This window comes from Pinus tabuliformis, chromosome J, assembly GCF_031772625.1.
Source record: "Pinus tabuliformis cultivar Carrire ecotype Pingquan chromosome J, CPIR1, whole genome shotgun sequence".
Taxonomy (NCBI): domain Eukaryota; kingdom Viridiplantae; phylum Streptophyta; class Pinopsida; order Pinales; family Pinaceae; genus Pinus; species Pinus tabuliformis.
Window position 1 is genome coordinate 868,212,030 of NC_142295.1, and position 72,089 is coordinate 868,284,118.

The following is a 72,089-nucleotide window of genomic DNA, read 5'->3' on the forward strand; positions in this document are numbered from 1 at the left end:
TGACAAATCATCATTTGATTTGATTTCAATCTCTATTGTACTTCATATCCGCTACACCATCCATCTTTTGTCACATAACGGTCCATAATTAACTCCCTCATTGTTTTTAATGATCATGACTACGACGTGACATACTTGTCCACGTCTCTCCAAAACCCTTACCATCTACTTATTTCATGCAAACCCGCAGTTCTTTTCACCATACTCGCAGTCAATCCATTTCATAAACTAGGAAGGGTAATTCTGAAGGTTAAGGAATTTTGCGAAGCAGAAGGCATGGGACTCATTGTCAGGTCAGAACCGGTAGGAGAAAAGTATATGGAAGGATACCCATAGCTCAAGGAAATGTTGCAGAAGGCTGGATGGCTCAAATTCATCAAAAAATTTGATGGTTTTCATAAAGAGATCACAAAATATTTTTCTAGATCTTTTGATGGTACAGAGGTAGAAATTGGAGATATTAAGTTTGCAGTAACAGAATCGTTCATAACAAAGGCTACAGAACTTCCAATACATGGTGAAAGATGGTTCAAAAACAAGGAATTCCACAGTGAATCATGGAAAGTAATCCTCAAGAACCCAGTTATGGATGTCTCTGTTTTTAGAAAAGGAATTCCCATTTCAACTCTTAAAAGTAAATGGAGGAGCATTCTTTTGATATTACATAAATTTGTCACCTATGAGGGGAGATTTGGGTGCATGTATGTCTACCATATATGTTTACTGATGAATTTCCTAGAAAATGGAGAAATCAATCTTCCTTTCGTCCTGCTAAATAGTTTAAGAAGGATGGCCTCAAATGTGCAAAAGAAAACAGAGTTCATAGACACAACCCTGTACCATCATGGGTTGATAAAGATACTGGTTGAGTTTCATTTAAAAGGTATAGGAGATACCTAGGAGGATTTCCTCATTAGAAATCATTTTCAAGAAGCACCAGAGTCACCCAAAGAAGATAATGTTAGAAAAAGCGGAAGAAAGAAGATTGGTATAACCATTAAAGACAGACCTGAGTCTTCATCACAGAAAGATGATGAAAAATTAATATCTGAAGAACTGACAGAAATCAGGAAACAAATCAGAGCAAGAGGAAAGATAAGAAAAGAGAAAAAGGTCACAGAGAAAGAGAATGTAAGTCATCCACAACCTAGAAGAAGCTCTAGACTCCGAGGGTTGGCAAAGAAAACACCGTCAAAAGGGACAGAGTTCATAAACTTAGAAGAGGAAACCCTAGAAACTTCTCCTGTTAACATCTCTTCTGCACATAGTCCTCAAAATTCTTCTGACCATCATTTTGAAGGTAACCCAAGCAAAAGATCTCTAGGCATAGACCCAATACAACAACAAATATATGATTATATAGAATCAATGGAGAAGAAAAGTGCCTCAATGAATCCAGAACCCTCTGTCAATCCACAAGAACCTCTAATTGACTCTCTCAAACATGAAATTTATGAATTAGATATATTGAACGTACATATCAAAAAGGAGAATGAAACCTTTTAGGAACAAAGTAAATTGGACAAGGATATTCATGATAATACCATTCTGCATCTAGGACTGTGGTATAAGAAAAATAGGAAGTTGAAAAGAAAGAATAGAAGTCTAAACAGAATAGTCATCAACCTCAAATATAGGCTTCTTATGAGGAATCCCAGAATGATAGTCACTTCAAAGAAGAGAAAAAGAAGAAAATTGGGTGCACTAGCAAAAGTGTACGAGAAAATGCATTAGATAAGAACTCACTTTTTTGGAAAATTGCATAAGGACATGCAATGTTGAACCTCAGAATTACCTTCCCCTTGACATTTTCTCTTTATTTCTCACAAGACTACAGATCCAATCAATGATAAATGCTAGATTTTGTCATAGGAAAGCATTAAAATGATCACCATATTATATTTTCATGTTCTTGCTATTTTAATAGATTTTTGCAAATTAGCTACAGAACGCAGCCTATTCTGCAACTAACTGAGGGTTCTGTAGCTACTTTCATGGTTTGGCAGGTTACAGGTGTCAAATGAAGAACTGAGCCACATGGGCATCTCTGAAATCATCTCTAGATGGATTCTATCTTACTCACTCGGTCCAAATCGACAGAAAATCATGCCTAAAGTCATGGTCAAACATGGAGACAAATATGTTATCTAGTAGTAGTAGGACTCTTGATTTTCTCTTTCGTAGCTAATCAAGAGTCTAATAGTTCTGTTGAAGAGTTAATGTGGATTAAGCCACTTGTAGCTGATCAAAAGTTGAGGAGTTAATGCAGATCAGGCCACCTGTAGTTGATCAGAAGTTTAACAGTCTCATTACAATTTGAATTAAGCCACTTGTAGCATGTCTTCTTATAAACAGTCATGATAGATTCAGATCAAGCCACCTGTAACAAGATTTTCTCTTAGACAGTTATGTTGTTTTTCTATAAATATCGGTTAAATGAGACCGAGAAGTAGTTAGAAGCTAGAAGGAATTACATGCTTTTGTTAAATACTCTATTCAAACTTCGTTTGGTTGATAATACAAACTCTTTTTTGTCAATGGTGGTTTAAAATTGCATCTTTAATTAGCTATCATCTAGCCACATCAATTGCAAAGGGCCCCTACACTGAAGGAGGCTTTTCACTTGTTGTTTTTGTTTTAATTTCTATTACTTTGTTTTCTACAAGTCTGTTTTCTCTAGTTTTGTTTCATTTCAGTTTGTAACCAATAGTATAAGGATAAAAATCACAATTGTGAAAGTCTTATTCTTTTGAGATATTGTATGAGAAATGACTGAACTAAAAATGAAGTAATGAGAATACACAGTTGCTTAGCTTCTTATTGTTTTGATTACTCATTTTCTTGCATAGAACTGTCAATTAGTTGTATTAATAGATGTTCTCAAAACCATTTCGAAATGATGACAATTCTAACTTGATTGGTTGAATATCTAATTCATGCAGTGATTGAGCTTACTCAGCATATTGTTAGTAGTACAAACTGTCATCTTTTCTTTTCTGTTTTCAGGTCATTACTTAGTTGCATCACTTGAAATTCCAAAAAATCATTTCAAGGAGATTGATTCTATCATGTTCCAAAATTGAATGGTTGAATGGCTAAACGAATGCAATTATTGAATTACCTTCTGCATCAATATTACTTTTGGTTTTATGAATTAGATCCATGGATTAGGATTAAATGGTAGATGAGATAGATGCTTTGTTTCTCTTATTAGGTCCTAACTAGTTAAAAATGATTATTGGTCCATTTTTAGGAGATTATACTAACTTAGGAACCTATCCTTCCTTTAAAACTCATTAGATCCATGTAAATCTCTCATAGATTGTATATTCTTAGACATCAAAGAACATAAACCCCCAAAACAAACATAAAAACACAAAACAACGAAGTAAGAGAAAATTTAACTAAGCACATATATTGCATGACACTTCATCAGTCTACAAACCTCGGTTGATAATTCATGCAAGCAATTTAGGACACTAAATTGACAAAACACTCCTTTACATCAAATTCTATCTTCTCAAGTTCCTTTGAAGGGACTTCGTGTTTAATAACATCGTTCACCTCTCTAAACACCATATCTCGTCTGTACACAACCTTCCTTGTTACTGGGTTCCAAAGCTTTATAGCCTTTTAAACCATCCTTATACCCAATAAAGATGCACTTTTCAGATTTACTATCCAACTTTGTTCTTTTCTCCTTTGGAACATGTGCATATGCATCACATCCAAATACCCTCATATGTGAAAGAGAGGGTTTCTTACCAGTCCATACCTCTTGTGGAGTCTTATCCTCCAATTCTGATGAGGGTGATTTGTTGACCAGGTAACATGTAGTTTGCATCGCCTCTGCCCAGATTTCTTGTCCTAACCCAGCACCACTAAGCATGCTTCTTTCCCTTTCCATCAATGTCTTGGTCATCTTTTTTCAACTCCATTTTGCTCAGGTGTGTATGGATTAGTCTTATGTCATGCTATACCACACATCTTACATAATTCTTCAAATTCCTTCTTGCAAAACTCTCCATCGTTATCTATCCTCAGCACCTTTATCTTATTTTCTGTCTGGTTTTCCACCAGAGCCTTAATTCCTTAAACCTGTCAAATACTTCAAATTTATCCTTGAGTAAATATATCCATGTATTCCTGGAGAAGTCATCTGTAACTGATACATAGTACACAGACTTACCCAGTGATGGAACCTTTACAGGTCCAAACACATCACTGTGCACAAGCTCTAATATTTGTTTTTCCCTCGTACCACCAGAGGGGAATCTCACTCGATTCTGCTTCCCATATACACAGTTTTCACAGAAATCAAAATCCAGAGAGATATTAGTCATACCTTCTACCATACCTTTGGCATGAAGTATTCGAAGGCCCTTCTCTCCAATATGTCCAAGCCTTTGATGCCATAGTATGGTCTTTTCTCCAGAGACCACTAGATTTTCTGCTCCACTTTTAGGAACCACAGAACTATTGCACCCATCAACAACAGTGCTACCTTGCAGCTTGTATAAAGTTCCAATCCAAACTCCCAGCATCAATACCAATGCTCCCTGAACCATCTTGCAAGTATCTTTCTCGAACACTATTTTTACACATCCATCATCCAGCTTGCTTACAAAAATCAGATTTCTAGCTAACGCAGGAATATACAGAACACCCGAAAGTGTTCTAATCCTTCCGCCTTGCAACTTCAACTTGAATTTTCCATGGCCAATGATTCTAGCCTTCTTGTCATCCCCCAAGAACACATCACCACCATCATATTTCTCATACTCGGAGAACCACTCTCTATGGGGAGTGACGTGAAAGGATGCACCTGATTCAATCAACCATGCCTCATGATCTACATGTGTACTTGAAGAAGCCAAGTGCACATCCCCACCTTCATCTGAGGTGGTTTTCGCCTCTGCAGAATGAGCATCATCAGATCCCTTTCCTTTGTCAGGAGATTTATATTTACAGTCCCTTTTGTAGTGCCCTTCCTTTTCGCATTTCCAGCACACCTTTACAGGTTTTCCTGGAGATTTAGTTCTCCCTCTAGATTTATATCTCCCACTCAATGACTTATTTTTGTTTATGTTCTAGGACCGTCCTCGTACAGACAAGGCATCACCATTATGGCTCTCTGTATTTTTCTGTCTCATCTCCTTCATCAAAAAAGATGAGACTATTTCATCAAACTACAAGGTAGTTGCATTGCTACCTATTGCAATAACAAGACTATCCCATGAATCTGGTAGAGAACACAACAAACTAATGCACTTATCTTCATCTGAAATTTGAATATCAATAGATAATAACTGACTTACCACAGTATTAAATGTTAAAATGCTCTGTCACTGAGTCTCCATCTTTCATCCTCAAGTTATACAGTTGTTTCCATATTAACAGTTTATTCACCAGATACTTAGATTGGTACAAAGTCCCCTGATACATTCAACAATATTAAATTTGAGACACACAATCATATTGTGATTTTTGCCTTTAGATCCAACTTCTTCCATTCTTCATTAGACACTCCTGTTGGTTTAGTACATGGACCTATCGCGATCCACTGATCTTAATCCACCAACAGATCCTCCATGTTGAGTTTCCACAACTCAAAAATCTGACCAATAAATTTCTCGATCTCTATCTTTCCACTGCTCGCCATATTCTTTCACCACCATAATCGATCCCGTAGATCTCCCACTAAATAGAGTCTACCACAGGCCCTGGTCAGAAATTACCTGCATACGAATTCTAAAATAGAAAATAAACAAAGGCGAGAGAATAACACATAAAACAAATATACACAGATATTTTCCCCTGGATCCAAAAACCAAGACTACCAGATTGATTTTTCATTATGTTCCTTTCAATGTTACAATACATATATATACATGTCGAAGCATCTAATACCATCGACCGAAAACCATCTCGCCCAAAACCATGTGTGAAAACCATGCACAAAAGTATGGATAAAACCATGGGTCCAAGAAATAAGTTTCCCTGGGGCGTTGCCCCGAACCCCATAGAGGGGGGCTAACCACCCCTCTCTAACCCCCTAGTTTAGCTAGGGGGGCTAGTCATGGAAAGAATATAACACAACCCAACATGTCCAGTCTGAAGCCGACAAGCCAAACAACTTCATTGAGCACATTCAGCACATCTTCCAAAAGTTCCACGAAATTCTAGAGAAATCAAATGCTAAGTACAAGCAACAACATGATCAACATCAGATGCCACACAAGTTTCAAGTGGGTGACAAAGTCTGGTTGCATTTGCAGAAATAACGCCTTACCGGAGGCTATCTGAAACTCAGACCACTCTGATATGCTTCTTACACCATTACCAAGGTTGTGGGAGATAATTAATTTGAGCTCAGTATTCCCCCATTCCTTGGCCTGCACCCAGTGTTAAATGTGGACCGCCTTTGACCATACTTCCCACCATTGTTGGACACATCAGACATTGCAGAACGACTCACACCTATAAAGTTAAATTCAAACTACATGAACAAGCCACAATTGATATGATCATGGACACACATATCAAGAACACCCAACAACAAAGTATCCAACTATATCGAGTTGTCAAAGCAGGCCAACCCCTTCACCAGGGCAAGCGGCTCCCCACAGCCCAAGTTCAGCAGAAGTTTCCTCATCTCATGGAGGAACTAAACGGAATGGGGACCATTGCTTCCTAAGGGGGGAGTAATGATCCAGGTGGATATTGGTGGCCACCTGCCTATTCCACTTGGACCCCCACCATTGTTTCTTTCAATTTTTCAGTTTCTTTAATTGTAGCACAGTTTACTATTTTTGGCAGTTTTTCAGGTCCTGAACTTCCAGAGCTGTTTTGAAGCCCTAAACGATGTTTTTTGGTAAAATAATCGCATGTGAATATAATTTTTTTATTTGGTATTCGATTTGAGCAGTTTTATTCCTCGGATATATCTTTGTAACGAGGTATCATACATGTCAAATGGAGATCGTATGCCAAAGTTACGACCTCATGAATATGATGTACCAATTTACCCCAACGGGGCCCATAGTTTGGTGTTTCATCTCCTAGGGTTAGGTTTTTAGATGTTTGGGGTTTTCCATTGCTTCTTAATAATAAATAGGCCCTCAAGCCTCATTGTGACACAGTTCAGAGGCATGTAGCCCCCACATCTCTTCTCAGAAATAAGCTACCATTGCCTGAGCTAGTCTTATTTCCATTATGTTTGTAAGCATATTTCATTATTTGATATTAATGAAATGAAGTGTTATTTCTGCTACATCTTTACATTTATGTTTATATTTGTAATTTTTTGTGTTTATGTTTAAATTCGAATCAATAGTCTATTGATAGTGATGTGTATCATCACAGGTTAGTAAAAAAATTGATTGAAGCTCATTTGATGAGTAAAAGGGGATAACTGGGAGAATTTTCTGGTTCAAAAGCATTTTAAATAAGCTGAGCAAGATGAACCTAGTTCCAAAATAAGAATAAACTGATGGAAATTTCCCTCAAACTCTAACCTTCAAAACAAATATTTCCCTGCACAAGAATTAGCACAAGATGAGCATACACAAAAAGACTCTGATGATGAAACCCCTCTTACAAATGTGAGTTTTAGAAAAGAAATTTGTTAGTACACACGAAGGTCCATCAAAAGAAATAACAAAGAAAGAAAAAAATTGCAAGAGAAAGTGTATTCTCACTGATGAAAAACCATCAAGAAAAAGTGCATGACTTATGAAATCAGCCATAATTTAAACAGTCTCTAGGTTTTGTTGATTTAGAAGAAGAAGAAGTAGAGATGATACCATCACCAATTACAAATCCAACAAGAAAGACCCCACAAATCAACCTTGCTCAACAATAAATCTATGACTACATAGAATCTCTTGAACATAAGGCCCAAGGAAAAGTTGTTGATTTATCCTCAAATCAAGAAGAAATTCTGAACGAAGAAGTTCATTTCATCCCTCCAAAACAATCTGTAATTGAAAATGCCCTTAAACGGAATGTTTATGAACTAGAAGTGTTAAACAAGTTTTTGAAGCAATAACATGAAGCAATGAAGATACAAAATGACATTCAAAGGACTTAAAATCATACTATTCTCCTACATCTTTGCCACTCGTACAAGGAAAACAAGAAATTAAAGGTTAAAAATAAACTTCTCAAAAGTAAAATTAGGAGTTTGCAGTGCATGATTTTAATGAAGAAAACAAGGATGGAAACCAGAAATAGAAAAAAGAGAATACTAATTTAGATGTTGTTGCTCAAGCCTCGGAGGTAGCTTAGTGACAGAATGGGTCACAAAATTTTGAAATTTTGTGCATGAGGACATCCAATATCTTTTGTGTGGGGTAATGTTGAAGACCAAAATTGTTTCTTTTTTACACCTTCCTTAAACTCCATTCGCTCCATTCTCCTCCTTTTTGACCATAATAACTCCAATAAAGTGCCAGCTTGAAAAGTTATTGGAAAAGTAGGTACTTAATGATATTTTATTCATAGTTTCATTGTTTCATTATTATTTGATTTAATATTTGCATAAGCTACCGAATTACATCAATTATGGAGCTAATGATAAATGCTGCAACTTACTTGAAAAATCTTTAGGTTCTGAAACATCAATTAAGGAATGAAATGTATGGACAGGTAGCTCACAACTGGCATAATGATATCCACCTATCCCCGTGATCCAGAAAGATGATAGGGATGTCATATGAGAAGGTCAAAGTGGAAGTCAACCCAGCGAAAAAGGAGCCAAAGATGAATCAGGCAAGTGAGGAGATCGATGATAAGGATAAAGCTGATATTTTGCCTCATGATTTTCTTCTCTGATAGAAAATAATGATGAATCGTTATTTCATGGTATTTTATGTTATTTTTAGAATTTTTGTCGAGTAGGATAGGCTTGAAAATCTCCAAACAGTTTAATGAAGGAGGTTATAAAACCTGCCTCTCGACACGATGATGACACATACTGGTTATTGTTTGAAATACTCTTCACAATTATTAAAGTGAGTTTGTTATTCCACTGTGTTGTGTGTTTAAATGTGTGTTTAATCTTTATTGATCCCTACACCTACACTCACGGGAGGGCCCCTTGCAAGCTGTAAGGTTTCATTTCATTTCTAGTGAATATTTAAGTTTTGTAGCATTAAATTATCATAGCCAATCTTTTTCATACATTAAGTTATCATAGTCAATCTTTCAGTTTTGATTTTCAGAGAATACTTTCGACGGTGAAGATAGAGTTTGTAATAGAGTTTGCTAACAATTTCTTTCATATATATAATCATTTTTTTGTGTGAAGGATGAATAAAATAATCAAAAGGTATCTATTATGCACATGTAAATTTTGAAGAGTAGAATCATTTAATTTTGAATTGCATTAGAAAGGTTTTATCAATGTGATTTATATTTTCCAGTGTGATATTTTGTTTCTACACTTATGATTAGTTTCATTTTTGTTAGTGTGAAGTAGATCTAGATTTTCTAGTGTGATATTTTATTTTTGTACTTAAAGATTAGTTTCATTTATGTTATGTGTGAACAAGATTTAGATTTTATTTTCGTTATTCAAATTAGTTTCATTTTTGTCAGTGTGATACTTTCTTTCCCTGCAAGAGCGATAATATTTTTACTCTGAGTGATCCTTAGATAAAACATGTGCATGAAAACATCCTAATCCAATTCATAAATTTCTCACCTAATAAGGAATCCTATCACAAATGGTGCACATACACTTCATCAGTTTACAAGCCCTAGTTGATAATTTATGAAGTAACTTAAGCTCAATTAAATTACCAAATAAGTATGCTAAACCCTGTCTATTTGGTCGTAGAGAATCAGCCATAGCCATCAGCTTTGTTAATTTTTGGTAGCTCAGGGATAAATTCCCTCCTTTGGGCAACCTTCCTCATCATGAAAGACCCCTCCTAGCCCTTGGAAGAATTTAATTTGGTTAAGGAAAAATATAATTTAATATGGAAACCCACATGTGCACAAAAAAGGACAGGTTGACCCAAAAGGAAATTGGACACCCATGGATGGTTATAAAAACAATTCAAATGACCCTCATTTGGACATCATCATCAACCATTCTTCTTTCTTTGGTTTGGTGTGCACAGGTATAAAGGTTGTTCGCAGAATTTCGTTCGCACAGGTCTGAAATTGCAAGGTCTAAAGCTCACACGTGTGATTAGTGTTTTGGTTCTCAGCCTCAGGGTTTCCATAGGGAATTTTTTGTTGCAACCGCATGCATGTAAGCCTATTCCTATGGTTCAATGGTTTCAACCACACACATGTACACTCTCTATGTGCAACTAGAAACTAGGGTTTTATTTTTACAGTTGATCATAGTTGATTGTAGGCTGGAATGTTATCTCTGATCAGTATTGTTGTTGGACTCATATCTTGGATATTGTTTGGTTGATTTTGCTAGATATTCTTGTGGATAAAGAATTAGATTATTATACTCTCTCTTTGCCGAAACATTCAATGACAATCTAATAAGAAGAAGAATTTGAAAGGTTTTTCCTTGTTCTCCAACCAATCCTAGTGTTTTTATGTGTCAATGTTCTTCTTCTATTGTTCCTTTATGTTTCGCTTAATTGTTGAATAATGCAATTATCTAAAGAAAGAACAATATAGCCCTAAGAAAAACTAACAACATTAAATCCCAATACATGTAAGACCCATGAAAGAAAGAAAATGTAAGAAGGATTCACACCTAGAAAGGTAAATGTAACACGATCAATTAGAAAATTTTGATTAGAAATCTTGAATGCAAACATGTAATACAACAATAAAAGGAAAACTTTGTTAGTATCATCATAACGGTATTTGTAGAAAATCCATGAAATTTTGATTTGCTAATATGAGCAATTTGAAATAAAAATTATTCTAAGACAAACATTAAATTTCCCTATTAGATGCAACAAAATAGGAACAAAAATAAAAGCACAATCACGCAATTCAAAAACACAGAATTGTCTAGGGAACCCAACTAGGAAAACCCTATACTTGATGAGAATTTTATTGATAGCAAAAACTGAGCAAATGATCTCTTACAAAATACAATTGTTTCAACCAAAAAGACACACTTGTTTGTCTTACTTATTTTAAGCTTGAAACCCTTGGAATATTTTTATCTCTATTGCCCTCTATCAACCTATGCACAAGTTTCTCAGCTTGCACACTCTTCCTCTCTCAAGCTCCACACACAAACTCTTGCTTCCTATTTCTTGGTCTCATCAATTCATGTTTCCTATTGCTTGATCTCACCAAATCGTGCTCACCAAAACAATGATTAAATGTGTCCCTTCATTCCTCCTTCTAAAGGAAATTTGAATGGTTAAAATTAGTGATATTTATATTAGGTAAGTCAAACTGGTGGTTCACAAGTTAACAAAGGCTCACTGCTAGTGTCAACTCATCCTTCCTAAATTTTAAGAGGCTAACTCAAACTCTTCATCATATTCCCAATACAACTCACACTAGAAGACAAATAACTCAACCTTATATTTTAACACATCAGTTAACTGCATCCTAACTCATCCTAATTTTTAGGGATTGATTCCTAAATTATAAGAACTTGTCCTAATTTATAGGGAATCTCCTAAATTTTAGGAACTCGAGTCATTCACAAGAAAGAACTTGTTTTGGCTCTTATGATTAAGGCACAAATCAAGGAACCATTTTCTCGCTAAAATTTTCAATAGTATTTAAATTATATAATAAAGACTTATAGGAAATTTTTGACAACAAATCGATAACAAAGATTACCTGAATGGTTCCTAAGTAATAGTGACCTAAAAGACTTGTTGTAAAATAGAGAATATTTAGAAAATCATAGCTTATTGTTGAGATTTCAATCTTAGAGACAGGAAAGATGAAGTCAATGATATATATAGATATATATATATATATATATATATATATATATATATATATATATATATATATATATATATATATATATATATATATATATATATATATATATATATATATATATATATATATATATATATATATATATATATATATATATATATATATATATATATATATATATAGATAACCATGTTTATGTAGTATTTTTATACTTGAACTTGGAGACCTTTGCTCTAAAACAATAGACTGATTTTGGTTCAAAAATAAGAAAGTATCATTTTGATGTCAAATGAATGTAAGGGTTTATAATACACTTAATAATTAATAGTGATACTATTTATAAAAAAATGTCAAAATTTGAGAATGTTCTTAAACTCAGTAAAAGAAAACCTAGCTTTCTTTTAAATTCGAGAGGAATTGTAGATTATGGAGGAATACATGACTATAACCTCCATGGCTACATTAACTAAATTTATATCACAATGGTTTTCAACCAGAAGTGACTAGATGCAAAAACCTTGAAAACAAATTCTTCAAAAACCCTTGTATTAAAAACACTAAGAGAAAAATTGTAAAAAAAATATCTTAACTTTAAGTAAAACTTATGTATTTTTGTTGCACTTGAAAGAAGAAGAGTTTGAGGAATAAATGCAGTATTTTGGATATCAAGGTTTTGGGATTTTAAAAGTGGTAAGCTTCTTTTTTCTCGAACGCTTGGAAAACATAAAATGATTTTTGACCCTACGAATAATTCATTGACATGATGCATTTGAGAACACAAAAATTAGAGGGTAATGCTCCAGAGTTACCCTCTCTGTAAACCAAAGAGCTCAACAAAATCCCAAAAAAGATATTTAATTAAAAGTTTTCTTTTAAAAGGAATTTTTCCATTGACTTGAAACCGTGAGAGAACTATTACTCCGAAGATTGAGAGAACTATTACTCCGAAGATTATATGAAGAGTTCCTTTAAGAACCTATAAGAATGTAGTTAAAGTTTTGAGCCTTTAAACCAATGAAACATCTATGGCTAAATAAGTAAAACCCTCACTAAGGTTATTTGACATACGAAAATAGGAAATAGAAAACATTTGAAGCTTGATAGATTACAAGTCTATGAAACCAGGGTGAACCATAGCAAAGAGATGGAAAACCATGGGCATACTAAATAACCCGAACTTTATCCAAGGAATTCATCAGTTAAATTCCTTCCATAGTTCCCATAACAAATTAAATAAGGAAAACTTAAATTTATAATTTTATCGACAGTAATAACCCTTAGACAAGCTATAAATCTCATTACTTATCACTATGGTCAAGATTTGATCCCAAGACAATAAGAAAATTGCATTCACCATGGATGAAAATGTTATAAAACCCTATCCCAACACTCTAAATCTCTATGCTCACGAGGAGGAACAAAAATGTAAAATATCAAGGCAATTAGCATAGTCATTTAATAAGATTAGGGCTTAAATGATTCGAACTGTTCAAACATCAGAAGTAATCTAGACCATCCATCTATACTCTAGTCACATGAAGAGGTCTACATTTATGGTCATATGTGAGACACGTAACCCAGGTCCACTTGTAAATGAATATAAACATAACTAGAAAGGGTGGTCAAATTGGTTAAGTGCTTGAATTATAATCAAGGGAGTGTTAGATTGAATCACAATGGAGATTGGTTTGAAAGAGTAAAATAATTTAAACCATGGTGGATGTCTATGACATAAAAAGATATAAATTATTATATAGAATTACTTGTTCCTAAGCCCATAGTAAAATCATATATGTTTAATCACTACTTTTAATAAGGGATCATAAACATCGAAACAACTTTGGACCTAGACAACCTTTTTAAAAATTTGATTTATGAAGGTTCATTGTTTAATATAGCACATGAACATCCTAAGCAGTAGGTAGGTTATGAATTAATTCATGATGATAAGATTGTTTAGAAGTTAAAAAAAATTGTATGAAATATGGAGGTACATTATATGTGGTCTCAGAGCTATAGTTTACAACACCGAATCCTATAGGCTAGATCATAGTTAGAATTTAACAAAATAAATGTTTCTTCTTACACAGTAAAGAATAGAAGTAATAACATTGATGGTGAAACTATCTGCAAGATCTCCTAATTGAGAAGAACAAACCTAGGTATAGTTAGGAGGTGAAACATCACCTCATACATTGGAACTGCTAAATATGGTGAAATGGCTAGAAGTGGAATTAGCCAGTATTAGAGAAGACAACAAAAGTCTTTTGAAATCTAGTGCTAATCAAGAAAGGATCATCAAAAGTTTAATTGATAATTCAAATATGAAAATAGTAGGACCAAATGTAGAGGAGAAGGATATGGAGGAGTCCTATAAATAGAAAAATCTAGACAAAATGGATGAGAGAATAGGTTTTTAAAAATAAATATGAAGAGGAAAATGAACATACTCCAGTCAAAATGCTCCCAATAGTACCTATTCAAGGGAAGAAACAAAAGGTAGAAGTGTAAGGAGAGTTTAAAAATATTATACCTCCAACCTCTGATGGTGAGTCAAGGGAAGCAATGGAGGTGTGACTACTCAACATGAACAAATATTTTGAAGTGTATGAATATCATATCAATATAAAAGCTACACTAACCACTTATAAGCTACAAGGAAAGGAATCTTTGTGGTGGGAGGAGATCAAAATTATGCATAATATAGAGGACAATACTGTGAGTTAGGAAGGTTTTCAAATATGTTTCAAATAATAAATAGGCCCTTGAGCCTCATTGTAACACAGTCCGGAGGCATGTAGTTGCCACATCTCTTCTCAGAGATAAGCTACCATTGTCTGAGCTAGTCTTATTTTCATTCTATTTGTAAGCATATTTCATATTTCATATTAATGAAACGAAGTGTTATTTCTGATGTATTTATGGTTATATTTGTAATTTGTTGCATTCCTGTTTAAATTCAAATCATATATACATAAGATTATGTACTTTAAAAATAAATTTTAATGTTTTAAAATTAAATGAGAATGTAATCATCAAAACAAAATTATAAAAAGTTTCAAATTCCATGCAATACATCATGGTGTTAGCCCTCCATTGTGCCCTCGTGGTCTTCGCCATGCATTACATCCTCATGGATAGCCTGTACAATACATGTACATGTATATATTAAAAATTAAAAATTTCACATTAAAATGCATAAAATCGCAATATTAAAAAAATTAAGTCTTAACTTCTTAAAATTGTATAGACAATTCAATCCCTATAACCGACTCAAGTTTCAAATTCCATGTAATACCTCATGATGTTCCCCCTGCATTTCGTCCTCATGGATGTCCTGTACAAATACATGTACATGTATATATTAAAAATTTAAAATTACACATGAAAATGCATAAACTCGCAATATTAAAAATAAATGATAAACAACTTTTTCAAATTATTTAGATGATCTTATCCCCATTGTTGACTCCATCGCTAAAGTACCAGGAGAACAAAAACTGTCTCCACAAACCTAAAATTCGAAAATTTTAAAACTGTAAGATAGAGATCTCATTTTTTAATGAAACTTGCTTCAATTTATAACAAAACAAAAGTGAAATATTCAATACTTGTGACAAGCGAATATTTGACACATCTCCTAATAGGGAGGAAGAGGGTGGCACTATGTCGAAAATGTCGAATCAAATCGGAATCTGTTAATTATATATATATATATATATATATATATATATATATATATATATATATATATATATATATATATATATATATATATATATATATATATATACATATATATATATATATATATATATACATATATATATATGTATATACATATATATATATATGTATATACATATATATATATATATATATATATATATATATATATATATATATATATATATATATATATATATATATACATATATATATATGTATATACATATATATATATATGTAGATATATATATATACATATATATATATATATATATATATATATAGATATATATATATATATATATATGTATATATATATATATATATATATATATATATATATATATATATGTATATATATGTGTATATATATATATATATACATATATATATATACATATATATATATACATATATATATAGATATAGATATGTATATATATATATATATATACATATATATATTTCTTTTAAAAATATGTTTCACGATACCGATATAATAAAAGTAGAATAATAGTGTCAACATGAACTCTTAAAAAGAAACTGACATCTCTCAACATATCTTGATTGGAACCTGAACCTGGGACCATGATATTATCAAAATTTTCATTTAACAAATGAGTTAACTGCAAACGGTGAACATATGATACATTCGTGTTAGATCATATCTGAAAAAGATAACAAAATGTATGTGAATCAACATTAACACATACATTACAATACATTAAAATATCCACCCTAACCATTAACACATATTGATCCCATGCCCTCTTCCTCTTGACCAATTAGGTCTTCCCAACCATCATGACAACCCTTTTCATATGCTTTAACCTCTTCAATATTCATATTATCTATATCCTCATCTATTTTATATACAAAATTAGCATGTGCACCAGCTCGTGCCCTTTGTCGATTTAGACCGACATCTATTCTAGTCAATTTAGTCTGGATGTTGTCTATAATGGCATCCCTTTCTTCTCGACCAATATGAGAAGTGGCATTCATCTCTGACCACAAAGTTACCAGACGAGGAGGTTGAGATACCAAAGGTGGCGGAGGGTGAGGCAATTCAGTATCCCTTAATGCACCCTTACATTCATATGTTTGACCTCTCCCAGTACCATAAAATTCAGATGGAAGGTCAGTATAATCAGGTCTCATACCCAAAAATAATTATGCATAAAATAATTTTTCAAAATAATGTGGAACCTCATCATTCCATGACAGCTTTCCATATGTTACAAGGAACCTATCATACAAATGGTGGGCTATATCAAGGTGCTTGAAATATTGCACCTTGATCATCTTTCTTTTTGTCCCTTCTTTTGTAACCCTTCTACTTACCTCGGTCCATTTATCGAGATCCATCAATGCTTACTTTCTATGCCTCATCATATTTATAAATCAATCAGTTGTTGGCCCAAGTTTCTTGTAAATATCAAGAAATGAGCTTAGAGAGTGCACAACTATTTCTAAGCTTTGTCGACTCTCTACAGGGAGCTCCAAACTCACAAGATCTTTCTTCAATTTTGAATAATGACCTATGCACCTCTGTAACATACATTGTTGGACATTTTTTTCCCAAGGAATCTCATTAGTAATATTATATGGATAGGTGGTAGTTGGTGTGTGGTATTCTTCTTGAATTGCCCTGCTTTGCCTACGTTTACTTCGATCAACATTTTCACCCCCTGCATCAATATAATTACATAAATATAAAAAAAATTGTTCAAATGTATTTATACACATGCAAGATATACATGTACATGTATATGTACATACAATTTATTTACATGTAAAAATTTGTTTTAACATAAAAAAATAAAAAAATTTATATAATTTACCAAAAGGATGACGATCTTGATGATCAGATTGAGATTGATGACCACTTGGAGATGGTTGAGCACCATCATGCCCAATTACATGACTTGATTGAGCTTGTTGACCACCGAGAGAATGTTGACCACCCTCACGCGATGACATAGTGAGAGAAGCTTCTAAGAAAAATAGAATTTATAATAAATTAATTAAGTTAAATTGAAAAAAAATTATTCAATATATGTATGTACATATGATCTACCTATTTATCATTTAAGTAAATGCACATAAACATATACATACCATACCACGATGATTTGAACTATGGCTCTCCATTGATTGATTTTATACTCTCTTCAACCTAGTGGGTGCTCCTAAAAAAGATGAAATTTATTATAAATTAATAAAGCTAAATTGAAAAAAAAATAGTTTCATATGTATGTACATATGATTATATTCAAATATCATTTAAAAATTTTCACATAAACATATATATACCACGATCATGATGTAAAGAATGGTGGACCTCCCACGATTCATTTGATAATCTCCTCGATCCATGACCAATCTCGTCATCATGAATAGAGAGTCACCCTCTAGTCGATAAATGAGACTCAATTGATGCTTTCCTTGAAGAATCAAGTGGAAAATGCTCATGTGATGATCTAGGCCCTCAATCCATGATATATATATATATATATATATATATATATATATATATATATATATATATATATATATATATATATATATATATATATATATATATATATATATATATATATATATAATCTTTAAAAAAAACCCTTGAAGTTACCTTATGCATTTAAAAATCTTTAAAATTGTTATTTTAAAAAATCAAGAATTCAGAAAATTGATGTAACCCTTGAAGTTACCTCGTGCATTTAAAAATCTTTAAAATTTCTATTTAAAAAGATCAAGAATTCAGAAAATTAATGTAAGGGTTTCTTCAAAATTCATTGAGCATATTTTAAATTCTTCATTTAAAATATACTCAAGACTAAAAACACAAATGTTGAAGTGCACATTTTGGGAATTAAATACAAAATTTTCTAAAACACGTCAAGTTCATCAAGTTGTGCTTACATAGTGGGGGCGCAGTTAGTATAGTATTGAAAAAACACATGGCCATTCAAAACACCACATTTATAACTAAAAAATAGACACATATCAAAGATATCTTACAATGTCCATCAATAAATTTTGATGGAGATATTCTTAACACCAATTCATCTTTCACACACAAATATTCAATTGGAATTGCCCCATACAATAGATCACTAGACATCCTATTAACATTTGCACAGTGTCTTATGTTAAATGATTGAAATTGACTAACAATATTTTTTGCTTCTCCATGCAGTTATTTTAACCTTTCCTTTGTGACTTGGTACATTCCTTTCATCTGGTTGCACACAAGTTTAGAATTGGTGAAGACTACAATTCCATTGGATCCATACTCCCTAGTTGTTCCTAAACCTTCTATCAATGCAATATAATATACTTCATTGTTTGTTGTCCTTCCAGTACATTCCTTTTCCTTTGGAGGACTTTATTCATCACAATATTGCATAGCACATAAGTAATCACTCCTTGCCCTGGATTGGGATGACAAGAAGCTTCTATGCATAATGTCCATTTATGATTCCTATAAAAAGAAAATTCAATAAAATGAATAATATATTTATTTATTTCTAATGCTTTAGTTTATGAGAGAATGATGAAAAACAAATATCTATTGTGATTGAGTGATGGAATATTACAAGGATTTAGACTATAATTTTATATCTAACACTTGGATATGATGATTAACTCCAACAAAGGAATATGATGAGGTCAAAACATGATGAGGAAGAAATAATTATATGGACTTATGTGGGTGCATTGAGTTTGGTATGCAAAATGGATCATTAGGACTTCTTTCCCAAGGTTTCCTTAGATGCATATCATATCCTATTGTGTATATGTTGAGTCATATTTTATTTTCTAGTTACGCCGATAAGCGTATCTTCTTTAAAATGGTCAGGCCAACCTTCGTCTACCCTTTTGTCATTGCACTGACATGTGTCCCATGGTTTGACAACGACATTTGTCCTCTATTGACATCATCACCACACAATCCCTCTAAAGTGAGGAACTAATGGCATTTATTCTTTTAACATCCCAGACCAAGACAAAGGGAACAATTATAGGAAATGACAGAGGGGGGTACAATTATAGTCAATTGGAGCTAAATACACCATGGCGTCTGTCCTTTTTAGTTTGGAGCAAGAAAAAAAAATTATAAAATCATAATTTACATATTCGAATCAATATTGTAATGAGTTGTGTCTGTGAAGGCACATAACTGGTTATTAATCCTCCATTTTTATTTAATGAATTAATCATTGTTCTTATAAACTATGAAATGAGTACAATTAAGAAAATATGTTGCCAACAAATTCAATGGAGGATTGTTCTTTGTGTTACAGCAATAATGGCGTTAACAATTTTTTTGTTTACCGATGTATTGAAATGATGAACAGACTGTTACAAAATCATGTATTTCCATGTATCTCTCCCCATTGGAGACTCAATTGATGAACATGGTTTAAGGTTGTTTTCATTAACAATTTCTGTTGAGAATCCATGATAATTTGTGTTGATGAATCCATGAGGTCTAGATCAGTTTATTTGCATGAGGTTTTATCCTACAAATCTCAAAGGAGTGATTGACTATGAAAGTCAAGATTAAACTATTCCAATGTATGCTTTTTTCGGAAGTTTAGGGGAAAAAATTACAAATTGTAATGATAAAATGAGCATCCTTTTGTTAGAAGTTACGAAAAATAATTACAAATTTGTAATGATGAAATGATCCTACTTTTCTCAAAGTAGAAAAAAAAATTACATATTTGTAATGATGAAATGAGGTTTCAAAAGGAGAAATGTGTCTTTTGACAATTACCATGGATTTTATATTGATTAAACTTCAGAATTTTTAATAAGACAGTATTTTTCTTTTTGGGAATAAAGAATAAGTGTTTTTTTCAGGAAATTAAACTCTAATTTGTAAAACCCGTGCACCAAAGGTTCCAAAGAGTCTGTCATACGAACCCCTAAAATTTTCAGAAATCATGACCCCCTTTCTATAATCCAAAGAATTATAATGTTTTTCCCTTATAACAGGATTCATGAAATTTTGTGGATGGTTGTTTAATAAAATATTAACCAACTACCTTGCCTCCACCCAAGGCTTTTTTGGATTGTTTCACCTTCAAGCTCATCCAAGCCACTGTTATGAAATTGAGTATCTACAAAATATCCTAGCAATTTCAAATCGATATCAATTCCCATAACATCAAAAGAAGAATATGGTGACCACGGCCTCCAGACAGGGCCCCTCTACATGACAACAAAAAATGGACAAGGTCGTGGAAGAGTATGAGGACATCTTCAACTCCCCTATAGAGGTGTCTCTGCACTGTCAAGTCAAGCACTCCATCAATTTGACCCTAGGTGCATCGTTTCCTAATGGACCAATCTATCAGTGCTCTATTTGGAGAACAATGAAATCAAGAGGTAGATTCAGAAGCTGTTGTAGAAAGGTCACATCCGACCAAGTTCATCACCTTATGGGAGCCCGATCATGTTGGTATAGAAGAAGGATGGTACTTGGAGACTTTGTATTGACTATCGAGCAATGAACAAGATCATTTTCTAGAATAGGTACCCAATCCCACAGATTGATGACCTTTTGGACCAACTCAAGGGGGCCAAACATTTTAGCAAGATCGACTTGAAATCCGGATATCACCAGGTACCAATTGAACCCTCCGATGTGTGGAAGACTACCTTCAAAACCAAGGAGGGCCTTTTTGAATGGCTGGTTATGCCTTTCGGGTTGAAAAATGCTCCTGCAACCTTCATGAGGTTGATGGATGACATATTGTGGCCATTCACCAACTCATTTGTAGTGTTATACTTGGATGACATCTTGATCTTCAACCAAAGTTCGGAAGAGCACCTCCACCATATCCGACAGGTTCTCCAAACATTGTGGCAACACAAACTGTGCAAATTTGGAGAAATGCACTTTTGGCATGACCCAAGTTCAGTATATGGGATACATTATTGATGAATGGGGGGTGCATTTGGATCTAGCCAAGATCCAAATCATTCGGTATTGGTCAACCCCAACCACTCTGACAGAGATCATCATCTTTCTAGGTCTTGCCAATTTATGCCGCAGGTTCGTGTTAGGGTTCTCTCATATCACTTGGCCCTTGAGTCAAGTCACCAAGGGAGGAGCAAAAGAAAAATTCTTTTGGTCTGAATCTCAACAGAAGGCATTTGTAGAGTTGAAACATCACCTCTACTCTGCACCAGTGCTCACATTACCAAACTTGCAACAACCATTTGAGATCGAGACATATGCCTCTGACTATGCTATTGGGGTAGTCCTTACTCAACAGGGGCATCTAGTGGCACATCACAGTGAGACACTTTCAAACACAGTCTAGAAGTATCCCACTTATGACAAAGAGATGTATTCCATTATGTAGGCTTACCGACAATGGAAGCATTACATTTTTGGGAAGGAAACGGTCATCCACATAGACCATTGATCCCTGCAATTCATACAAATGCAAGGGAAGTTGCAGAATGATCGCCATTAGAAGTGATCCACATACCTGCAAAAGTTCTATTTGAATATCAAGTACAAGAAAGGAAGCGCCAATAATGTTTTAGACTACCTTAGCTGACCACCAATCATGGCGTTAACCACCGTGCTCAACTCTTATGGGCACGAGACTTCTAATTGGCCACTTCTCTACAAAAGCAACCCAAAATTCAGCCACACATACCAGACGCTCTTGGAGGGTCAGCAAGTTCCAGATTTTCACCTCCAAGATGCACTGTTATGCCACCTGGGACACCTTTGTGTTCCTTCAAGCAAGTGTGCCAAGATGATTTGGGAAGCGCACTATAGTTGGTTCATTGGGCATTTCGGGGTCGAGAAAACAATGGCAGTACTGCATAACTATTTCTATTGGCTGAATCTTCGACAGGATGTCGGGAAGTACATCAAATCCTCCATTTTCCTGCGTCATGGCCAAACTAACTATCAAGAAGCAAGGCCTCTATACTCTGTTGCCTACCCCTAGTCGACCTTGGGAATCCATCTCCATGAATTACATGTCAGACCTTCCTTCTACTAAGCATGGCAATGACTGTATTTTTGTGGTCGTCGACAAATTCTCGAAGATGGCCATTATGGCGACCTGCAAGAAGAATATTACAGTAGAAGACACTGCTAAAATATTCTTTGAATGAGTGTGAAGTAAACTTTGGGATCCCACAGTCTATCATCTCAAATCAGGACAGCAAGTTCCTCAGTACATTTTGGTCCATTCTTTGGTCGATGCTAGACACCAAGCTCACTAAGTGCATAACTTTCCATCCCCAAAAGGATGGCCAGACAAAGGTTGTCAATAGGATGATAGTACACATTTTGTGCATGTACAACTCAAAGAATCCACGCACATGGGATGAGGACCTCCCCTATGTCCAACACAGCTATAACCAGGCTCTCCATAGCTTGACTAGACACATCCCTTTTCAGGTGGGCTTGGGATTCCAGCCATTATGTCCCATTGATGTGGCCATACCATTTGCAGCTACTCAGGCAGATTCAGCTCATGTCCTGTAGGTTTTAACCTCGTTCATAAATTACCTGCATATGAATTCTAAAATAGAAAATAAACAAAGGTAATAGCATAACACATAAAACAAATATACACAGAGATTTTCCCCTGGAACCCAAAACTGGGACTACCAGATTGATTTTTCATTATGTTCCTTTCAATGTTACAATACATATATATACATGTCGAAGCATCCAATACCATGGAACGAAAACCATCGTGCCTAAAACCATGTGTGAAAACCATGCACAAAACCATGGACAAAACCGTGGTTCCAAAAAAAAATTTCCTTTAGGGGGGCTAGTTGTGGAAAGAATATAACACAACCCAAAATTCTCCCACTTGTTGTTTTCTTTCCACAAGGGACCACGGGAGAGTTTAGTCATTTAGTCAGCCCTGTAACGCCCATTTTTTCTCTACACCAAGAGAACTTCTTAGAACTCACAGATTTTGACACTGCATCTACAGTATTCTTCAAAGTGTCCACCTTTACCAGCAAGACCTTTTTGTCTTCTATCATATCCCTCACAAAGTGATACTGAACATCAATGTGCTTTGTCTTTGAATGGTAAGCAGGATTCTTTTGCAAGAAAATTTCATTTTGGCTGTCACAGTCTATCCTTATAGCTCCCTGTACTAACCCCATACTTGAACACAATCTCTACAACCAAATTGCTTCCTTGCTTGCATGAGTGGCTGCCATGTATTATGTCTTTGTAGTTGATAATGCCATTATAGATTGTTTCTTACTCATCCAACTGACTGCACCTCCAAATAGGTTAAACACATACCCACTTGTAGATCTTCTCTCATCCATATCTCCAGTCCAGTTGCATAAACAAAGCCATGAATATCGAAAACTCTATCCAATCCTGGTCTTCCTTGGTAGCACAAACCATAATCACCAGTGCCGTGCAAATACCTGAAAACCTGCTTCACTATTGTCCAATGCTCCTTCCCTGGTTTTGACATAAACCTGCTCAATACTCCCACTGCATGTGCAATGTCTGGTCTAGTATAGACCATCACATACATCAGGCTACCAACTACACTTGAATATGGAACACGGGACATGTCCTCTTCCTCTTCGTGTGTATTGGGACACTGTTTAGCAGATAACTTTACACCTATAGGAATAGGAACCTTCACCAGTTTACTACCCTGCATATTAAACCTCTGCAGTATTGTCTCGACACACTTTCTTCTGGTTTAACCAGAGCTTCCTCTTTGCCTGATCTCTTTTAATTTCCATGCCCAAAATATAGTTTGCAACACCAAGATCTTTCATGTCGAATTTGGAGGACAATTGGGTCTTCAAATCCCAGATAATTTCTTTATCATTTCCAACCAGCAACATATCATTCACATACAAGACCAGATAAATAACACGGTCACCAATTAATTTAAAATACACACAGTGATCTGCTTTGCTTCTGGTGAAGCCAAGTCCCTGTATAAATGTATCAAATTTCTGATACCACATCCTTGGTGACTATTTTAACCCATACGTAGATTTTTTTAACTTGCATACCAGTTCTTTCTTACCCTTCACTGCAAAGCCTTTAGGTTGCTCCATGTAGATCTCTTCTTTTAGATCCCCGTGAAGAAATGTTGTCTTCACATCCATCTATTCTACCTCGAAATCAAAAGCAGCAACAAAAGATAAAAGTAATCTAATAGAAGCTACCTTGGCAACATGAAAAAAAATATCACCAAAATCAATTCCCCGCACCTGGGAATAACCTTTTGCTACCAACCGAGCTTTGTATTCCTCCACCTTTCCTTCTGCATTTGTCTTTTTCTTGAACACCCATTTTCTGCCAATGGGTTTCCTTCCAGTCAGTAACTCCACCAGATCCCAAGCCTCATTTTTGTGAAAACATTCCATTTCATCAACCATGGCCTCTTTCCAAAGTTTTCCATCCTATGAATCTACTGCTTCCTTCATAGTTCTCGGATCATGATCAGTAATAGATAAAGAAAAATTTAAATAAAAAGAAGATGGACTATACCTTTCTGGCTGCCTTCTTTCTTGAACTAATCTTCTCACAACCAGAGTTTCTGGCTCTTCATCTTTTGATTCCTCTCCTGCTGTAAAGTATGATTCTTCCTCCTTTAGATCAAATTATATCTTCTCAGGTTCCTTCGAAGGGACTTCATGTTTAATAACATCTTTCACCTCTCTAAACACCACATCTCGGTTGTACACAACCTTCCTTGTTACTGGGTTCCAAAGCTTCTAGCCTTTTAAACCATCCTTATACCCAATAAAGGTGCACTTTTCAAATTTACTATCCAACTTTGTTCTTTTCTCCTTTGGAACATGTACATATGCATCACATCCAAATACCCTCATATGTGAAAGAGAGGGTTTATTACCAATCCATACCTCTTGTGGAGTCTTATCCTCTAATGCTGATGAGGGTGATCTGTTGACCAGGTAACATGTAGTCTCCATCACCTCTGCCCAAAATTATTGTCCTAACCCAGCACCACTAAGCATGCTTCTTTCCCTTTCCATCAACGTCTTGGTCATTCTTTATGCAACTCCATTTTGCTTAGGTGTGTATGGAGTATTCTTATGTCATGCTATACCACATGTCTTACAAAATTATTCAAATTCCTTCTTGCAAAACTCTCCACCATTATCTATCCTCAGCACCTTTATCTTCTTTTCTGTCTGGTTTTCCACCAGAGCCTTAAATTCCTTAAACCTGTCAAATACTTCAAATTTCTTCTTGAGGAAATATATCCATGTATTCCTTGAGAAGTCATCTATAACTGATACATAGTACACAGAATTACCCAATGATGGAACCTTCACAGGTCCAAACACATCACTGTGCACAAGCTCTAATATTTGTTTCACCCTCTTACCAACAGAGGGGAAATTCACCCGATTCTACTTCCCATATACACAGTTTTCACAGAAATCAAAATCCAGAGAGCTATTAGTCATACCTTCTACCATACCTTTACCATGAAGTATTCGAAGGCCCTTCTCTCCAATATTTCCAAACCTTTTATGCCATAGTATGGTCTTTTCTCCAGAGACCACTATATTTTCTGCTCCACTTTCAGGAACCACAGAACTGTTGCACCCATCAGCAACAGTGCTACCTTGCAGCTTGTATAGAGTTCCAATCCAAACTCCCCGCATCAATACCAATGCTCCCTGAACCATCTTGCAGGTATCTTTCTCGAACTTTTTTTTACACCTGCATCATATAGCTTGCTTACAGAAATCAAATTTCTGGCTAATGCAGGAATATGCAGAACACCCAGAAGTGTTCTAATCCTCCCACCTTGCAACTTCAACTTGAATTTTATGCGACCAATGATTCTAGCCTTCTTATCATCCCCCAAGAAGACATCACCACCACCATATTTCTCATACTCGTAGAACCACTCTCTATGGGGAGTGAAGTGAAAGGATGCACCTAAGTCAATCAACCATGCCTCATGATCTACATGTGTACTTGAAGAAGCAAGTACACATCCCCACCTTCAACCGAGGTGATTTTCGCCTCTGCAGAAGGAGAATCATCAGATCCCTTTCCTTTTTCAGGAGCTTTAGATTTACAGTCTCTTTTGTAGTGCCCTTCCTTTCCGCATTTCTAGCACACCTTTACAAGTTTTCCTGGAGATTTAGATCTCCCTCTAGATTTAGATCTCCCACTCAATGACTTATTTTTGTTTCTATTCTGGGACCATCCTTGTATAGACAAGGCATCACCATTATGGCTCTCCATATTTTTCCCTCTCATCTCCTCCGTCAGCAAGGATGAGACTATTTCATCAAACTCCAAGGCAGTTGCATTGCTACCTATTGTAATAACCAAACTATCTTATCTTCATCTGAAATTTTAATATCAATAGATAATAACTGACTTACCACAGTATTAAATGCATTCAGATGCTTTGTCCCTGAGTCTCCATCTTTCATCCTCAAGTTATATATCTTTTTCCCATACGAACAACTTATTCACCAGATACTTAGATTGGTAGAAAGTCCCCTGATACATTCAACAATATTGGATTTGAGACACACAATCGTATTGTGATTTTTTCCTTCCGATCTAACTTCTTCCATTCTTCATTGGACACTTCCGTTGGTTTAGTACACGGATCTACTGCGATCCACTGATCTTTATCCACCAACATATCCTGCATGTTGAGTTTCCACAACTCAAAACTCTGACCATTAAATTTCTTGATCTCTATCTTTCCACTGCTCGCCATCTTCTTTCACCACTAGAATCGATCATGTAGATCTCTCACTGAACAGGGTCTACCACAGGCCTGAGAAAACCCCTCAGCAACAAAGGCATCCCCTTGAAGCCAAAACAGCTCCAATACCAAATGTAGGTTTTAACCCCAGTCAGAAATTACCTGCATACAAATTCTAAAATATAAAATAAACAAAGGCAAGAGAATAACACATAAAATAAATATACACAAAGATTTTCCCCTGGATCCAAAAACCGAGACTACCAGATTGATTTTTCATTATGTTCCTTTCAATGTTACAATACATATATATACATGCCGAAGCATCCAATACCATGGACCGAAAACCATCGCGCCAAAAACCATGTGTGAAAACCATGCACAAAACTATGGACAAAACCATGGGTCCAAAAAAAAGTTTCCCCCAAGCGCTACCCCAAACACCATAAAGGGGGGCTAACCGCCCCCCTCTAACCCCCCGTTTTAGCTAGGGGACTAGCCATGGAAAGAATATAACACAATCCAACATGTCCAGTCCGAAGCCGACAAGCCAAACAACTTCATTGAGCACATTTAGCACATCTTCCAAAAGGTCCACGACATTTTGGAGAAATCAAATGCCAAGTACAAGTAACGACATGATCAACATTAGATGCCACACAAGTTTCAGGTGGGTGACAAAGTCTGGTTTCATTTGCAGAAAGAACACCTTACCGGAGGCTATTGGAAACTCAGACCACTCTGATATGGTCCTTAAACCATTACCAAGGCTGTGGGAGATAATGAATTTGAGCTCAGTATTCCCCCATTCCTTGGTCTGCACCCAGTGTTCAATGTGGACTGCCTTTGACCATACCTCCCACCATTGTTGGACACATCAGACATTGCATAACAACTCACACCTATAAAGTTAAATCCAGACTACATGGAACAAGCCACAACTGATCTGATCATGGACACACATATCAAGAACACCCGACAACAAAGTATCCAACTATATTGAGTTGTCAAGGCAAGCCAACTCCTTCACTAGGGCAAGTGGCTCACTAGGGCCCAAGTTCAGCAGAAGTTTCCTCATCTCATGGAGGAACTCAACGCAATGGGGACCACTGCTTCCTAAGGGGGGAAGAATGATCCAGGTGGATATTGGTGGCCACCTACCTATTCCACTTGGACCCCCACCATTGTTTCTTTAGTTTTTCAGTTTCCTTAATTATAGCACAATTTACTATTTTTGGTAATTTTTCGGGTCCTGAACTTCCAGAGCCGTTTTGAAGCCCTAAACGATGTTTTTTGGTAAAATAATCGCATGTGAATATAAGTCTTTTATTTGGTATTCGATGTGAGCAGTTTTATTCCTCGAATAGATCTTTCTAACGAGGTATCATACGTGTCAAATGGAGATCGTATGCCAAAGTTACGACCCCGTGAAGTTGATGTAACAATTTACCCTAACGGGGCCCATAGTTTGGTGTTTCATCTCCTAGGGTTAGGTTTTTGGATGTTTGGGGTTTTCCATTGCTTCTCAATAATAAATAGGCCCTCAAACCACATTGTAACATAGTTCAGAGGCATGTAGCCCCCACATCTCTTCTCAGAAATAAGCTACCATTGCCTAAGCTAGTCTTATTTCCATTATGTTTGTAAGCATATTTCATTATTTGATATTAATGAAATGAAGTGTTATTTCTGCTACATCTTTGTATTTATGTTTATATTTGTAATTTGTTGTGTTTTTGTTTAAATTCAGATCAAACATCCAAAGTAAAATATAGTCTATTGATAGTGATGTGTATCATCACGGGTTAGTAAAAATTTTGATTGAAGCTCATTTGATGAGTAAAAGGGGATAACTGGGAGGATTTTCTGGTTCAAAAGCATTTTAAATAATCTGAGCAAGATGAACCTAGTTCCAAAATAAGAAGAAGATGATGGAAATTTCCCTCAAACTCTAAGCTTCAAAATAAATATTTCCCTACACAAGAATTAGCACAAGATGAGCATACACAAAAATACTCTAATGATGAAACCCCCCTTACAAATGTGAGTCTTGGAAAAAAGAAATTTGTCAGTACACATGAAGGTCCATCAAAAGAAATAACAAAGAAAGAAAAAAATAGCAAGAGAAAGTGTGTTCTCACTGATGAAAAACCATCAAGAAGAAGTGCATGACTTATGAAATCGGCCATTAAACAGTCTCCAGGTTTTGTTGATTTAAAAGAAGAAGAAGTAGAGAGAATACCATCACCAATTGCAAGTCCAACAAGAAAGACCCCACAAATCAACCCTCTTCAACAATAAATCTATGACTACATAGAATCTCTTGAACATAAGGCCCAAGGAAAAGTTATTTATTTATCGTCAAATCAAGAAGAAATTCTGAGTGAAGAAGTTCATTTCATCCCTCCAGAACAATCTAGAATTGAAAATGCTCTTAAACAGAATGTTTATGAACTAGAAGTGTTAAACAAGTTTTTGAAGCAATAACATGAAGCAATGAAGATACAAAATGACATTCAAAGGACTTAAAATTATAATATTCTCCTACATCTTTGCCACTCGTACAATAAAAAAAAGAAATTAAAGGTTAAAAATAAACTTCTCAAAAGTAAAATCAGGAGTTTGTAGTGCAAGATTTTAATGAAGAAACCAAGGATGGCAACAAGAACCAAAAAAATGGAGAATACTAATTTAAATGTTCTTGCTCAAGCCTCAGAGGTAGCTTAGTGACAAAATGGATCACAAAATTTTGAAATTTTATGCATGAGGATATCCAATATCCTCTGTGTGGGGGAATGTTGAAGACCAAAATTGTTTCTTTTTTACACCTTCCTTAAACTCCATTCACTCCATTCTCTTCCTTTTTGACCATAATAACTCCAATAAAGTTCCAGCTTGAAAAGTTATTGGAAAAGTAGGTACTTAATGATATTTTATTCATTGTTTCATTGTTTCCTTATTATTTTATTTAATATTTGCATAAGCTACCGAATTGCATCAATTCTGGAGCTAATGATGAATTCTGCAGCTTACTTGAAGAATCTTTAGGTTCTGAAACATCAGTTGAGGAATGAAATGTATGGACAGGTAGCTCACAACCAACATAACGATATCCACCTATCCCCATGATCCAGAAAGATGATAGGGATGTCGTATGAGAAGGGCAAAGTGGAAGTCAAACCAGCAGAAAAGCAACCAAAGACGAATCAGGCGAGCGAGGAGATCGATGATAAGGATGAAGCTAATATTTTGCCTCATGATTTTATTCTTTGATATAAAATCATGAAGAATCGTTATTTCATGTTATCTTATGTTATTTTTAGAATTTTTGTCGAGTAGGATAGGCTTAAAAATCTCCAAACAGTTTAATGAAGGAGGTTATAAAACCTGCCTCTCGGCACGATGATGATACATACTGGTTATTGTTTGAAATACTCTTTGCAATTATTAAAGTGAGTTTGTTATTCCACTGTGTTGTGTGTTTAAATGTGTGTTTAATCTTTATTGATCACTACACCTACATTCACGAGAGGGCCCCCTTGGAGTTGTAAGGTTTCATTTCATTTCTAGTTAATATTTAAGTTTTGTAGCATTAGATTATCATGGCCAATCTTTTTCATAGCATTAAGTTATCATAGTTAATCTTTCAGTTTTGATTTTCAGAGAATACTTTCAACAGTGAGGATAGAGTTTGTAATAGAGTTTGTTGACGATTTCTTTCATATATATAATCATTTCGTTGTGTGAAGGATGAATAAAATAATAAAAAGGTATCTATTATGCATATGTAAATTTTGAAGAGTAGAATCATTTAATTTTGAATTGCAATTAGAAAGGATTTATGAGTGTGATTTATATTTTCGAGTGTGATATTTTGTTTCTACACTTATGATTAGTTTCATTTTTGTTAGTGTGAAGTAGATCTAGATTTTCTAGTGTGACATTTTATTTTTGTACTTAAAGATTAGTTTCATTTATGTTAAGTGTGAAGAAGATTTAGATTTGATTTTCGTTATTCAAATTAGTTTCATTTTTGTCAGTGTGATACTTTCTTTTCCTGCAAGAGTGATAATATTTTTACTCTGAGTGATCCTTAGATAAAACATATGCATGAAAACATCCTAATCCAATTCATAAATTTCTCACCTAATAAGGGATCTTATCACAAATGGTGCACATATACTTCATGATTTTACAAGCCCTGGTTGATAATTTATGAAGTAACTTAAGCTCAATTAAATTACCAAATAAGTATGCTAAACTGAAGTGAACAAAATTCCTTCTACAAATTAATTACTCCAAAAGACTTGGAATGTCAATATATCCATTTAGGATATAAATATATATTAGATAAAATGAATAAGAATAAGAATGATAATGAATTACAAATGAGAACAAGAGGCTTGCTTATATACCAAGCAAGTGTCTCTTCATGAAGAGTCATGTCCTATTAGACATGCCTCTTCAACCTAATTACTAGCTTAACTAACTATTATTTATGATTATTATCTTTTACATTATATTTATATTATTTATATATTTTATTCGTTACATTGCCTCCTTCCTCAAAAAGCTTTGTTCTCAAAGCTTGTAGATGAAAAAAAGGCTTGATCTCTTTTTCAGCTTCGAACGTCTTTCTCTCTTGGAATAGTCATCCTCGTTGATACAAGTTGATATGATCTTCTTAGTGACAAACAAAATTGTCACACTGAGAAGGGATCATACCATCCTAGATTAATCTTCTGTATAGTATTTTGATCACTAGAAATTTGTAACGACTTGGCATCATAAGACGAGATTGATTTTACGTCGTTATTCTCTGAAACATCAATTTGTTGTTTCTGGTCTAAATGGTACCGATACGTAGCATGGTTGATTGGTCTACTCTCGTGATTCGGATGTCGATATGGAGTTTTTAGATTTTCTTCTGGCGAAGATGTTGTTGAATTGGTTATGGAACATTCACTTTGGATGTCCATTGTCTGAACTGCAACATCTACGTGTGTCGTTTCTTCAACTGACTTGTCTTATTGAGTTGTCATATTCATTGGATCAGTATTCGTTCCCTTATTTTCAACTTGAACTGTTATGACTGGGGATTTCGATACTTCTTCTTGAGTGACTTGTTCCAACTTATCTTTTAATGCTTTCTTATCTTCCTTAAGTTTCTTAGTTTGATTGAGAAGACTTTGATTATGGTTTCTCAGACGTAAAAGTTCTTTGGTTTTTGATTCATCAACCTTATTTTCAGTGTCTTGAATTTTAAGTTTTTCATATTTTACATCTCTGATTTGTTTTAATAAATTTTTATTAAGGTTCTTTAAATGTAAATTTTCCTCTTCTTGTTCTGATAAATGCTGCTTGAGTTCTTTCTTTGAGACTTTAGTCTTCTTGACTTGTTCAAGTAGCTTTTCCTGGTGATCTCTTAGGCTTGAAATTTCTTTGTCTCTGTTGCAGATGACTTCTTCAAGCTCTTTTTGCTTCTTTGATATAGTTTTTTCGTTATCTTTAAACATCAAATCTAAGATATCCTTAAGGTCTTCTAATGAAGATTTTATTGATTTTGATTTACTTTTTATGTCTCGAAACATGACCATCTTCCCTTTATAAGGAAACGTCAAAACTTGTTTCTTTATGTTTAAATGAATGTACCCAAATCCTTAACCAGGGTTGACTGAGTATGATGTCAGTGTTTCTATCTGTCCTTACAACATACCTATTGTCACTTGTAGATCACTAATTTTATACTTGTTTTGGTCAAAAATATTTTTCTTTACACTAATGCTTAGCTCTGGAATTAATGGTTGATTTGCCAAGTTGATGTTGATATAATTTTTATCATTGCTTGGGTTGATGGCAACATTAACTTCTCTTCCTTGGATATTTCCTTTTAATGTAATTACTCTATGATCTGTAACTGAAAGACCATTATAGGAAAACCTTTCTTCCTTCATCTTTAACTTTGTATGGAAATATTTTTTATTTTATTTTTTTATTTTTATTTTTATTTTTTTAACTTATTTTATCTCCCTTTATATATATATATATATATATATATATATATATCCAATATTCTCCCTTAATGTGGATTGTTAAAAACTTGAATACCTTTTTATTAAAAAAAATACTCATTTATATTGTTGCCTTCTATATGTGTATGTATTTCTTTATATTAAGACCCCTTTTCAAAATAACTTTATTATCTTATAATAATAATAGTTTCACTTCCCTTTTTTTTTAATAATAAATTGGTCCCTTTTTTATATACTTAATTACTCCCTTGATAACTTTTAATGTCACCTCACTTAATATAAAAGTCACACTTAATATAAACTTTTATGATGTCACCACACTTAATAAATATAAAGGTCACGTCTTTTCATATGACACGGTCACGATGTTCACAATACTTTTTAAGTAGAAAGTATTATTTATCTTTCATGTAAGAGCTTTTGTATCCTTGTTTTTTCTTTAACTTTTAAAATACCATGGGCTATTACCATGGGTTGTTTTTAAAACCTCTTGTAAAAAGTAATATTTACCTTTCACGTAAGAGCTTTTGTATCCTTTTTTTTCTTTAACTTTTAAAATACCATGGGTTGTTTTTAAAACCTCCGTTAAAATGTTCTCCACGTAAAAAGTAAAACGTACTCCTTTTGTTTTTTGTTTTTTGTTTTTTGTTTTTTGTTTTTTGTTTTTTGTTTTTTGTTTTTTGTTTTTTTTTTTGTTTTTCTTTTAACTTTTTAAAATACCATGGGCAATTACCATAGGTTGTTTTTAAAACCACGGGCTTCTCCACGTAAAAATTTTTAAATATACTTGGTATGAGATCTTGTATCCGTTTTGTTTTTTTTTTCTTCTTCTTTTTTTAATTTATTTACTTATATTTTTTTTTTGGTTAATTTTTTTTTTATGGCCAAAGACCAAAAAAATGGAGAATCTCCCAATGTGTGGCAAAATGCTTCAATTATGACAGCAACAAGGTTGATGATAGGTTGATAGCCAAAGGCCTGGTGATCAGCCAAACGTGGCTCTGATACCAAATGAAGCAAACAAAGTTCCTTCTACAAATTAATTACTCCAAAAGACTTGGAATGTCAAGCTATCCATTTAGGATACAAATATATATTAAATAAAATGAATAAGAATAAGAATGATAATGAATTACAAATGAGAACGAGAGGCTTGCTTATATACCAAGCAAGTGTCTCTTCATGAAGAGTCATGTCCTATTATACATGCCTCTTCAACCTAATTACTAGCTTAGCTAACTATTATTTATGATTATTATATTTTACATTATATTTATTAAATGTGGAGTTTTTAGATTTTTTATTACATTCTTTACTTTTAAGTGTGAACAAGATTTAGATTTGATTTTCGTTATTCAGATTAGTTTCATTTTTGTCAACGTGATACTTTCTTTCCCTGAAAGAGTGATAATATTTTTACTCTGAGTGATCCTTAGATAAAACATGTGCATGAAAACATTCTAATCCAATTCATAAATTTCTCACCTAATAAGGAATCCTATCACAAATGGTGCACATACACTTCATCAGTTTACAAGACCCGGTTAATAATTTATGAAGTAATTTAAGCTCAATTAAATTACCAAATAAGTATGCTAAACCCTATCTATTTGTTCGTAGAGAATCAGCCATAGTCATCAACTTTGTTAATTTTTGGTAGCTCAAGGATAAATTCCCTCCTTTGGGCAACCTTACTCATCATGAAATACCCCTCCTAGCCCTTGGAAGAATTTAATTTGGTTAAGAAAAAATATAATTTAATATGGAAACCCACATGTGCACAAAAAAGGACAGGTTGACCCAAAAGGAAATTGAACACCCATGGATGGCTATAAAAACAATTCAAATGACCCTCATTTGGACATCATCATCAACCATTCTTCTTTCTTTGGTTTTGTGTGCACAGGTGTAAAGGTTTTTCGCGGAAGTTCATTCGCACCGGTCTGAAATTGCAAGGTCTGAAGCTCACACATGTGATTAGTGTTTTGGTTCTCAGCTGCAAGGTTGCCATAGGGAATTTTTTGTTGCAACCACATGCATGCAAGCCTATTCCTATGGTTCAATGGTTTCAACCGCACACACATACACTCTCTATGTGCAACTAGAAACTAGGGTTTTATTTTTATAGTTGATCGTAGTTGATTGTAGGCTGGAATGTTATCTCTGATCAGTATTGTTTTTGGACTCATATCTTGGATATTGTTTGGTTGATTTTGCTAGATAGCCTTGTGGACAAAAAAATAGATTATTATACTCTCTCTTTGCTGAAACATTCAATGACAATCTAATAAGAAGAAGAATTTGAAAGAGTTTTCCCCCTTGTAGGGTTTTTCCTTGTTCTCCAACCAATCCTAGTGTTTTTATGTGTCAATGTTTTTCTTCTATTGTTCCTTTATGTTTTGCTCAATTTTTGAATAATGCAATTATCTAAAGAAAGAACAGTATAGCCCTAAGAAAAACTAACAACACTAAATCCCAATACATGTAAGACCTATGAAAGAAAGATAATGTAAGAAGGATTCACACCTAGAAAGGTAAATGTAACACGATAAATTAGAAAATTTTGATTAGAAATCTTGAATGCAAACATGTAATAGAACAATAAGAGGAAAACTTTGTTAGTATCATTATCATAGTATTTGTAGAAAATCCATGAAAATTTGATCTGCTAATATGAGAAATTTGAAATAAAAATTATTCTCAGACAAACATTAAATTTCCCTATTAGATGCAACAAAATAGGAACAAAAATAAAAGCACAATCACGCAATTCAAAAACACATAATTGTCTAGGGAACCCAACTAGGAAAACCCTATAATTGATTAGAATTTTATTGATAGCAAAAATTGAGCAAATGATCTCTTACAAAATATAATCGTTTCAACCAAAAAGACACACTTGTTTGTCTTGCTTATTCTAAGCTTGAAACCCTTGGAAGATTGTTATCTCTGTTGCCCTCTATCAACCTATGCACAAGTTTCTCAGCTTGCACACTCTTCCTCTCTCAAGCTCCACACACAAACTCGTGCTTCCTATTTCTTGGTCTCATCAACTCATGTTTCCTATTGCTTGGTCTCACCAAATCGTGCTCACCAAAACAATGATTAAATGTGTCCCTTCATTCCTCCTTATAAAGGAAATTTGAATGGTTAAAATTAGTGATATCTGTATTAGGTAAGTCGAACTGGTGGTTCACAAGTTAACAAAGGCTCACTGCTAGTGTTAACTCATCCTTCCTAAATTTTATGAGGCTAACTCAAACTCTTTGTCATATTCCCAATACAACTCACACTAGAAGACAAATAACTCAGCCTTCTATTTTAACACATCAGTTAACTGCATCCTAACTCATCCTAATTTTTAGGGATTGATTCCTAAATTATAATAACTTCTCCTAATTTATAGGGAATCTCCTAAATTTAGGAACTAGAGTCCTGCACAAGAAAGAACTCGTTTTGGCTCTTATGATTAAGGCACAGATCAAGGAACCATTTTCTCGCTAAAATTTTCAATAGTATTTAAATTATATAATAAATACTTATAGGAAATTTTTGACAACAAATTGATAACAAAGATTACATGAATGGTTCCTAAGTAATAGTGACCTGAAAGACTTGTTGTAAAATTTTTGAGCCTTTGAACCAATGAAACATCTATGGAAAACCATAGGCATACTAGATAACCTGAACTTTATCCAAGGAATTCATCAATTAAATTCCTTCCATAGTTCCCATAACAAATTAAATAAGGAAAACTTAAATTTATAATTTTCTCGATAGCAATAACCCTCACACGAGCTATAAATCTCATTACTTATCACTATGGTCAAGATTTGCTCCCAAGACAATAAGAAAATTGCATTCACCATGGTTGAAAATGTTATAAAACCATAAACCAACACTATAAATCTCTATGCTCACGAGGAGGAATAGAAATGTAAAATATCAAGGCAATTAGCATAGTCGTTTAATAAGATTAGGGCTTAAATGATTTGAACCGTTCAAACATCAGAAGTAATCAAGACCATCCATCTATACTCTCGTCACATGAAGAGGTCTACATGTATGGTCATATGTGAGACACGTAACCTAAGCCCACTTGTAAATGAATATAAACATAACTAGAAAGGGTGGTCAAAGTGGTCAATGCTTGAGTTATAATCAAGGGAGTGTTAGATCGAATCACAATGGAGATCAATTTTGAAAGAGTAAAATAATTTAAACCATGGTGGATGTCTATAACATAAAAAGATATAAATTATTATATAGAATTACTTGTTCCTAAGCCCATAGTAAAATCATGTATGTTTAATCACTACTTTTAATAAGGGATCATAAACATCGAAACAACTTCAGACCTAGACAAACCTTCTTAAAAAATTGATTTATGAAGGTTCATTGTTTAATATAGCACATGAACATCCTAAGTAGTAGGTAGGTTATGAATTAATTCATGATGATTGGATTGTTTATAAGTTTAAAAAAAAAAATGTATGAATTATGGAGGTACATTACATGTGGTTTCAGAGCTATAGGTTACAACACCAAAGCTTATAGGCTAGAGCATAGTTAGATTTTAACAAAATAAATGTTTCTTCTTACACATTAAAGAATATAAGTAATAACATTGATGGTGAAACTATCTGCAAGATATCCTAATTGAGAAGAACAAATCTAGGTATAGTTAGGAGGTGAAACATCACCTCATACAGTGGAACTGCTAAATATGGTGAAATGGCTAAAAGTGGAATTACCCAGTATTAGAGAAGACAACAAAAATTTTTTGAAATCTAGTGCTAATCAAGAAACGATCATCAAAAGTTTAATTGATAATTCAAATATGAAAATAGTAGGACCAAATGTAGAGGAGAAGGATATGGAGGAGTTCTATAAATAGAAAAATCTAGACATAATGGATGAGAGAATAGGTTTTTAAACATAAATATGAAGAGGAAAATGAACATACTCCAACCAAAACACTCCCAATAATACCTATTCAAGTGAAGAAACAAAAGGTAGAAGTGAAAGGAGAGTTTAAAAATATTATACCTCCAACCTCTGATGGTGAGTCAAAGAAAGCAGTGGAGGTGTGGCTACTCAACATGAACAAATATTTTGAAGTGTATGAATATCATATCAATATAAAAGCTACACTAACCACTTATAAGATACAAGGAAAGGAATCTTTGTGGTGGGAGGAGATCAGAACTATGCATAATATAGAGGAAAATACTGTGAGTTAGGAAGGTTTTCAAAAATGTTTCAAATAATAAATAGGCCCTTAAGCCTCATTATTGTCACACAGTTCAGAGGCATGTAGTTGCCACATCTCTTCTCAAATATAAGCTACCATTGCCCGAGATAGTCTTATTTTCATTCTATTTGTAAGCATATTTCAGTATTTCATATTAATGAAATGAAGTGTTATTTCTGCTGCATATCTGTATTTATGGTTATATTTGTAATTTGTTGCATTCCTGTTTAAATTCAGATCATATATATATAAGATTATGTACTTTAAAATTAAATTTTAATGTTTTAAAATTAAATGAGAATGTGATCATCAAAACAAAATTATAAAATGTTACAAATTCCATGCAATACCCCATGGTGTTTCCCCTCCATTGCGGCCTCGTGGTGTTCATCATGCATTGCATCCTCATGGATAGCCTATACAATACATGTACATGTATATATTAAAAATTAAAAATTGCACATGAAAATGCATAAACTCGCAATATTAAAAAAATTAAGTCTTAACTTCTTAAAATTGTATAGACAATTCAACCCCTGTTACCGACTCAAGTTTCAAATTCCATGCAATACCTCGTGGTGTTCCCCCTGCATTTCGCCCTCATGGATGTCCTGTACAATACATGTACATGTATATATTAAAAATTTAAAATTGCACATGAAAATGCATAAACTCGCAATATTAAAAAAAAATGATAAACAACTTTTTCAAATTATTTAAGCGATCTTATCCCCTTTGTTGACTCCATCGCTAAAGTACCTGGAGAATAGAAACTGTCTCCACAAACCTAAAATTCAAAAATTTTAAAGCTATAAGATAGAGATCTCATTTTTAATGAAACTTGCTTCAATTTATAACAAAACAAAAGTGAAATATTCAATACTTGTGACAAGTGAATATTTGACACATCTCCTAATAGGGAGGAAGAGGGTGGCACTATGTCGAAAATGTCAGATGGAATCGGAATCTGTTTATATATATATATATATATATATATATATATATATATATATATATATATATATATATATATATAGATATATTTCTTTTGAAAATATGTTTTCACGATGCGGATATAATAAAAGTAGAATAATAGTGTCAACATGAACTCTTCAAAAAAAACTGACATCTCTCAACATATCTTGATTGGAAACTAAACCTGGGACCATGATATTATGAAATTTTTCATTTAACAAACAAGTTAACTGCAAATGGTGAACATATGATACATTTGTGTTAGATTATATCTGAAAAAATTAACAAAATGTATGTGAATCAACATTAACACATACATTACATTACATTAAAATATCCACCCTAACCATTAACGCATATTGATACCATGCCCTCTTCCTCTTGACCAATTAGGTCTTTCCAACCATCATGACAACCCTCTTCATATGATTTAACCTCTTCAATATTCATATTATCTATCTCCTCATCTATTTTATATACAAAATTAGCATGTGCACCAGCTCGTGCCTTTTGTTGATTTAGACCGACACTGATTCCAGTCAATGTAGTCTGGATGTTGTCTATAATGGCATCCGTTTCTTCTCGACCAATATTAGAAGTGGCATTCATCTCTGACCACAAAGTTACCAAACGAGGAGGTTTAGGTACCAAAGGTGGCAGAGGGCGAGGCAATTCAGTATCCCTTAATGCACCCTTACATTCAAATGTCTGACATCTCCCAATACCATAAAATTTAGATGGAAGGTCAGTATAATCAGATCTCATACCCAAAAATAATTATGCATAAAATAATTTTTCAAAATAATGTGGAACCTCGTCATTCCATGATAGCTTTCCATACGCTACAAGGAACCTATCATACAAATGGTGGGCTATATAAAGGTGCTTAAAATATTGCACCTTTATCATCTTTCTTTTCGTCCCTTCTTTGAAATTAAACATAGATTTTTTCATGTGCTTTTGTAACCCTTCTACTTACCTCGGTCCATTTATCGAGACCCATTATTGCTTACTTTGTACACCTCATCATATCTATAAAGCAATCAGTTGTTGTCCCAAGCTTCTTGTAAATATCAAGAAATAAGCTTAGAAAGTGCACAACTATTTCTAAGCTTTGTCGACTCTCTACAGGGAGCTCCAAACTTGCAAGATATTTCTTCAATTTTGAATAATGACCTATGCACCTTTGTAACATACATTGTTGGAAAAAAATTTCCCAAGGAATCTCATTAGTAATATTAGATGGATAGGTGGTAGTTGGTGTATGGTATTCTTCTTGAATTGCCCTGCTTTGCCTGCGTTTACTTCGATCAAATTTTCACCCCCTGCATCAATATAATTACATAAATATAAAAACATGTTCAAATGTATTTATACACATGCAAGATATACATGTACATGTATATTATACAATTCATTTACATGTACAAATTTGTTTTAACATAAAAAATAAAAAATTATATAATTTACCAAAATGATGATGATCTTGATGATCAGATTGAGATTGATGACCACTTGGAGATGGTTGAGCACCATCATGCCCAATTACATGACTTGATTGAGCTTGTTGACCACCGAGAGAATGTTGACCACCCTCACACGATGACATAGAGAGACAAGCTTCTAAAAAAAATAGAATTTATAATAAATTAATTAAGTTAAATTGAAAAATATCTATCCAATATATGTATGTACATATGATCTACCTATTTATCATTTAAGTAAATGCACATAAACATATACATATCATACCACAATGATTTGAACTATGGCTCTCCATTGATTGATTTTATACTCTCTTCAACCTAGTGGATGCTCCTAAAAAAGATGAAATTTATTATAAATTAATAAAGCTAAATTGAAAAAAAAATCAATTTCATATGTATGTACATATGATTATATTCAAATATCATTTAAAAATTTTCACATAAACATATATATACCATGATCATGATGTAACGAATGATGGACCTCCCCCGATTCATTTGATAATCTCCTCGATCCATGACCAATCTCGTCAGCATGCATAGAAAGTTGCCCTCTAGTCGATGCATGAGACTCAATTGATGCTCGCCTTGAAGAATCAAGTGGAAAATGCTCATGTGATGACCCAGGCCCTCAATCCATGATATATATATATATATATATATATATATATATATATATATATATATATATATATATATATATACCCTTGAAGTTACCTTATGCATTTAAAAATCTTTAAAATTGTTATTTTAAAAAATCAAGAATTCAGAAAATTGATGTAACCCTTGAAGTTATCTCATGTATTTAAATTATGTAACCCTTGAAGTTAACTCGTGCATTTTAAACTCTTTAAAATTTTTATTTAAAAAGATCAAGAATTCAGAAAATTAATGTAATTATCTGAGGGTTTCTTCAAAATTATTTGGTGTAAATTCTTCATTTGAAATATACTCAAGACTAAAAACACAAATGTTGAAGTGCACATTTTGAGAATTAAATACAAAATTTTCTAAAACACATCAAGTTCACCAAGTTGTGCTTACATAGTGGGGGCACACTTAGTATAGTATTGAAAAAACACATGGCCATTCAAAACACCACATTTATAACTAAAAAATAGACACATATCAAAGATATCTTACAGTGTCCATTAATAGATTTTGATGGAGATATTCTTAACACCAATTCATCTTTCACACACAAATATTCAAATGGAATTTCCCCGTACAATAGATCACTAGACATCCTATTAACATTTGCACAGTGTCTTATGTTAAATTATTGAAATTGACTAACAATATTTTTTGCTTCTCCATGCAGTTATTTTAACCTCTCCGTTGTGACTTGGTACATGCCTTTCATCTGGTTGCACACAAATTTAGAATTGGTGAAAGCTACAATTCCATTGGATCCATAATCCCTAGTTGTTCCTAAGCCTTTTATTAGTGCCTTATAATTTACTTCATTGTTTGTTGTCCTTCCAAGTACATTCCTTTTCCTTTGGAGGACTTCATTCATCGCAATATTGCATAGGACATAAGTAATCACTACTTTCCCTGGATTGGGATGACAAGAAGCTTCTATGCATAATTTCCATTTATGATCCCTATAAAAAGAAAATTCAATAAAATGAATAATATATTTATTTATTGCTAATTCCTTAGTTTATGGGAGAATGATGAAAAATAAATATCTATTGTGATTGAATGATGGAATATTACAAGAAGGATTTAGCCTATAATTTTATATTTGACACTTGGATATGATGATTAACACCAACAAAGGAATATGATGAGGTCAAAACATGATGAGGAAGAAATAATTATATGGACTTATGTGGGTGCATTGAGTTTGGTATGCAAAATGGATCATTAGGACTTCTTTCCCAAGGTTTCCTTAGATGCATATCATATCTTATTGTGTATATGTTGAGTCATATTTGATTTTCTAGTCATGTCGATAAGTGTATCTTATTTAACATGGTCAGGCCAACCCTCGTCTACCCTTTTATCATTGCACTGACATGTGTCCTATGGTTTGACAACGACATTTGTCCTCTATTGACATCATCACCACACAATCCCTCTAAAGTGAAGAACTAATGGCATTTATTATTTTAACATCCCAGACCAAGACAAGGGGAACAATTATAGGAAATGACAGAGGGGAGTACAATTATAGTCAATTGGAGCTATATACACCATGGCGTCTGTCCTTTTTAGTTTGGAGGCAGAAACAAAATTTATAAAATCAGAATTTACATATTTGAATCAATATTGTAACGCTTTTTGTCTGTGAAGACACATAACTGGTTATTAATGCTCCATTTTTATTTACTAAATTAATCATTGTTCTTCTAACCTGTGAAATGAGTACAATTAACAAAATATGTTGCCAACAAATTCAATGGAGGATTGTTTTTTTTGTTACAACAATAATGGCATCAACAATTTTTGTGTTACAACAATAATGGCGTCAACAATTTTTTTGTTTACCAATGTATTCAAATGATGAACAGGTTGTTACAAAATCATGTATTTCCATGTATCTCTCCCCATTGGAGACTCAATTGATGAACATGGTTTAAGGTTGTTTTCATTAACAATTTATGTTGAGAATCCATAATAATTTGTGTTGATGAATCCATGAGGTCTAGATCAGTCGATTTGTGTGAGGTTTTATCCTACCAATATCAGAGAGGTGATTGACTATGAAAGTCAGGATTAAATTATTCCAATGTATGCTTTTCTCGGAGGTTAAGGGAAAAAATTACAAATTGTAATGATAAAATGAGCATCCTTTTGTTACAAGTTACGAAAAATAATTACAAATTTGTAATGATGAAATGATCCTACTTTTCTCAAAGTAGAAAAAAAATTACATATTTGTAATGATGAAATGAGATTTCAAAAGGAGAAATGTGTCTTTAGATAATTACCACAGATTTTGTATTGATTAAACTTCAGCATTTTTAATAAGACTGTATTTTTCTTTTTGTGAATGAAGAATAAGTGTTTTTTTTTTCAAGTTACTACAATAATGAAACAAAGAATGCAGAGATGTTTAGATGCTCGAACTTGAGCTAGGGTTGGAATTGGCGCTAGGGTTTTGACTTTGGGTACCATGGCCGGACATGCAGGGGGGAGTGCTACTCCCTCCTACAGTCAGGTAGTTACAGATAGAAGTAAGGACGTGAGAAAGAAGCATTTCAAAAAACCTTTGGAGAAGGTATCAGAGGCAAGAAGCAAGGGAACATTAGGAAGAAACGGACTTCAGGAATAGTAAGGGGATCAACAGGAAACAAGGAAAAGGAGAATGGAGGCAGCAGTGAAAAACCTACTTCCATAAGGACAACTAGGGTCTGCAAACCCAAGTCGAGCATTATTCCCCGGGTCATATTGAGCGATCCAGCGCTTCAAGCACACAGGGATCATATGACGGAACATGTGATCATATGTAAATTCATGGGGTTATGGACGATGGAGAGGGCATTACATGTCTGGATAAGGATCCATTAGAAGCCAAAGGGGGAAATAAACCTCCATCTAGGTTCTAAGGGCTTCTTCACAGTGGTGTTCACGAGCCTAGAGGATAAAGATAGAGTGTTCGAAGGAGGGCCATATTTCTACGCTGCTGCAGGACTCTACATGTGGCCATGGATGATGAACTTTGTCCTGGAACGCAAAACATTCACATTATTACCGGTTTGGATTAGACTATACTCCCTTCCTCTGGATTATTGGCTACCAGAATATCTGAAAATAATAAGTAACAATCTGGGGCATTTTCTAAAGATCTCAGAGGCTACTCTGAAATGAAAATATACCTCCTTCGCCCGAATATGTGTGGAAATGGACTTATCTGGAGCCCTTTCGGAAGCAATAATTTTAGAAGTCTATGATGAAGAATGGGTGCACATTGTGGACTATGAGCACATCCCATTTAGGTGTCGCAAATGCCATGAACATGGGCATTTATTCAGAGAGTTCCCAATAATAAATATGGAAGGCAATGTGAAAACTACTGTGGCTAGAAATAACAAGGGCTTCACCAAGGTTGGGGGAAAAGGGAAAGGTGGTAAACATCCTCAAAAGAAGATAAATGAGGATATACATTCAATACACAATAGTTTCAAGATCCTAGAGGAAGAAGAGGGGAACAAGGATACAGTCCAGGACATGGAGAACATAATCAAGGAGCAGGAAATGGTAGCTGACATGGAGGATATCACAGTAAAAAACCAGCAAAAGGATGATCTACCAAGATGTATGGAGATAAGTAGGGACCATGAGATGACTCCAAGTGAAGCGGGAACGGAGGACCATGAACTATAGGAGATTCTAGATAGGGAAAATCTAGATCTAGAAAAATTTCTGGAACAAGGGATGATCATAGGAGTGGACTCCCTGCCAAAAGAGGATTATGACAGAGTACAACAGCTCTTTCTATGGAGATCACAATCGAAGGGAGCTGGAGTCAAAAGAAATCATGAAATCCAGGAGCACAGTGGGGTCAAAATGATGGAGAATATATAGGCACAATCTCCAAAGAACTCAGGTAGGAAAAGAGGAAGAAAAAGACAGATGAGTTGCTAAACGAATGTGGAAAACTATTGATTAATTCAGGTAAGATGAAAGATCTCACCAGTTATTCCTTTACTAACCTTTCTTAATGAAGCTCACAACCTGGAATATTAGAGGCATAGGAAATAGAAGGAAACAAAGAAATCTCAATAACAGAATTAAAGAAGAAAAAACAGATATGGTTTTTATTCAAGAGACAAAATTTTCGATGGATAAGATAAGAGAAATTCATAATAAGTGGCTAATAAATTATGAGTATCTAGAGGTTAAAGCAAACAACTCGGTGGGGGGGATTCTCACGCTGTGGGATCCACAGAAATTTGGAATCCTGGATGCTGAAGCATCCAGGAACTATATTTCTTTGGTATGTCAACCTGTAGGTGATAAGTAGAGATACATGATCACAAATGTTTATGGACCTCAAAAGCAAGCAGACAAACTCAAGCTTCTCATCTCCCTTGAGGATCTAAGAGCAAGACACCCCAATATGCCCTAGATCGTTGCAGGAGATTTCAATATGATAAGATCTCTTTCAGAGAAAAAAGGTGGTATTAGACAGCTAGGCAGAGACTCCATGGCCTTCCAGAACTTCATTAAGAACATGGGGCTAGTGGACACTGAAACAGTAAATGGAACTTTCACATGGAAGAACAAGAGGGGAGGGGTTTCTCAAGTTGCCTCCAAACTTGATAGATTTATTATTTCAGAGGACCTCCTTCTCACAAGCCCTGCCATGACAGCTTCTATTCTGCCCTTTGGAGGATCGGACCACTGGCCTGTACAGCTGGAAGCCACCTTTATGGGCACACCAAGAAACAGACCTTTCAGGTTTGAAAATGCCTGGCTCTCTCACCCTAAATTCACCAGTAACATTGGCAAATGGTGGAGAGAGGAATTGAACATTCAAGGCACTAAAATGTTCATGCTCCAACAAAAACTTAAACATATCAAATCCAGACTTAAAGATTGGAACAAAAAGGAATTTGGTGATATCTTCAAAGCCAAAAGAGAAGCTGAGCAGAAGCTCCAGGAGATCAATCATATCAGCATCACAGATGGCTTCACCAAAGAGCAGCAAAAGCTAACTGACTCTTTGCAGGAAGAATGGGAAGATCGATGCTTGCAAGAGGAAATTTTCTAGAGACAGAAATAAAGGATATATTGGATTAGAGAGGGAGAAAGAAATACAAAATTCTTTCATAAATCCACCATGGCTCACAGGGCACACAACAGAATCATAAAGATCAAGGATTCTCAAGGGATTGAGCTTGTCTCTAACAACGATATGGAATCAGTGCTTGGACAACACTTTCTCAATATAGCAGAGGAGCCACTGGAGGATAGATCTAGGTTCATTGACCCATTCACTCAGTATATCCCTCAGCTGGTTACCAGAGAGGACAACCACAATATTAACAGGCCAATGTCAGAAGTGGAGTTCAGTGAAGTGATTAATGAAATTTAAAATGGAAAATCACCAGGCCTGGATGGGTTTAATGTAGACTTCTTCAAAGCTTGCTAGGAAACAGTCAAACAGGATATCCTTGAGGTTGTGGAAGACTCAAGAAAATCTAAAAAGGTTCTGAAGGCTCTTGATGCTTCCTTCATAGCTTTGATCTCAAAACAGGAAAATGCCATGACTCTGGATGGTTTTGACCCATAGCCTTATGTAATGTGGTGTATAAAATTATTTCCAAAGTGATAGCCAATAGAATCAAGCCCCTTCTACCATCTCTCATCTCGAAGGAGCAAACAGCCTATGTGGAAGGAAGACAAATCCTCAACAATATCATCCAAACTCTTGAGATGGTACACACTCTCAAAAGAAACAAACAAGTTGGTATGATCATTCAGTTGGACCTAGTGAAAACCCATGACAAGCTAAGTTGGTCTTATATAAGAGCAATTCTAAGAGCCTATGGCTTCGACCAAAATTGGATAAAGTGGGTTATGGCACTAGTCACCACGACCGGTTTTTCAATATTGCTTAATGGAGCTCCATCAAGAACCTTCACACCCTCTAAAGGTATCAGACAGGGAGATTTGCTCTCACCTTTCCTCTTCGTTCTCATGATGGAAGGGCTAGGAAGAGCGATCAAAATGGCAAATGCTGAAGGACGAATCCAGGGTATCAAACTCACCTTGGATGAAGCGGCAAACACTCATCAACAATTTGTGGATGACACAATGCTGCAGGGCATACCCACAATCAGGGAAGCCAGAGCAATCAAAAACATCTTAAATGACTTTGCTATGGTAGCAAGCACAGAGGTAAGCCTCAACAAATCCAAAGTTTTTTTCTTTAACAGTAACATTGTTATTCAGAGAAACATTACCAAAATTCTTTAGTTTCAAAGGGAACAGTTCCCTTCCAAATATCTTGGCGTACCTCTTACGGACAAACCTCTAAGCAAGAAAGTGTGGGATCCAATAGTAAATAGACTTTAGGACAAGGTCAAAAAATGGACATGCAGGTCACTAAATTTGGCAAGGCGCCTTGTGCTCACACAGGCAGTCTTGCAGGCAATTCCCATTTTCATGTTCTCAGCTCTTCCAGCTCCTCAAGGTATTAAGCAGCAGATCAAGAGCATACAATGGGATTTTCTGTGGGGCAGAGGAGAAGAGAAAAAGAAGTGGGCTTTAGTAGCCTAGGACAAGATATGCAAGCCCAAAAGCCATGGTGGCTTGGGGCTTCATGACCCTAAAACCCTCAGCAGAGTTTTGGGAGCCAAACTTTGGGGGAGATGGATCAAGGAGTCGACAGCTCCCTGGGCTAAGCTTTGGAAACAAAAACATGCCAAGTATTGGCAGGAGAAGGATCACATTGGAATGTTAAGGCAAATCAAGGGCTCACATATTTGGAACCTTGCCTGGGAAAATAAAAGTATTGTTTGGCAACATAGTTTCTGGGAAATTCGAGCAGGGAACCTAGCACGATTTTGGGAGGAAAACTGGCAATAGGAAACCAACCTATATAAGGATGAATTAGCAGTTCCCAAGAGTGACACAGGTCTACTTATGGTAAAAGACTTCTGGGACCAGGAAAGGAATAATGGAAAATGGAGGAATTGGGAGGATCTAGGCCACAGTGACGAGAGTCCTCTGAAGACCCAGGCAGAAGCTCTCACCCAGGATCTAGAGCACAGAAGGATTATGGTTTCCTCCTCACCTGACTAATTAAGATGGGGAAAGAACACTGAAGGTAACTTTAACCTTGAAGAGGCTAAACAGGAAGTAATAGGATTTAACTATCTGAATCCTGATCAAGTCTGGAAGAAACTATGGCAGAGCCCCCACTAGATGAAAATAAAGTTATTCATCTGGCTAGTGCATCAAAGGAAAATCTTAACTTGGGAGAATCTCCTAAAAAAAGGCTTCATTGGTCCTTCCAAATGTTACCTTTGTGGCTCACATGAGGAGACGATGGAACACCTTCTCAACCTCTGTCCTTTCACATCCAACGTGTGGGACTGGGTGGCCTCAATATTTAGACAAACAGATAGGGACAGACTCAGCATATCCAACACTTTGAAGAACTGATGGAAAAAATTCTCAGGGAATGAAATTATTAATAAAGCCTGGATTCTGGTTCCAGGCTTTGTTATCTGGAATGTTTGGAAAGAACACAACAGTCGGATATTCAAAAACAAAGCAAGCAATCCCCAACAGATAATTGACCAAAGTCTAAGGCAGCTCAAAGACATAGTAAGAAGCTTGTTGAGGACACTTCCTAAGGATCTTCCTCTGCCCCAAGAGGTGAGTATTATACTTCATTTGGGTCTCTAGTCCATAAGCCCATAGGGCATAATTAAGGGAGTGAGCCAAATAAATACAGATATTAACATTTGGAAGCCTCCTCCTTATGGTTTCTTAAAGGTTAATATAGATGGAGCATCTAAGGGCAACCTAGGGTTAGCTGGCTTTGGGGGTGCTATAAGAGATGATCAGGGTCAATTAAAGAAGATCTTCCATGGCCACTTGGGGAAGGCCACTAATAACGTGGTGGAGCTCATGGAACTAGAGCAATGCTTGGAAATATTGGTGGATTCAAATTCACATAATGTTATCATTGAAGCAGATTCAGAATTGATTATTAGAGTGGCCAAGAAAATATGCAATGGAACTTCTCCAGATAAAGTGTCGAAGCATTGGAAGCTTTTGCAGGTCTTTCACCGTATCTACTCCCACCTGCAAACCTTAAAAACTGTTAGATTTGTCCATGTGAAAAGGAAAGCTAACATGTTAGCGGATCATTTGGCGAACGAAGGAGTCACCAATATGGACAGGGATTCTCGGTATGCTTGGGATTTGTTACCCCCAGGCAAACTATTGGAGGACTGTCTCTGTCAGGCGAACAAAGATATGGAGCTATGGATTAACAAGATGGATCGAAGTGATTCAAGAGATAGGCGGGAGGATAGGGAACCCTAAATCGTCTGCCCATTTTGGTAATTGGCCGCAATCCAAAGCTCAGTATTCCATCAGATGTGTGGTGTAAGTACCGAATCAGGAAGTACCATAGGTTTGGTCATCCATTTTCATATCGTTTAGATAGTGTTTGGCAAAGAATCTGGGAGGAGGGCTCAAGAACCGTCCGATGGACTTGATTAACGTCCATCACTTGGTGAAAGAGCACGCATGCTTTTTCGTGAGGCGATCGATTCAAACACCACAAGGGGTTTATCGGGCAGGGTCCAAGTGGTATTTGGTTTTTTGAGGATGGACCCCGATTCCACTCTTCGTGCGACACGTAGCGGCGAGGAGGCGAGAGAAAACCGTTCTTGTCAGGTGGTTAATCCTCATGCTACTTGTCCTCCCAATATCTACGAAGACCGTTGGATCCATGTCGGGTGATCAACGGTGAAGATGTGATCGTGCAAGTTGGTTTGGCGTTTCAGACCCAAAAAAGTTTAGAGAGCTGGCCTAAAGTTTTCTTCAGGTTCGTAAGAAAGGTTTAAGTGTGGTTTGATGTTGGCCCATTTTCAGCGCGTGTACATTGGATCTTGGCAAATTGGATCGTACGGTCTACGGCCCTACAAGCCTACTGTTGTTTTTTGCTAGTCTTTTGTGGCAGTCTTGTGGACACTCGGCGGGTCACTTGTAGCATTTTTATGGGCCTCGGATCTGTGGACCCATCTTCCAAGACATTCAGGGTTTCATTTGGTGCACGAAATTACGACTAGATGGTCTTTTGCTTGCTCTTATCCAAAGTGTTTGGCTGGAACTCCCCAGTTTTCTTGTTCGGGCTTCTCATGGTTTTGGGTGCGTGGTTCAGAATTTTGCCTGCCCTGCTGCCTGTTGAACTCTCACAGAGCGGGTGCGGCTACATGTAAATTATGTATTATTGGCTAGATTAATAGAAGGTCCTACTCTTACTTGATCAAAAAAAAAGTGTTTTTTTAGGAAATTTAAACTCTAATTTGTAAAACCCGTGCAAAGAGTCTGTCAAATGAACCCCTGAATTTTTCAGAAATCATGACCCCCTTTCTATAATCCAAAGAATTATAATGCTTTTCCCTTATAACATGATTCATGAAATTTTGTGGATGGTTGTTTAATAAAATATTAACCAACTACCTTGCCTCCGCCCAAGACTTTTTTGGATTGTTTCACCTTCAAGCTCATTCAAGCCATTGTTATGAAATTGAGTATCTACAAAATATTCTAGTAGTTTCAAATCGATATAAATTCCCATAACATCATAATAGTAAACTTATGAACAGAACCAGCTCTACACTCAAAAAATTGGAAAACCCTTGACATGAGTGTGTCGCGAATTGGACTGAATTGAAAATGGTGTTAAAGACCCGAGCCATAGGCATGAATCTTCTAACATAATTCCTAACAGAGTATACTCTGTTTTGAGCCAGATGATGCAGAAGCATAATAGGTATCTTTCAAATCTCTCACAAGGTTCGATCTACAAGAGGAGGGACCACAAAACACGCAGGGTATTTGATTCACAATCACTACACAGGGGATAACAACTACACAGTTGAGGCTACAGGTTCTTAAATTTCATTTATGTGTCACATAGGGAGAACCCTGTAGAGCACTATAGACTCAAATATTATATGACACAAAAGTTTAATCTGGATCCTCCATCAATGATCCTCCATAAGTCAAATTATTTCTGAAATGAAACAAATCTTATTATAATGACTTCACAACTCTTTATAAAAAAGAGTAAGGTAATTTGTTATGTATAAACTAGAGTATAAGATATTAATTATTAGTTATACTTTGTTACATGGGAAATATATATGTACACTCTATGGAAAGCTATCAAGATATTTTAAAGATGATTGAATAACCTGCTAGCATAGTTCAACAAAGAGTCCCAAAATATATTTAGTTTTGTAAGATGAGGTATTCATGTAGTTTCGATAGAAGGATGTATTCAAAAAATACATGTAACCTGTATAATCCAAGACAAATACTCCCATGGAGAATGGTTTAGTAAGATGATACATTTGCATTGCTTGGCAAGGGGATGTGACTTGGCAAGACAATCAAATGATTCAGATACTTGCACTAACTTTCAAAAGATTCCCCTCCTTATCATAAATTTTAACCAGCTTGGATAAGATTGTCCTCTGCTTATAACCAACTTTCACTTTCCCTACCTATCATAAATGTTATAAACAATTTGACGGTTATATTTTTTATTATTTAGATACTTACACTAACTTCGACAAGATTTCCCTACTTACAGCCAACTTGCACTAAAAATTGCATAGGATGGTGAATGTCCTAGCAAGACAACCAAATGATAAAGAAACTTACAATAACTTGGAAAAAATTAAGGAAAACCAACTTGCGCTAACTTGGACAGGATTATCCTACTTATGATAAATGTTACTGAGTAAACCATCTGACGATTAGATTAGTGATTTCTAGGTTTACTTTTGATATTAAAGAGTAAAGTTTACTTGGAAACCATCTGACTGGAGTTGAATTTTAGTTGGATATCTTTAAGTAGAATAGAGAACATAATTTATAAACATATTGGATAAAGTTTCATTACAACTTTCTAAAAATTGCGTCATAGAACGGTTATTGACCTAGTGAGACAACCAAATGATTCAGATACCTACATTAACCTCGACAAGTATGCCTTGCTTACAACTAACTTATTGTAAGTTGGACAAGTTTTCCTATTTACAACCAAATTTTCTTGGCTTCAAAAGTCTTTTTAACTTTATTTTAACATATGATTATGATCTGGTCATTTAGATATTTTACATGAAATAAAACAACATGGTAGAACTCTGTCTTTTCTTACTTTTAACGTGTATTTATAACCAAGGCATTCAAATATTTTGTATGAAAAAAAATTCAGGTGAGGTCGTTTGAAAAAAGTTACAGGTGAGGTTGTTTTGGTTGAGGCACATGTAGTGAAGGTCCATCATGTTACTTACCTTGCAAATTGATTTGTACTGACAGGCCAACCAATAAACAAAAACGAACACAACGAACCAACAACTGCAAAAAAGTCTACAACAGACTCACACTCGTCATATATATAAACATTTTTTCGGCCAAAAACTTTTTTCAGCCGAATTTGTTTTCGGTCAAAAAAAAAAATTCGACCGAAAACTCTTCTTGTCGGTTTTTTCCCTTATGGCAAAAAATTTGTCAAATGGTTAGCATTAATCAAAAGGGACAACTTTTCAGCCGAACGTTAGAATAAAAGTTCGGCGGAAAATTTTTAAATAACTCGGCCGAAAATTTGTTTAGTTCGGCTGAAAAATTATGACTATGAATTTTTTCGTGGGAAATTCTCACGAAAGTGTAACCCAAGTTCACATTTTCACCCTGATATATTTATATTTTTTAGTATATAATGTAATAGTCTATGGAAAGGAAACCCTTTATTGATAGAAATGGGATAACCTTAAACTATGAAAACCTAACCTTAACCATAGAGTTTTACACATGAATATAAACTAGGGTCATTGATCTTGCTAAAATTCAATGAAACAAGTAAAGAGGATACTAGCAAACAAAGTATGGTTTCCCTCTACAACTACTAATTTCAAAAATAGTTATAAATCATAAACAAAAATAATCCTACTTTTAATGTTAGCCATGGAAATACAACATTCAAGAAAGATGCACTATTAAACGACAAAACAAACCCACAAAATGTTTTCCTAGATTAGAAAAGAAAATTCTTAAATTATTAAAAATCCTAAAATTATTTCTTGCACTCTAGTGCATTACCTCTTACCTCTTCAAGGTCCATGTAACCCCAAGTTTAATTTCTCTTCAATATAAATCCAATAAAAGGATATTTAGAAAGGTTCAAGAATGTTGTATAGAAAGCTCTATATAAAGCAAGAGGAAGTGTGAACTAGGAAATGCTAGAAAATATTTGAAAATGCTACATGTACTGCATGTTTTAAGATATTGGGAGATGAAATTTAGAGAATCTTGACTCAAGACTATATGTAAAAAAAAACTTGGTATTTTTTATTCATCATTTTTTTCTCAATAAACGTAAGAAGAATCCACAAATGGGAAAATGAAAAATGATCCCTTCAGTTAAGAAATTGACTATCAATTGAAACCATTTTTCAAAGTATCAAAGTCTTAGTTGAGACATTTATATATATAAATTTAACCATTTGATCAAAGGTTTTTTTATTGACCTCTAGAGTGATGGTAATATAAAATTCTTAATGAAGAAAATAACCATGTTTTAAAAAATCATGAAAAATGTATACCTCTGGTCTAGATGCTTATACCCTATCATCTTGAAAATATTTAGGTTTGTCATGATATCTTTGTCATACGGCTCAGCATATCTCCTTTATATCTCGATCATATTAAATGAGCAAGACCAATAAATGAAGAAAGGATAGATAGGGTTGAGTCACATAATTGATTTTAAAGGATAATACTTGCAATAAATCAATATGATATTATCAATAAATAAATTATTCAAATATTACAAATGATTTTACCTCATTATATATCATTTCAATTTATGAAGGTGGCATACATTGTTTTACAAAAACACTAATCATTAACATATTCTAAAGTAAATTAACTTTATTACATATTAAGTCTTATATTCCAACACCCCTCATAGAGATTACAATAATGAAATCATTGATTTGAACATTCTTTAGAATATTCGTCTCTTAAGATATTTATTAGATCAAGTATATCTCCATCAAGTTGTCGTCTAATCTTTGTAATGGTGCAACTCCTAAACTAATTTCCCAAGTTTCGAGATTCCACCTCCCTGAACTCCCAAATTATGAATCTATTGAATCATTGGAAAATCATTCATCTTAAGCTACATGCATAGTGTTCCTTCAGGCTATCTCATGAAAATTGTATGGGTATAGTTCCTAATATTCACAGACTCTCAAACTATGTATGAAACCATCCATGTTAAGCTATATTTGCATCAAAATCATTATGCTCTTCAATGAGTGGGCTTCTTAAAATGAATAAAATGCCAATTCTTCATTAATATCATAATCAATATCACCATCTAGTTGATATTCAATATTATCTGCATTCACTACATGCAATTTGTTTTTGGATTTTCCCGTTAAAATGCCATTTCTTGAAAACTACAATTCCAAGTTTTGTGGCCCATTTTCTTGTAATAGTAGTATTACATCTCCACTTTGTTTCTAGATAATTTGCTACAATTGCTTCTTGAATATATTGTCATCTTAAGAATTTATTCTTCCAAATTTGAAAATATGGGAATTTATACAAGCAAGAATAGACTAAATTTTCTCCAAATCCTTAAAACTAAATGTTATCTTTGAATGAACCCAAACCATTTTGAATATTTTATGCATCACACTATTGATCGCTGATCCCTCCATCCATATTTGTTGACATCCTAGATCTTCATGCTCACCCAAAATTTTGGCAGTAAAATTGTAGATATATTTTGTGTGGTATACTTTGTGAACATGCATGTAGAAAATAGATATCCCTTAGTTTCTTTTGAAATATACATTAATGTAATTTTTTTGAGTGAATATAGAGATCCCAAGAACCATAAGACTCCATGGCACAAATTTTTCCATAGATTTGGTCACTTTTGACCCATAACCTCATAAACATTAGAATCTCATTTATCTCAAACTAAAGTTATCTCAAAACCATAAGAACCCATCTATCCCCCAACTAACCTTAACTCCTAACTATTATAACCCTATAATTTGTTTAAGTGTTCTTAACCTTTGGTGAGTCTACCTAGAACCTAATTCATAACCCACTATTTTATAACCACTACACCATTACTTCCTAACTCATATCATTTCTAACAATTAAACCATATAACCCCACAACCATACTTATTTCTCTTAATCTCTTATCCATATAATGTTACCATTAATTGACCTTAAACCTAAACACAAAATTAACAAACCCTATAAACAACATCCCCTAGCTTCTCTAACCCTATTAATTGATAATCATTATATCTCATTAACTTTTAAATAATCTTACAAACCTTTATAAACTCAAATACTTCTAATCAATTATAATCACTACCTAAACTCAAATACTTCTAATCAATTATAATCACTACCTACTTATTCTATGAGTATTCTCCTTTTATAAATAAAATGTATAATATTTTAAAATTTGCATTGTTTAAAAAAATGCTTACTTGTAAACCATCGAATAAAAATTTGATACATTTTTTTATAGCATAAAACCCTAGATTTGATGAATTCTGGTAGTCAAATAAAAATCAATTACTAAGAAAATCAAATAAGAATCTATTACTAAGAAAAATCTATAATATTATATTTGATGCATTTTTTTTAACATAAATCCCTAGATTTGGTACATTATTAATAGTACAAAAACTTAATTGAACTAACTCTGGTGCATTTACATTTTTAATAATACAAAAAATCTTTATTGCATTAAATTTTATGTATCCTTATAATGTTTAATTCTTAATTAAGCTTATATCATATTGGAAGTTTGTAAATTATTGTGTATGAAAAAGTACGATTATTTAACAGATTACCAAGAATAATGTAAGATTAATTTGTAAATTGATTCACAAGATTAAAATTCTAGAGATTGAAATCGGTGATTAGACTTATTTTCATTTTGCTGGTATCCTTTGTGTGTGAGTGACTTGTGCCCCTAATCTGAATATTATTATTATTTTGATTATAATAAAGATGGTTATTATTTTAATAGTAGTAGAGAGTATAAGAGGGATCATATGAGCCTTTCATATGGGTTAGGGTCACTCTCACGGTATTCTGGAGGATTCATAGGGCCTTAAACCCATAATTGGAACCAGACATATCAAACATGCCTGAGTCGATCCTTGTGGCCGACAACTACAAAACCAAGTGACGAAACAAGTATCCAAAGTTGGGTATTTATATCACAAATCAACGCGACGGGAAGGATCCAAAAGTCCTCTTAAACGCATTAGAGATTACAGATGGACAAAGTCGCAGCATCAATGCCTGGTGATCACGCATCTCCTTCATCGCCATCGACTCAAATGATAATCGAAGAAGACAGTACTTATGGACCCGGTAGCAAGCAGCAGCAGGAGGCGTACAAGCTCTGCAATGGAAGCAGCAGCAGCAGCAGCAACAATTGTGAATTCAAAACTGTGTTTCGCACCAATGCTCGGCTGGAGTGGGGTGGTAGGGTTTATAAAATTTGCATAGAGTGTGATACCAGGACCACCCGGGGCTGGGAAATGGTGATCAAGGTTGGTACTCGAGTGGCTGTGCGCGTCAAACATTTCGCATGGAATTTTAGGGGAAAACCGACGTTTCATGTGGATTACAGTCCTCATCGCGTTTATTTCGACGTTTTGTGGGATGCGCATGACTGGCTTTACAACGATGGGCAGACTGCAACTTTTTTATTCAAGAAGGTTAAAGATACCTCGTCTCCTCCTCACGCATCCGCCAATTTGAATCCCTCCTATTCGCCTTCGGATATTCTCGTCCATGCCTGGAAGTTTTCTTGAATTGTGATGATTGCATCAGCTTCGAAGAATATGAAAATGATACAGATTTCATTACTCGTTTGGTTAAAATCGAATTTGTTGTAACTATAAAAACATTTTTAATTTTCCAGAACGCATTTAAATTGAGTTTTATATACATATGTCCGGTTATGTCAGATTTTTTTAATTGGTCACTGCTATACTAGGGAATATAGCGTTGCATTCTAGAAAATCTGCACAAATTTACAAACATGATACAGAACCAGTTTCTACAGAGACGTGCACGGATGAGTGCTTAATGGCATAGCTATCAAGTTTGCATGAACTCAACAGCTGCCATAAATCTTCTATGAAGACACAAGCATCAGAAATCGCTACAAAGTTCTATTAATCGTGAAACTGTTGACAAAAAAAAAAATTGTAGATTCTAGTGCAAACAATCAACTTTGGAATGTGAATGGAAATGGAGACATTGCATCCATCAAAAAAATAAATACCATGCCTCCTTATAAGATCAAAACAAATATCATTGGAGAAGATGATCAGTTTCATGAAAGATCGTGTATAAAGATCAACAAAGAAAGATCAGTAGCTTGGATCAATACCCGGTGAAAACACAAAGGAAATAGCAATCGTAAACTTGTTACAAGATTTCTTCACAACCATTTTCCATAATCAACCAAAGTATTTTCCATAATCAACCAAATCTAGATGCAATTTTTAACCATGGTTCATATTTCTTCAAATGTGTAGGACTCCACCTAGCATAGATGGACAAAAATATTTAATCCAATCCAAATAAGGAAAATTTCAGTTATGCCCCAATATGGATATGACTTTATTGGGTAGTATTTAGTGCATATGTATATTACATGGAACTAATAATGTTTAAAATTTTCTGGTGGTTTTATTTGCATACAAGGTGTATAAAGATTAGAATAGAAATTTCTATTTCAAAATTTTCATTTTTAATAGACTTGGTCAACAAATCTACATCATTCTTCAAGTGTCCACCTTCACTAGTAGCACCATTTTGCCCACAATCATGTCTTTCACAAAGTGATATTGAACATAAATACATTTTTTAAGTGTCCACCTTCACTAGTAGCACAATTTTGTCCACAATCATATCTTTCACAAAGTGATATTGAACATAAATTACCTTATAAAAAAACCTTAAAACTTGTTGTACAAACTCAATATCTAAACATATTCTTTGTAACCATATAACTTCCTTGCTTGCATGAGTGGATGCATTATGTAAACATATAACTTCCTTACTTGCATGACTGTATGCATTATATAACTTATGTAGTTGAAAGTGAGAGCCTTGCTCATCTAAATGATTGCTTCTTTGAATAGGTTAAAAACATAATCACTTATATATTTTTTCTAATCCAAATCAAATACTTAAACCTTTTTTATAGTTTTCTAATGCACCATCATTGTTTATATATATGTCTACTCAAAACTCTAACTTAATGTGTGATGTATAGTCTAGACCATTGCATATATCAAACTACTTTTAAATATAGCATATATTTTCATCTTCTTATGTCTTGTGACACTTAAATGTAACTTTAAATCTATAAGAATAGGGAAATTGGTCATTTACATTCCTGCATACTAGACCATTGCTATATTTTTTTTTACATATTTACTCTACTTCAATTAGAATTTCATATTTTTCTAATTTCTTTTAATTTCCATACCTAAAACAAAATTTGCAACACCAATATTTTTCATATTAAATACAGAATATTTGATCTCACAACTTTAGAATATTTGATCTCACCAATATTACAATAGTTTGAGTTAAAGATTTGAATGGTATGCGGTTTCGGTCACTTTTTTATATGATCCATATGAAAAGTGGCAAAACTATTTGGTGTGATAATAAGAACAGTGAAAAAAAATAGTTTGAGATTGATCACAATGAGGACTATTTGTTATTGACTACATTGTCACTTTGCATTCAAAATTTTTATTTCATCGTTCAAGTTATTAGCAATCTCTATCATCTCAACAAATTGTAATAACTAAGCAAATTTAAGATTAATATGACTAAATTTATATTAGATATATCTAGCATATTTAAATTGGTTAGAATAATTAGATGTTTAACAAATTTTTCATTGCCACACGATTGAAACCATCCTAGATTCATCTTAACCCTGGATCTATCAAGCGCCAAGAGGGATCAAATCTCTCAAGGTGAAAACTTCATTTTTGAGAGAACTTGAGGAAAGGTTTGCACTCCAAGAAATTTGATGTATTATGAGTATCATTTATAATAAAATAATAGAAAATAGTGTAAACAATAATAACCATAATTAAGAATTAATTAGTTAGTGATTAGTTAATGAAAAGGCATGTCTCTAAAGGTGCAGTCATTTGTAAAAGGGTGTCTACCTAGGTATATATACAAGACCTTTAATTGTAATCAAATAATATCATCAACTCCTTTTATAATATTCAACATACAATTACTTGTCTTACCATGGATGTCCTTGTCTTCAAAGTATTTTGGAGATTATCGATACGTATACAAACTTTGTTTGTTACAGTGGTATCAGAGTTGTTCAATCCTTGGTTGCTTAATCGTTGCATAGAGTCAGTCTAATCTGGTTATAAATTATAATTTAAGGTCATATAAAAGTGTAAAAATATTTGAGGCTGCAAAAAAGGAGAAATTATATATATATTGCAAAAGGGGAGATTTTTTTGAAAAAATAATATAGTTAAGTAATTTCATACAAAGAATTTCTTAAAGGGGTTATCATTAAAACTCTAAGCTCATTGATGAAAAAAAATGTAGCCTAATTCGAAAATGATGAAGGAAGAAAAGATGAGTTTCATAAACAAGTCAATATTTTGGACTTGATGCTTGTTTTATAAAACGGAAATTGGGTATCGGTGGATTCATAAAAGTTGTGAATTATGTTGTCCAACATGTGGGAAAGTATTTAATACACAAGAATGTCTAAGTGAAGAGAAGATTCAAATGAGAATATTAGAATAAGAATTTGTAGAACTTCAACAAAAAAATTAAGCATCACAAAAGAATTATAAAGATCTTGAAGATTGATTTTATGAAGAATCAATGGAAATTAATGAAGAAATTTGGCGTCCAAGGGACTATAATAATAAAATATTACTCAGCAGTAAGCTCGGATTCCTCAAGCTCGGAAGATGAGGAGAGCGATTCAGAGCCGGACCAGGCGCCTCAGACGATGGATCCGTCCACAGATACTCCTGCGCACAACTCTGTCACAGCAATCTCCCAGAAACATATCCATGAGACCTCCTCTTTTGAATCAGATAAGGAGATCCCCCTGATGGAGAATTTCAGTCTTCAAGTTGTTTTAGCTCATACTCCCCAGGATGGCTGGATAAAAGTCAATAAAAAGAAAGGGAAAAAACATCGTGTTGAGGTTACTGCCCCTGTGGGGTAATAGTCAGTTTTTGCTCTCAAGTTATTTGTTGTAGCTCCGTGATTGGTTCACTCCTTCTCCGGGACCGAGGTTGATAGCTTCATCATTTTCGGTCTGTCGGTTTCTTGTCTCTCATGATTGTACTATATTTTACTCAATAGAAATAGTTTAATTTTACTGAGAAAAAAAAAAAATATATATATATATATATATATATATATATATATATATATATATATATATATATATATATATATATATATATATATATATATATATATATATATATTACTTGAAAAGGTCAAATATTCCAAAGATACTAGAAAAAAATAGAGGAAGAAAATGAATGTCTCAAGAAGAAATTCAACAAGAATCTATTAGAAAAGAAAGAAGAAAAATTCTATTTAAAAACCCTTAATCAAAGGTTATTAGAACAAATCAAAAATTTAAAATATGAGAAAGATACTAAGAATAAAGTCAACAATATAGAAAGAGAAGATATTTTACATCTAAGGAATCATAATCAAAACCTACTTACACAAGTAAAGAAACTCAAGAATGATAAGAATTCACTACAAAACAAGTTAGAATAATTTATTCAAAAAGAATCATTGAAGTCTTCAGACATAACAGTCTAGTTTGAAGAAAAAGGAAGGAATACCGATCAATCAATATTATAACTCAAGAAGAGGATAAACCAATTGAAGTGAAGACATACTTGGAAGTTGTAGTTCAAACAATGGAAACTCCAAGTGATGATTTAGTAGCCAACTCAACAACAACAGTACCTGAAGTAAATTAGGAAATTGCTGCACTCGTTATAAGGGGAATTTAAACCAAAAGAACTCCTTATAGAAATTTGAATCACAAGAGAACACTTCTTAATCAATCTATTTATGAATATCACTCAAAGCTTTAAAAACAAACTTATGTTCCAAATAAAACAGAAGTTTATGCAACCACTCATGTGATAAGAATTCATCACAGTTTCCAGTCATTGCAATATTCCACAAAAGAGTAACTTAAGATGGTCAGATCCCTTCTCAGTTTGACAATTTTATTTTTCAAGCTAAGGATATTAGCATTTTTTGTCAACGAATATGACAACTCAAAGAATACTGAAAGATGCAAATAGTTTACAAGACAAAGAAATAGATGACATGCCTTGTCAAGCAATAAGCGTGGAGGATAAATCTTTTTGAAGAGGAAGGAAATGTTATGATTATAATTTTTAATAAAATAATAGAAAATAACGTAACCAATAATAATCATAATTAAATATTAATTAGTTAGTGATTAGTTAATGAAAAGGCATATCTCTAAAGACACGATCATTCATGAAAGGGTACCTGCCTAGGTATAAATACATGACCCTCAGTTGTAATCAAATCATCTCAGCAATTCTTTTTCATAATATTCAATATACAACTACTTGTCCTACAATGGATGTTCTTATCTTTGAAGTATTATGAAGATTATTGTTGCGTATACGAACTGTCTTTTACATGGTCCCTCTCGGTGCTTCATAGATATGGAGTTAATATGGATGTTGGTTGTTAAATAGAGACTAGATATTGTTAATCAAATAGAATTAGAAATCAACATCTACATGGAAACCAATGCATCTAGTGCAAGCAATCAAATAGGATTAGAAATCAACATATAAAGTGAAATCAATGCATCTATTGCAAGTTATAAAATAGGATTAGAAACAAACATCTCCAATGAAATCAATGCATTTAGTGCAAGAAACAAATAAGATTAGAAATTAGCATCTACATTGAAATCATTGGATCTAGTGCAAGCATTCAAATAGAATTATAAATCAACATCTACACTAAAATCAATGCATCTAGTGCAAGTAATGAAACAAGATTAGGAATAAAAACATACACTGAAATCAATGCATCCATTATAATCAATCAAATAGGATTAGGAACCAACATCTACATTGAAATCAATAATCCATTCCAGTGAATAACATTGTATCGCCCCCTCTCCTCTCTCCCCCATCTCTCTCTCTCTCTCTTTCTCTCTCTCTCTCTCTCTCCCCACCATCTATATCTATATCTCCCTCCATATATCCTTATTTCCCTCTCTATCTCAACCCCCAAACATATATGTTATCTCTCTCCATATCTATCTATATCTCCCTCCCCCTCAAGGCCAAACCACCTCAACCCATCGAACAGTGATTCCACCTCACAGTTAGACATCACAAACCATCACCAGATCGGTCTCTACCCAAGTTTCCCATGGCTTTAGAGTGTTTGTTCCAACCCGGCTTTTAGGACTAGTAACTCAACCCACCGATATTGTCGGGCTCCAGAGCATTTGTCCAACCAAATCTATAGGACTAGCAACTCAACCCATAGTTGTTTCCAAGCTCTAGAGCATTTGTCCAACCAAGGCTCTAAGACTAGTAACTCAATCCACGAAGATCTTCAGAGCATTTGTGCAACCAAGGCTCCAGGACTAATAACTCAACTGAAGTTGTTACATGGCTCCAAAGTGTTTGTCCAACCAAGCATCCATGACTAGTAACTCAACCCATGCAGTTACAGGGCTTCCAGAGCACTTGTCCAACCAAGGATTGAGGAACTAATGACTCAACCCAAGCTAAAGCAAACATGAGAACCAACCATAAAACAAAGAAATAAACCCACAACACCATGGCTATCCCAGAAATGAAAAGGCTAGGTAAATCCATTGCCAGTCCAGGCAATCCTCCATGCCAATGACAGATCATGACCAATAAAACACATGCATATGACATGCATGCCAAAGCTAGTGAGGAAAACATAAATGCAACTCAGTACCTGCAAGAAAAACTTGTTGTAGTTGTTGATCCCAATTTCCTCTTATGCTTACTTGCTCTTCCTTTGTCTTCTTTCTCCAAGCATCCAAATATGCCACACTCTCCAAGAGTGCTCCAAGAAAACTCTATGTGTCCAAGAGTATGAGAGAGAAAGAGAATAGAATGAGAGCACCAAAACTGAAGTGACAAAAGTTTACACTGACCAAGCCTAAGCAAAAGCTTCCCAACTGATCCTCAGAAGCCTTTTTTATCAATGAGTCCTCTATTTCTTCATTTTCCATTATTTTCCTTCATTTTCCTCCTCACATGCAACCTATGACCTTTCAACTTCCTTTTCTCCTAATTTCCATTACTTTCGTAAATAAATGTGCCAAAAATGCCATTTTGCCTTTCCAAAGCCTTTGTCATTTTCCTTTAGCCATAATAACCGAAATGGACACCCACTAGGATGTTTTTCCCACCATTCAACTTGGAATACATGTCTCGTGACCATGCTCTTATATATATTTAAATGAATTTTTAACCAGGGTTGTTATAGAACCCTCCCCCTTGGGGAACACCATCCTCGGTGTTCAATGACACTTATAACCAACAAGACCACTGAAAAACAAAACATACTACCCATGGAGCTTTGTAACATAACTCGTTGCATTATTTACAATGACCATCGTTGAAACATGACAAACATACCATTTACTGGATCTTTATAACATAGCTCATTACAGTATTTACAATAAGAACCACATATACTTAAGTACATTTTATTCAACTAGTAAATAACCATACTCTTTGTGGAGATTTATAAACCAACTCGATACAATATTTACAATAATATACACATTTTCGCAACCAGCAAATAAAAGGATACGATGCATGTATCAATGAACAAGGGAATCCAGAGGCTCACACCTCCAGCCTCAAAAGTAGTACCAGGATTCACCTCCTTCCCAAGAAGTCCAAAATCCACTGTCAAGGTCAAAGTTGCATCCAATGTCCAGCACTACAATCCTACGCCACTTGCCTTCTCAGTGAAAAGTTACCGACTCATTGTTCAATGCACACTCCCAATGTCGATCTGATTCCATATGGAAATGCTAATGACCAAACCAAATCCATCCCCCGGACTTCCCTTCTTTGCTATAAAGTTGCTTGGGTGATCCGGTCACTCCCTTCTGTGTAGTCACACACCTTCCAAGTTCTCTTGTTACCCCCATCTCAGGTAGTCCATCCCTCGGAAAGGTTTCCTCGCATCGGAAGGTCTAGAAACCAACTCATATCACTGCCTTAAAACCATCATATCAGTCATAACATCCTCATGGAAATCAATGGACACTATTGGGTACCAGTGTCCCACAATGGCCCTGCTCATGAATGCTTGCTGTAAGTTTCTACCACCCAATCAGGCATTTCATGTTTTCTTGTACCAAGCACATAATTTCCATCAAATTCAAAATAAATTGAAATAACTTCAAATCATACCTCATTGGTGGCTCGTCAATAAGGTACACTTGCAATTATCTTCGCTTCTTGTCACAACAAGTCAAACTAGCATCTTTGACCAAATAATCATGTACAAAAATAGCACATTAGGTTAGTTCAAAACATAACCATCATATATCAAAATCATAAATCACATGTAACCATCATAAACCAGAATCATAGATCACATGCATAATAAAACTAAAATAAAATATTGATACTTATCCTTTAATCAATCCTTATCTTCTACCTTTGTCCTTATTCCGTACACACACTAGATCGGTTGCCACACCTGAAAAACACCCATTTCCTTCTCTTCAACCATGTACACATACACATAGTGCACATCCCACACATACAACCACACACGACATACAACACCATGCACCTACACCTGACATACAACTCATGCACCTACACCCAGTGTAAAACACAACACATACATACACCTACACTCGGTGTATGACACAACACAATACATACATACACCTACACCTAGTGTACGACACAACAAAAATACTTACATAGAGTACAACACAATGAATACACATGTCACGATACCACGACTACACAATGCACATACATAGTACTGCATGCCCGCAACATAGCATGTACGACATGCATACAATACCACATGTACATCAGTACCATATGTACAACATGAACACAATACCACTTGTACACAACACCACCTACACAAAGTGTGCACAACGTCACATGTACACACCACCACCTGCACAATGTGTACACAATGCCACATGTAAATTGCAAGACCTATACAACGTGTACACAATACCAAATGTACACAGAACCACATGCATGACATGTACACAATGCCACATCTACACGGCGCCACATGCACAACATGTACACAGCACCACCTGCACACAGCACCACCTGCACATAACACCACACGTGCAATGTGTACATAGCACCACATGCACACAGCACCACATGTACAATCACGCACACAACACCATCTGTACATAACACCACATGCACATCATGCACACAACACCATATGTACATAGAACTTTATATACAACATGTAAATAGCACCATATGTACACAACATCGCATATCCAACAAGTACATAGCACCATCTATACCAAGTGCTGCATATGCAATATTCACACAACACCATTTGTACCACCTTATACATATCATTGCATAAACAACATGTACACATATTATAGCACTGCACATCCAAAACCATATTACATGTACCAAGCAACCTTTCTTCTAGTGTCTCTCTGCCATCCATTCTTATCCTAGCATGCTGCAAATCGCAATGTTTTCATTTCGCTAATGTATCCTTCAGTGTTACATGTCATAACATAAACATAGGCATAATACAATCATACAATATCAATTCACATCCACATGATACTAACCCCATATATTTGTCATGAATACTCTTCCCACTTGATTCCTCATAAACTAGGAACCTCTTCATTCCATTCACCTGCATAAGCAATCATTCCTCCACAAGAATGATCCCTCATGAACCTGTCAGACAATGATATACATGAATACATGTATACATATAAACATCAACATAAAACAATCAGAGGATATTTGAAGAGGAAAAATGTTCTGGGCTCTGACATGGCCGCAAGCAGGCAGGTGGCGTGCGCGCATCCCTGCACCTGCACAGAGATAGAACATCAATATTTAACTTTGTAAATTCGGGCTCCCGCTATAGCTGTTACGATCTCCTTTCGACCTGTCAGCATCTGTTTTCCTATGCACACGGTCAACTATCTTCCTAGCGGTTTAGGTGGCGGTTTCTGTCAATGGAAAAGATGGATATTGAAGTGGAGGCCCTTGATTATTCCTTGGATCCATTCTAGGGACAAACCAATTTTGGCAGTCGAAGCCCTAACCCTAATATTGACTGCTCTACTCCACCTTACCTGGGTTCATCGCCGATTGTCTTGCTTCCTAGAACCTCCTCCTCGCCGTTGTGTTTTGGATCTCTCTCATTGGAATCTACAGGGCTTGATTACCCCCCGCTTTCCCCCGGCACTCTCGATCTCCTTACCGCCATATTCCCTCCTTCACCTGCTTTCGATCTGCTCCCCACCCACAACCCTTCGCCCCCTCTGTGTTTTTCTCCTCCGGTTTCTGCAAACCCTAATACCCTCCCTTCGAGTTGTTTCGAATCTCCGGTCATCAATTCAAATGCTGCGACTCCTCTGAAGGAAGTGGGCTCAGATCCGTTGACACAACACCCATCAGCGCCAAGAACAGGAAAGAGAAAGTTCAAGTGTGTGAAATCTTCAGCAAAGGACCTTACCATTACATTTGGCGAAGACATCCCAATGGGCGAGGTGGTGGACAAGGCCAACAGGGTTCTTGTTGGGCATGTGAGATGAAGAGATGACTCAGCAACCAGGCTCACAAATTGGGTAAAAGAGATCTGGGGAGGCATACTTCAGGAACTTCCAGAGGTTCAGAGCTTGGCTAGAGGTTGGTTTTCCCTTCATTTTTCTAAGGCAGACTACACTGATCTGATACTTGCGAAATACTGGCATATAGAGATGGCACCAGTCCTCCTCAAGCGGTGGTCACCACTTTTTGATCCAGAACGGGAGCAAATTGGAGCAAGACCTATCTGGGTGCAATTACCAGGCCTTCCTCTACAATTCTGGTCTGAAGCAGTGTTTATTAGGATTGGAAATGCCCTTGGGACTTATCTGGAATATGACAAGACCTATGTACAAACTAAAAACCGTGCGCTGGCGAGAATTCTGGTACATTTGGACACTAGGGAGGGTCTGGAAGAGAAGATTACCATGAAGTGGAGGCACTACACCAGAGTACAGATTCTAGATTGGAGGGTGTTTCGTTCCGTTGTAGAAGGTGCCATAAGGTAGGGTACATTTTCAAGGAATGCCCTCTGCTCACGAAACCAGTAGACCCCCTGAGCTCTCCATTGCCACAAAATGGAAAGCTACTACGGCATCTCGGATCAGCACCTCGGCTCCAAAACTTTTCAATTTGGGTGAATTCTCAAAGGCTACAGAGGAGACCTTCAAGCTGCCCTCTCCCCCTCTAACTTGGGTAAGAGCTGCTGCTGTTGCATAGATGGCACGAAAATTGGGTACTTCTCCTCTCTTACCCCTTTCCTCACAATTATCATCATTGTCACATTCCGTTGTTTCATCTTTGGATTGTACTTCACCTCTAGCATCGGTAATTATTTGCGAGATATCCATCCCTCCACCCATCATAGCCCCTTCCTCCCTTACCGTCCATCCAACCCCATCCTCATCTGGGGTTTCAGCCAACTCCCTCTCGGTATTACCTCACTCTTACGATCTATGCTCTCGGCACATACCGGGTCCTGACTCTCAATCTAGGCTAGGTCTTACCCCCCCTGGACCCCCTGCACAATCTTCTCAAGGGCGTAAATCTTTCCTATCAAAGGCTATTCAGAAAGCCGAAGCCGAGGTTTCCTCTGGCAAGCAATCCACCATGGAAGGGGTTCTTAGAGCACTGCATACCCCTGGAGGGGTTCCACCATGAAATGCCTCTCCTTTAACTGCAAAGGTCTGGCTAGTACCTCCAAAAAACTAGCCATGCAGAGGCTGATTGAAAATGAGCCGACAGATATTATAATGTTGTAGGAGACTTTGGGCAAAGCTGATTCTATTGAGCAAACCCTTACTACCATCATTCCTGGGTGGCACTTCCATGCCCTGGATGCCATAGGTAGAGCTGGGGGTTTAGCCATAGGATATAATCCTCGATCCATCAATGTATCTACCACTTGGGGGGGAGTGGGATTTATAGGAATGGATATTTTCTCGACTGAGCTTGGTGAGACCTTGTGAATCATCAATGTATATGGCCCTTGCCAGCGAAGAGAAGATTTCTGGCAGACCTTTCTTCAATCAAACACGACATCTATGGATCAGGTTATCATAGGGGTGATCTAAATTTCTCCATAGGATATGGGGAATCCTAGGGATCACAAGCCCAAGTTGACCCCATATCTGATTTCTTTAAGGACATTCTGGACCAGCACAATCTTACAGATATCCCCTTGAACAAGCCTTTGCCAACGTGGAGGAACCGGAGAGTAAGGGAAGCAACCCTGGCTAGAAGACTTGACAGATTCCTGATCAAAACCCCCCTGCTTCAAAGATTAACCAGATACAGACAATGGGTGGGGTCAGGGGGAATATTATATCATTCTCCTATTTACATGGAGATTCTTGGACCTGATGCCAAGCCAAAGGCCTCCTTCAAATTCAATCATGTCTGGCTCCAAGATGATGGATATTCATGTTTAGTCAAGGACTTTTGGACCACCCACCCTATCACAAATCACAAAACAGCGGCTAAAGGTTTCTGCCACAACCTATCTCAGCTTAAACAATTAACCTTGGCTTGGACAAAGGAGAAGAAGGCTAAGGACGATCAATCGATTACAGCCATTGAAGCTGAGTTGAACAATTTGTTGGATGACAGAAATCTTGGCTTTACCTCATCAGTAGAGAAAGCTAAGATGATTAAGCTTGAAAAGCAGAAAGACAATATACTCAAGGAAAGGGAAGAATCATGGAGACAAAAGAGTAGGGATATTTGGTTAAAAGCAGGAGATGAAAACACCAAATTTTACCAAAATTTTGCCAAGGGAAGGAAGACTGCAAACACTATTTGGAAAATGCCCCTTCCTGATGGAGAGCAAGCTAACAATTTCCAAAAGCTCTCCAGATTGGGCACCTCCCACTTTTGAAATCTATTTAGATCTCCCCAAGAAGCCAATCTAGCTGAAATCATACAAGTGGCTGGACTATTCCCTAGATTTGTGGGGGAGGAAGCTGCGAATGAATTAAATTCTCCTGTCACCCTGGAGGAACTTGAGGGGGTCTTAAAGTGGTTTAAAAAGGACAAAAGCCCAGGTCCAGATGGGTGGACAATCGAATTCTATTTGGCTTATTATGATCTACTGGCCCTGGACCTACTACAGGTCGTGGAGGAATGCCGATCATCAGGTAGATTGTATAATGCTATCAACTCTACCTTTATTGCTCTCATCCCTAAAACAGATTCCCCTTCTTCCTTTAATGATTTCTGGCCCATCTCCCTCTACAACTGCCTTTATAAGATCATTACCAAAATCATCGATAATCTATCAGACCTATCCTATCTCAGCATATCCTCCCTGAACAATTTGCTTTTCTCGAAGATCGCCAGATACATGAAGTGATTGGTACTACTCAAGAAGTCATTCATTCCATTCGTGCCCGAAGACTAAAAGGTATCATCCTCAAAATTGATCTGGCCAAGGCTTTCGATCAAGTGAGTTGGCTATATGTTAAAATGCTCCTTATCCACCTGGGCTTCCCCCAAATATTTACCACATATTTACCCATGTTTTGAATGGATTTCCTCTAATTCTTACATCTGCAAGTTCTGCTACACATCACCTCTATGTTCCTTCCCTCTGTCAGATTAGAATCTGATCCTTCCTCTTGCCTACGTAAATACTTTAGCACAAACTATGTTTTTACTTACTTCATACAGAATTTCTCTGTTCTGTTTAACCCCAATTATTCAATTACAATTTTGCTCTGCTATCAGTTATTTCAATCACAAACCTGCTCTGATACCAAAAATGGTGCAGTGGAAAGGATGGTTCAATATAAACCCACAATTGTATTTATAAAACCCAATAATCACCCCACCGAACACCCCTTTACTTTGAAAACTATGCCTTTTTCCATTTCGGAACCCAAAGGCCTGTGAAAACGCTTAACAATGGTTTTCCCTTTCGGGACCGAAATACCTTTAAAAGTGGCCAAAACAACGCTTTTACGCCTTTTGTTCCGCAGATCTAGATCTGGCCGATTGGATGGCTTTGATTAAATCGCAATATCGGTGATCGGGGTTCCAATGGTCCAAAACTATCGTGCTATCCCTTTAGCGGAGGTTTGATGCGATATCGCTAATCGTTATTAGCGATTGTCATATGTCCGCTTTACTATATGCCACCGCCCCTTCAAACCTCCAATGCGATAACCTTTGCAGATCCGATAGGCTATCCAATCATCCCTATACCGTTTCGGGTCCGGTTAGGTTGCGATATTGGAATTCGGCAATTTTACAAGCTGATTCCCTTCCTCTGCAGCGATGCAATTTGTATATTGGACCCGATAAGACCCAAAAGTGGCATTTATATTATTTCAAATCCGGTTTCCTGAATCCGCTAAGGGTTTTGCGCGGTTTCTCAGTGTAAATGGGATTTTCGCTTGCGGACCCAAACTACACCAAATTTGCCTTAACCATGGGATTTCTATTGTAAAGAATGAAAACACAAAGCCAGTGCCAAAATCATCCGAATACAGAGAAAAATCAAGCATTCGAGGCCTCCACAAGCTATTTATATTATTATACACACAGCATTAATTTATTCACAATGAATCTGTTACAAACTCTAGGCCTTAGGCCAGATTACAACATTAAAGACCTATGTCTCAAAAGAAATGCAATCCACCCACTATCTCTCTTCTTTTTGTTTTATTCACACTCTTTCACTCTCGATTCATTTCTTTCTCTGTAAATACACACATAAACACATAACTACAAGTTTGAGGCTCTCTGCCCCTCTCTGGCCTGATTATTCTAGTTAGTGGCCTTCTCCTCCTACGCTGCATGTAGGCT